This window comes from Camellia sinensis, chromosome 4 (genome assembly GCF_055761805.1).
Source record: "Camellia sinensis isolate YWXY chromosome 4, ASM5576180v1, whole genome shotgun sequence".
NCBI classification, from domain to species: Eukaryota; Viridiplantae; Streptophyta; class Magnoliopsida; order Ericales; family Theaceae; genus Camellia; species Camellia sinensis.
This window is the reverse complement of record NC_138964.1, coordinates 202,117,169-202,188,032: the sequence shown is the minus strand read 5'-3', so window position 1 is coordinate 202,188,032 and position 70,864 is coordinate 202,117,169. Positions and strand designations below refer to the sequence as shown.

General features: G+C 35.3%; 7 protein-coding genes and 1 long non-coding RNA gene across 11 annotated transcripts in view; 3 read left to right on the top strand and 5 right to left on the bottom strand.

The window, feature by feature from the left end:
• Positions 1 to 313, top strand: part of LOC114298593 (uncharacterized) — a 6,875-nt gene extending 6,562 nt beyond the window's left edge. For both annotated transcript variants that reach the window (XR_014328251.1, XM_028243206.2), the window contains exon 9: positions 3 to 313. The gene's annotated coding sequence lies outside the window, so the exon portion shown is untranslated. The remainder of the gene's footprint in view (positions 1 to 2) is intronic.
• Positions 314 to 10,239: 9,926 nt separating this feature from the next.
• Positions 10,240 to 18,853, top strand: LOC114298592 (branched-chain amino acid aminotransferase 2, chloroplastic). The gene is made up of 10 exons (XM_028243205.2): positions 10,240 to 10,634; positions 11,123 to 11,220; positions 12,325 to 12,502; positions 13,549 to 13,725; positions 13,815 to 13,946; positions 14,344 to 14,442; positions 15,167 to 15,283; positions 16,373 to 16,468; positions 17,657 to 17,769; positions 18,448 to 18,853. The coding sequence occupies exons 1-10, from the start codon at positions 10,497 to 10,499 to the stop codon at positions 18,563 to 18,565; spliced, it is 1,266 nt and encodes a 421-aa protein (XP_028099006.2). The 5' UTR covers positions 10,240 to 10,496; the 3' UTR covers positions 18,566 to 18,853.
• Positions 18,854 to 18,950: 97 nt separating this feature from the next.
• LOC114298608 (uncharacterized) lies at positions 18,951 to 22,466 on the top strand. The gene is made up of 3 exons (XM_028243220.2): positions 18,951 to 21,275; positions 21,387 to 21,516; positions 21,610 to 22,466. Exons 1-3 carry the CDS (start codon positions 21,140 to 21,142, stop codon positions 22,274 to 22,276), a joined length of 933 nt encoding a protein of 310 aa, XP_028099021.2. The 5' UTR covers positions 18,951 to 21,139; the 3' UTR covers positions 22,277 to 22,466.
• Positions 22,467 to 32,551: 10,085 nt separating this feature from the next.
• On the bottom strand, positions 32,552 to 34,395 carry LOC145789835 (uncharacterized). Its single transcript, XM_082867363.1, has 2 exons — positions 33,589 to 34,395; positions 32,552 to 33,509 (listed from the first exon to the last, which is right to left on the bottom strand). Exon 2 carries the CDS (start codon positions 33,264 to 33,266, stop codon positions 32,685 to 32,687), a length of 582 nt encoding a protein of 193 aa, XP_082723489.1. The 5' UTR covers positions 33,267 to 33,509; positions 33,589 to 34,395; the 3' UTR covers positions 32,552 to 32,684.
• A 2,789-nt stretch (positions 34,396 to 37,184) lies between these two features.
• LOC114298591 (putative pectin methylesterase CGR2) lies at positions 37,185 to 42,081 on the bottom strand. The gene is made up of 7 exons (XM_028243204.2): positions 41,771 to 42,081; positions 41,176 to 41,338; positions 40,928 to 40,967; positions 40,666 to 40,707; positions 38,270 to 38,644; positions 38,086 to 38,141; positions 37,185 to 37,500 (listed from the first exon to the last, which is right to left on the bottom strand). Exons 2-7 carry the CDS (start codon positions 41,290 to 41,292, stop codon positions 37,348 to 37,350), a joined length of 783 nt encoding a protein of 260 aa, XP_028099005.2. The 5' UTR covers positions 41,293 to 41,338; positions 41,771 to 42,081; the 3' UTR covers positions 37,185 to 37,347.
• Positions 42,082 to 44,022: 1,941 nt separating this feature from the next.
• Positions 44,023 to 49,094, bottom strand: LOC114298582 (Pentatricopeptide repeat (PPR) superfamily protein). 3 transcript variants are annotated; one of them, XM_028243186.2, is made up of 3 exons: positions 46,261 to 49,094; positions 44,706 to 45,004; positions 44,023 to 44,619 (listed from the first exon to the last, which is right to left on the bottom strand). In XM_028243186.2, the coding sequence occupies exon 1, from the start codon at positions 48,509 to 48,511 to the stop codon at positions 46,496 to 46,498; it is 2,016 nt and encodes a 671-aa protein (XP_028098987.2). In that variant the 5' UTR covers positions 48,512 to 49,094; the 3' UTR covers positions 44,023 to 44,619; positions 44,706 to 45,004; positions 46,261 to 46,495. The 3 variants fall into 3 exon arrangements, with proteins under 3 accessions (XP_028098987.2, XP_028098986.2, XP_082723488.1); XM_028243185.2 differs by having other exon boundaries at positions 44,706 to 44,825; XM_082867362.1 differs by having other exon boundaries at positions 44,706 to 49,094.
• Positions 49,095 to 52,945: 3,851 nt separating this feature from the next.
• Positions 52,946 to 54,107, bottom strand: LOC145789834 (uncharacterized). Its single transcript, XR_014328249.1, has 2 exons — positions 53,446 to 54,107; positions 52,946 to 53,315 (listed from the first exon to the last, which is right to left on the bottom strand). It is a non-coding gene; the product is annotated as an uncharacterized LOC145789834 (long non-coding RNA).
• Positions 54,108 to 55,118: 1,011 nt separating this feature from the next.
• LOC114298578 (squalene epoxidase 3) lies at positions 55,119 to 60,567 on the bottom strand. Its single transcript, XM_028243181.2, has 8 exons — positions 59,863 to 60,567; positions 58,306 to 58,417; positions 57,987 to 58,161; positions 57,192 to 57,360; positions 56,801 to 57,019; positions 56,404 to 56,679; positions 56,007 to 56,285; positions 55,119 to 55,507 (listed from the first exon to the last, which is right to left on the bottom strand). Exons 1-8 carry the CDS (start codon positions 60,133 to 60,135, stop codon positions 55,403 to 55,405), a joined length of 1,608 nt encoding a protein of 535 aa, XP_028098982.2. The 5' UTR covers positions 60,136 to 60,567; the 3' UTR covers positions 55,119 to 55,402.
• Positions 60,568 to 70,864: the final 10,297 nt, after the last annotated feature.

Below are 70,864 nucleotides of genomic sequence, written 5' to 3'. Positions count from 1 at the left end.
AGGTACACAACAGAACAATGGAAGCTAGCAGTATAAACTTGGAGGGGTTTGTTTTGTTATGGCCAGTGACGTGTTTATCTGCAAGCTCAAACATGTATATGACGTAGCTTAGTTTAGTGTAGTATCGAAGGGACCTGTAAATTCGGTCTGTCCTAATATTTGGCTTTACATGTGCGGAGTGTTATTTTAAGGCAGTTTTTGGTCATTGAGTTTCACAGCGTTTGTAAAGATTGGAAGGTCTTGTTTCTAGTAAAAGCTCGTGGATCGTCTGGTTTGTTAGTTATAAAATGTTACATAATGAGCCTATCTTTTATACTCTCTCTCTTTCTCTATACGCGTGCCAATGTATGCTCCATTTTTTTTTGGACTTATGTGGCGCAACCAACACGCCCTTGGAAAAAAGGGATATGCAGGATATGCGAGCATTTGAGCCTGTACAGTGGGAAAATGGAGCATAAATGAAATGAATGCATTCTCATTGTCTGCACTCAAATTGAAGTAAAGATGTAATATTACTGTAGGGTTTTTTAATGGGTATAGAAAGTGAGAGGGTAATTTTTGGGAAAAATTGGGCCGAGCTCCGAGTTTGGCTTCGAGGCCCAAAACGCGAAGGACTAAGTAAAAAGGCCGTAATGGCTACTTCGGCCTAGGGGCAAGGTTACTCCGGCCTTAAGGAGACAAAGTTACTTCGGCCCGAGGAGGTGAGATTACTCCGGTCCAAGGAAGAGTAAAGCCACTCCGGTCCGGAGACAACTCGGAGTTAGGCCGGTCTCAGAGTTAGTCCGGCCGCAGTATGTTCTGGGAAGACCGGTTTCAGAATTAGTCCGGTCGTGACATACAGCGGTTGGGACGGTCAGAACTTGCTACTTGGAAGTTTGAACTAAGCACATCAAGGTCAAACAGGGCAGCCGAAGTAATCAATTGGAGGAGCAGACCGATCTAAGTATAGTTCGGCCCTCTGTGGCTCGGTATAGCCAATTTTACTTCGGTCATGTGGAAGTTCGGTCATATAAAAAACCATCCCACTTGGTTTAAGCAGTGGGGGAGGGTGCAAAAGGATAAGCATTATCCTTAGGAGAATGAATCCTAGGAGGACTCTGCATGGAGAAGTACAAGTCCTACTAGGATTGTGCCATACGAAACTTATAAAAGCTCACAAGCAACACCTTGGAGGAGGTAATTGAACACAACCTTTCTGAGAACTTAGAGCTTTGTCTATTTGTCAAGTTTTCTGACTTAGGCATCGGAGAGGTTTCCGGCACACACCCGCCGGCTAGCTCACGTTTGTGTTTTCAGGTGACAAAGCGACGTCGTACGGAGGAGCGTGGACTTGGTCAACAGGATTATACGAGGAGAATTATTTCCTCCCCGTACAGAAAGATAAAACTATTCGGCTTAAGCATTCAGATCTTGGTCCAGTCTCTTGTCCATTTCTTTTTCTTTTTAACATTCTTGTTTTGGCCTTTAGGTTTTAGCTTTGAAGTCCTCTCCAACTTGGTCACTGGTTTGTTTTCTTTTTCAATTTTCATTTTTTCTAAAGGTTGTTTGTTGAGTCAAAATGACCAAGGAAATTCATGAAGTATGAGTATTTTGACAAACATGTGTATTTGTATCGGGTACTTATTGTGTATTGATATATATATATCAACAATGATTCATCCCACTAATTGACTATTAATGATGTGGAAATTTAAAAAAAAAAAAAAAAAACTTAAGACCAAAACATCACATCAATAAGTGGAATTTACTAATTAGTGCTCTTCTAGTGATCTTAAATTAGTGGTCTTAAATATTTTTCTATATATATATATTTTGTTGAACAACAAAAAAAAGATGCTTTGAGGTGCTATTACTGCATCCGTGAGCCCAGGTTGAGGGTAATCGATTGCCTACCTGATTTGACGAAATCCATAGAAAAAGATCTATTACTGTGATATCAATAGAGTTTAACCACACGTTACATGATCGTTTTTATGTATTGACACTTTGTATGGTTACTTTTGCTAATATATTGATTTTTTTTATTATTTAATTTTTAGCGTACCACAGACCTATCTCATATATATTCAAGTTGTATTTTAGTTGAAATTATATATATATATATTTTTTATACAAAGATGAATTTAGTTTCATTGAATATTTCATATGTTTAATTAATATGATTTTAAAATTAAATTTTGATTTATAAGTTATTTAATATAGTAACATTTAATTTTGATTTATATTTTATTTTTGACATTAAATATGAATTATAAGTTGAATTTTAACCAATCAAATTATTTAATTAATCTTTCTATTATTTTAAATTAAAATTAAATATTTTTTTAAAAACTGTAGACACCTCATTTTTGACCGTCCTCAAGACTTTGATGTTATTGTAGGTTCATCCAACAACAAGTTTGACTGCTTGTCGAGTGTCTGACTTTCACGACGGAATGTTTCAGGTTTGATCCTTCCAAACCCTATTTCCATTCTGTCTTATTTTTGGACCATGTGTTGGTCTTTGCTTTGTGGTGTCCTTGATGGCCTGCCGGCCATCATAGAGGGCTGCCGACCGTCATTAGGCCCTACCGACCATCAATGAGACACTGCTGACCACCTTTGTTTTAACAGATATTTTCTCAGATCTTTTGAGCCAGTTGTGGCTCACTGAGCTATCCTTCATATACGTGTATGGAGGGATTGAAACAAGCTTTTAGCTTGTCAAGCAAGCCTTTGCTTGCATTCTCTATATATGGAGAGGTGTCTCCCCCTTTACAGGGGTTCAGAAATTTTAGAGACAGAATCTCTCTCTCTCTCTCTTTCTAGAGTTCTCACTCTGTCTCTCTCTATATTGTGCTCTATAGTGCTTAGAAGTGTGTTTTCTTCACATTTTTGCAAAGAAACACCTAGTCAAACACCACTACCTTGGAGCTGAGGTCCTTGAAGGTTTGTTTGGAGTTCAAAAAGCTAGTTTTTGGCTCAGAAGTTGCCCTCTTGCTGCTGTGCTTCAAAGGTGAGCATATTCTCTCTTTTAAGCCTATTTTTGTATACCATATTAGCCACCTTTGCATGTTGTTTTAGGCTTGGTTGTTAACTACAAAAAGCTCTATTTTTAAGTGTTAAAAATGGTTGTTTGAGGCCCTGTGGGAGTTGGGGGTGTTTCACCCCCTTTTATGCTTTATTTGCTAAGCTTTTGGGCCATCCTTTAAAGTTTTTGGAACTATCTCTTTTTGGCTTTTTAACTACTGAATTCCAGAGGAATTTCAGTGGTAGAAAGGTGGTTTTGAGGTCCCAAATAGGAGGGGGTGGTCCCTTCTCCTCTTGTTTTGTTTGCATATGTTGATGGTCCATCAAATTAGCATGTGTTCCTACATCTTTGTGGCTTTGTTCGAGCATATTTTTGTGACTTTTTAGACCTGCCATAACTCTGTTTTTGGCTTGTTTGACCATTGGTTGCTTGCTCTTTACACTTGTAGTGTAATCTTGCTCACTAGCTTTGTATGCTTGCTACTTTAGCTCATCATTCTAGCTTATTTTGGCTATACTCCAACATGCTTTTACTCATGTTTTGGTATGCTTTAACTCTGTTTTGGGTGGTTTAGGTCATATAAGGCTTGCTTTGTATGGCTATAGCATGATAGACTTTAATAGCTTTGTGTTTTGAGTCCTCCAGAGTTGTTTGCATGATTTGACATCATTTGATATGTGATTTCAAAGCATATATCGCTGTCATATTCTCATATATATCACTCTTTCAATACTTTTGAGAAGTTGAGCCTCATGCCTTGTTTGTAAGCCAATACAGGAGCATATCTTCGTCGCCATCTATGCTGCAAGTCTAGCATGTTTTTGCTACTGTTTCGACTTGCCTTAGGTCTGTTTTGAATGGTCAAGGTCATTTGAGCATTGCTTAGTATGGTTGTAGTGTAAGGGGCCTTGACTAGCTCTGAGTTTTGAGGCCTTCAACATGTTATGCATGTGATGTTTGCATGGTATGGCACCATTTAGCATGTAATTTCAGTGCATATAGTGTAGTCACACTCTCATATACTTCACTTCTTCATAGCTTTTGAGGGTTATGTATTATGCCTCGCTTATAGGCCAACATGTGTCCATGTTCTTCTAGCATTTTGAGCCCCCATTTCAGCATGTTTAGACCATTATTTTGGTATGATTGAGCTCTGTCCGGAGTTGGTTTGGTCATTTGTGCTATATATTGCATGCCTCTTGTGTGTTGCACTTCACTAGCTTTGGTGTTTTTGGTCCTCAACATGCCTTGTTTGCATTGCATAGTGTTCAACCGGACGTTATGTTGAACACAAGGTGAATTGGTCCATTTCATACTCAAAGTGATAAAGATGAACTAATTCCCTTTGTCTCCATTGCCTTTGATCTTCCATGATAAGGTAGTGGACTTGAGTCTTGTTTGCATTGCATTTATTAAATGTGTATAAGATTGGATCTTTGGCCATCATGCATTCCAAATGCTTGATTGATGGTTTTGGATCTAATGGTACCTCTCCTTTGATGTTTTGGGATGATAAGGAGTGGCACAGCACAGACATGTTCTTGGGAGACCCTCTATTTTCCTTTATTTTGTGCATTGTTGCAGCTTGGTGTCACAGCACACCAATGGCCAGCAGTGCCACACTAATGGCCGGCACCCTTGCATTGTTGGCCGACAGAGGCCCATCTTTGGCCGGTAGGTGGTCGGCAGCAGTTCTTTATGGCCAGCAGGCCACTGGTACACTCCCCAGCATGGATTTGGTAAGTTTCAGCAGAGAGTTCTTGAAGACACCCTGCAAACAGAGCCTCTAAAGAGCAAACCAGAGAGCTTTTCGGGGCGAAAACCGAGCATGCATCTTCTTCCTCTTCGAACAGAGCTGGAGCAGCTTAGTTTAATGCTTACTTGTTAGTTAGCATCAATTTGTAATTTGATTAATTTGTTAATTAATTAAGTGTTGTAATAATTAAGTAGCTTAGTTTAGCTATTTCTTTATTGGTTTGTAATAATTAGTCTACTTAGCTTAATTAGATTAGTTTGAGTAACTTAGCTTAGATTAGCTTAGTTCATTCGGACCCTCCGTCGAGAGAGCAAAATGTTGTAATAAGGGTGCGCGTGTGTGTGCATGTCTTCCAATCTCATTTCTTTCTCTTTTTTATTTACCGCTTTCGATGGTTAGTTTTAGGGCACGTTTTGATTAGCATACCTTATGCTTTGCATGTTTGCATCATTCATTTGTCTTGCATGCACCAGGCTCGGCGCATCATTCAAGCCGCATTGCATTTCAATACACTTGCTTGAATACGTGTTTAAAAGTATGTTATCAAGTGTTGCATTCATATGTCATCTTAGATAGCCGAGCCTATTTTAGTTGCACTTTGCATGTGTTGTATTAGGCATTTTAACATAGTTAGGATCATGCATCATTTCTAACTAGTTTTCTATTTTTGCTCGGAGTACACTGTAAGTGTTTATACTTTAGCATCATTGCATGTGTGTATGTGACTGTCATGATAGCATGATTGCCATGAGGCTATTTGCTTAATTGATAAACTGCATGAATGCCTGTAAATGAAGGATTCATTACTTGAATTGGAACAATTCATCAAAATGTGAGTTTTAAGCCCACTTGGAATGGCAAATCATCATGTTTTAAGCCAACCTTGTTTGGTGGCAAATCCGCGTTTTAGCCTACTTGCGAGTAGCATCTTCAAACCATTTTCGAAAAACAAACATGAGATGTTTTGTTCCAAATCGAGCGATTTAGTCTATACTTATGTGTTGTGCGCATCACATAGTAAGTTAGTTAATAATCAAACAAGAACACAAGTGCTTTTAAAAACAACATATCATATTTAATAGAGGCCGATCCTTTGATCGGGCGAGCAGGGGTGCTCATTTCATGACCTTCCCCCCTCGTACTCAAATTTCCGAGCTGAGGCAACTTTGGTGATGACAAACACGTGGCCTTAGGCACGAGTCAGGGTTTCCTAAATTTCTCAAAACAAAATATTTAGGTGACGACTCTGAAATCTGGCAAAGCAGTCTATATTTGGCGGTTTTTGATAAAAATCGATTTTCCAAAATGATTTGCCGGATTTGGACTCTTTGGTGATTTATCAATCTCACATTACACCTTGTAAGATTAGATTCAGAACCGTGATAGGAGTCTGAACTGTAGTAGCTAAAACCCGATTCGCGCCCTCTCCGAAAAAGGGAGTACGAGGAAAGAGTTCGGGCGGTCTACACATATTTAACTGTGCTTGTAAAGATTTTGTCATATTAATTTACTCGACAGTGCTGGGGACCCCCAGGGGGTGGTGGGGGTCACCCTCATTGGGGGTCTTAGTCTTTTTCCTAATTTACTCATAAGGTATACTCATATCCATACTCACGTTTCATATAATGGCCTCGTTTGGTGTAGCTGTTAAAACAGCTTATAGATTATAACTTAACAGATTATAGATTATGACTTTAATCAGAAGTTGTTAATCTGTTTGGTGTAACTGTTGGATTATAGATTTAAGTTGCTGAGCAGTGTTTGTTAAATAAGCTGTGAAATAACTTTTTCAATTAATTTTTATTTTTTGTTTCTCTACATTTCTCATAAAAAATAATAATAATAATCTATAGTCCATTTGAGTCTTTTTCTATTTTTTAAAAAATAAAAAATAAAAAAATTTAAAAGTAGAACAAAAAATTAACATGTCCACAGCAGAAACTGATAATCAGAAGCAAGGGGTGAGCAGCTTCTCAGAATCAGCTTTTTTGAGTTAAAATAAGCTGTTAGAATCAGAAGCTGTTTGAAATAAGTTTAACCAAACAGTCCAAAATAACTTTTTCAAAGCTAAAAGTCATAAGTTAGGCCTGAAAAGCTGAAACAAACATCCCCAATATATGGGTGTTTGGAAAGTTAATATTTTAGTGGGCTATTTTAATTTTTAACTATTTTAGGAGATTAAAATTTTTGTGTTTAGAAAGGTAGTTGAATTTTTTTGTAATTGGATGTGACATTTGTGAGAGAAAAAGTGAAATGATTATGAATTTAATTTGATATTTTGTCTTATTAATTATTTTAATTTATTTTATTTTTTAGTACTATTTTAACCAAAAAAGCTCTTCCCAAACATCCCATAAGAAAATAAATGAATGAATAAAATTTGTAATTCTCATTAATTAAAACATTAAGATATGTTTCATTTAAAAAAATATATATACATATATAAGGTCAATGTGAGTTTGAAGTTTCAATCTTGTAGTGCGATGGACAAAAACGACAGCGATAGAGCCCAGAAAAACAAAAGCAAAAAAATAAAATTGGACAAAAAATGGTGTACAAATTAGGATATTAACTAGTGTATTAATATTAATTATAATATTATTATTAATACCACTAATTAATCACATTTTAAATATTAAAATTTTTTTTAATTATGTCATATTATCAATTAATACATTAATTAATACATATAGCATCTATCTATCTATATTTATATATATAACCAAATGTTTATATATATAACCAAATGTACTTGTTTTGTCAAAAGCCTCCAAATATTTATTCTTAAATTCTCATAATTTTAAAACACTCTCTTTCCTACGTGGCAACCTTCTTTGATTGCCTTTCATGTTTTCTATTTTTCTTCATTTTTTATTTGTTTGATTAATTAAAATTAAAATTAATTTCATTACTTATGGATAAAGATTTGAATTTCAAAATTCCTCCATATAGATAAACATATAAAAACTGAAAATTAATTTTATAATCTACAAATAAAGATAAAAAATAAACAATTAATTTTAAAAAATTTAATTTCATAACTTATAGATAATTTAAAATTTCTTCCCATAAATAAACAAATAAAAGTTGATAAATAACTTATAAAAATTAATTCCATGGCCTACAAATAAAGATAAAGATTAAATAATTGATTTTTTTATAAAAAAAAATAAATTACTCTCTTTTTCCCCCCTCATTTCGTACTTTAATTAATTTCATTATAGATAAACATATAAAATTCATAAATAATTTACAAAAATTTATTTCATGACCTATAGATAAAGATAAAAATTTTAAAAATTATTTAAAAATAATAATTTCATGACTTATAGATAAATAAACATATAAAAATTGATAAATAATTTATAAAGATTAATTTCGTGGCCTACAGATGAAGATAAAGATAAAGATTAAATAATTGATTTTCAAAAAATTAAAATAATAAAATTTAGATAAAGATATGATTTGTTAATTTATATATCTATCAAAAACATATATATATCTAAATCTTTATTTTGATTTACTCATTTTTTTTTCTCCTATCACATATTATCTTTTTTTATTTTAAATTTTTTATCTTATAAGATGCTCTTATCTATAACTTCTTATCTCCTATTAAATTCTTAACCTTCTCTTGATAATTTTTGTTATTCGTTATTATTTACCAAATGATAAAGATTATAAAAAAAAAAATTATCGCTCTGAATAAGAATAGTATTAATAATGAAATAATAAAGGCTACATGGGAGAAGGTAGCACAAAAATCTCACAAAATTAATTTTCTTCACTATATTTATAAAAGGTAATAATTTGAGATTCTTTCTATTAGTTATTAAAAATAATTTGCATTAGATCATTGTTATGTTTTTTTTTAAGGCTATCATTCGTTATAGTATTTCTTCAATTCCATCTCTAAATTCTCTCTTTGAAATTTTTGTTTTTTCAATAATTAAGTTTAGAATCAATTTCTTATCAAATTTGTTTTCTTGATCCTTATTTTATTGAAGGATCGAGACGAATAAAACTTTCATATAATATATGAAATTAATGAATATAATACAAAGATGATAGGGAAGTACTACATATTTGTCAATATCTCTATGTTATTATTAATTGATTTGCTAGATTATACTACCAATTTAGAGCCCATATGATTTAATTCAATATTCATGACTCTATTTGTATTTGACCATTTTTTCTTTGAGTAACCGATATAATTTTTTTTTGGGTATATAATGATTAAAGCTATCATTTGTTATATTTTTTCAAGTACAATTCAAATAATTTTTTATAATTTTTTTTATAAATAAAATGGATTAAAACTATTCTCTTATATAATTTTTCTAATACTATGACATTCTTATCTTGATTAATTTTTTTAAAATGACGTAGGAACTATGCAAGTATTATTCAAACTATGGAGAATGATTTATACTTTGATATGATATGAGTGTGTCATTGATAGAGGAAATCAAAGATAGAGAGTTGCTAATATAATCAATTAATAATTTGTTTGAGAAGTTCTTTTTATAAGCAAGGCAACAAACTTAGATTAAATTTTTTAAAAAATTACTTATAAATTATAATTAAAAGTTGATATTTATTCATAATTTGATCCCACAATAATAATATACCCCATTTATTTAAAAGTCCAAGTAAATTTATGATAACTTTTCTGAGCTTATAGAATTTCTCTCTTTTAATGTTTTGTTTAATTTGATATAAGTTATTTATGTTATCAAGTGATTGTGATACTATTATTCTCAATAATTTTTATAATTAATAATTTCTTATACATATCAAATTTTATTGTAAAATTTTATGGGTTAATTATTGTTAATATCTACCTACATGGCTTAATATTATGGCTTGTCGCTATTAAGATATAATTTAAGATTAAAATGATTTATTTATCACACAAAATATATATGGTCTATTTTTTCGTGCATCGCACGAGTCACCGCTAGTACTATATATTAAGCAAAAGGGAATTTTTAACCCCAAGTCTTGTGGGAGCTCCAATTTCCCAATCTAAATTTCTTGATTTTTTGATTTTAAAAAAAAAAACTTAGCATTTATTAACATCCCCCAACCCCCAAGTTTTACTCTCATAATAACATTTTAATGCATTAAGAACAAGTATAAAAAAAATTCTTTGAAATTTAACACATGAATTCATTAGAAAGTCCCAATACGTATGATTATTATCCCTCATAATAACACTTTAATGCATTAAGAACAAGCATAATTTTTTTTTTGAAAAGTCTAACACATATGATTATTATCAAAATATTAAATTTGAATATAATATAATAAAAAAAAGACATTTAATTCCTTAAAAAATTTAACATATATGATTATTATCAAAATATTAAATTTTAAAATAATATAAAAAAAAAGAAGAGGACATTTAAAAAAAAAAACATTTAAAAATTACAATTTACATATATATACATAATTATAAACACAATTCATGCATACTACTGCCGATATCGTAGTTATTCAAACACAAATACAAACCATACACATTTTGTATTGTACCATATCCTCGTAATCAAAGTTTATCAAGCCCGCCTCAACCTTGTTAGGTAAAGTCATCATTCAATAACGTCGTCAAGCTAATCAAAGTGACTACGCTATTATAAATAAAGAACATTCAAAAACCTAAGGTTACGATTTCACATTTGTCTTCTTCGTCTGTTCGGCGGCGGAGCAAGGGATTTGAGAGATATGGAGAGCGGAGGAGCAGTGTTCGCGGGGATTCAACCAAACCCTAATTATCTTCTCTCTCCATCACACAGCGCAGTTAGGCTTCTTCTTCCTCGGATTTCCTCCGATAAGAAACAGTTTTTTCCTTCTTCTCTCAAGGTATATATATATATATATATCCTAGTTTATGATTCAATTTTTGTATTTCTTTTTTTCTTTTTTTCTTTGGTAAACTGAGAACTAATAAAAATTAAACAGACAAAGTTCTGGGGAATGAAACCCCTCTAGCATCGTCATACAACTGATTCGATAAATAAGGAGCAAAAATAAAAACATGAAATCCTTCAATGGCAAGACTGCTTTGATTTGCTGGAATGTCCGCACACTTGTACGAACAATAGTACACTGCATAATGTGAGCAGGAATGGCCGCATTCACAGCTTTATTCAGTGTAGCACGGCCAGCAAAGGATAACATCTTACTCTTCCGCCCAACAAGTGTACCTTGAATCTTATCAATTAAAAATTGGAACCACTCTTTACTAGGCCTGGAATTGTGGATGGGACAACCTAAATACTTCCCTAAATTAGTGATATTCTAGCTTGATTTGTTATTTGACTAAGAATTGATTGTATTTTGGTTGGCAGGGGATGGGTATGTCTATGCAGATTCAAAGACAGACGCTTTTCGGTGGTTCTTTTAGGAACAATAGTACCACTGTTGGAGTGGCCCCTCCTTCCACACGGTGAGTCTATTTCACTTTCCAATTTTTATTTTTATTATTAATCCACATACATACATACACCCTATTTTGTTCTTTTTATTATTTCTTTCTTCTTTTTTTTAATTGTTCAGTGAATTCTCAATAGTAAAGTGCATCATGGAAAGCAGTTCAAAAATAAAAAATAAAAAATAAAAAAAATAAAGTGCATTGTGGAAAGGAGGATTATTGTCTTACAATCATGTTGGAATCTATTCGTATCCTGGCTGAAATGACTTTTGAGTTGGTTCTTTTTTGGGTTTCTTGGATTCACATTTATGCTGTGTTTGGTTCATGGATTTGGGTAGTTATATTTCATTCACATTTCACTTACGTTTGCATTTCCCTTTTTAAATTCCTATCCAAATTTATAAACCAAACACAACCTAAAAGAATTTGTTTTCAGAATTGGAGGTACTTGTGGTTTTATATGTAAAGTAAGTATTTAACAATTAGGATCACTACCACCCCACCACCTCTATGGCCGCCACCACCACAAACCGATCATGACCACTCTACCACCACCACCCTATTGCTGTCTCTGCTTCCTCCAACCTACCACCACCACTCCCCCACTAATAGTACCACAGTCACTGTGGCTATTATTGCCACGAGCACTACCACTACCGCATCACAACCACTACCATACAACACCACTAACAGAACCATCAACAGAGTCATTTTCAAGGTCACAACCAAACACTAGAAAATGTTTTGTAAAAAATATTTTTTTGCAAAAAAACATTTTCTTTAACAAAATGTTTTCTGTCAAAACAAATGAATCATTAATATCATGCAATGTCTTGCTATATTGATCACACCAAGCCACCAAGCCGTTTGTCATCTTCTAAAAAAGCCAAATGTCACATCAGATTTTTTCACTCACAAAAAAAACAGTTTTCTAAGCGACTTTCCAAACGCATTAGCTTTTTTAGAAACTAAAATAGCCAATCCCAATTGGGTAATAATACTCGCATGCTACTTTTGAGGTTTCCTTCTTGTTTGTATGTTTCTAGATCCTAATTGTTTGGTTGTTCTACATTAATTTGCTGATTTCATATATTGACAAGGCTTCTGTCTTTGTGACAGTGATTTATTATATGAATTAGCTGACATAGACTGGGACGGCCTTGGATTTGCACTTACGCCTACTGATTATATGTATATCATGAAATGTTCACAAGGGCAAAGCTTTACTAAAGGTGAATTACAACGTTTTGGAAACATTGAGTTGAGCCCATCTGCTGGGGTATTAAATTATGGGCAGGTCAGTTCTCTACACCTTTAATGATAGTAATTTGAAATGTTCTTATAGCATAGACTTTGCCTTTTGCTTGTTGGTCAATTGTTGTGAAATTTGTTCACCTTTGTATTTCTCATCTGTTGGTTGAATTTTCTTTCTTCTTCAACTCACTTCGTGGACATTCAAATTGCAATCTCTTGCAATGAGTTGATGTTGTTTTCGGGACCACTATTTTATTTTATATAGTTTTTTTTTTGCTTTATTTGTTTGCACTATTGGTTGTTGTATGTTGATTTCACAGTTTGTGTGCATGCACACACCCACTTTGATTTGTGTTCTAAAATGGAATTAAGGAATTTCATCATGGATTTACTAAATTCCTATCTTATATGATCTGTGTGTGTTGCTTTTATGTTGTAAGGTGCACTTTTGAGTTGCATTTCAATAATGGCATGAAGTTGTGGTGTATAGTCGTGTTTGGCTGTCAGTGTTTTGTCTTCCTTGCCTTGTGATTATGGTGAATGCCATCCCTGTTTATGTCTTCTTTCTCATCCTCTTTAAGTTTTGAGGGGGGAAAAAAAAAAAATTAAATTCTTCTTTGTCTAGTGCTCCGGCAGTAGAATCTTCTAAAATAGTTCTTTTAGTCATCTTCTGTATTTGGGGTTCTTAAGGTAGCATAGCAGTTTGTCTTCGTTTTTACTATTTTATGAATATTTATGGTCAGTACTTCAGTGTTACAGTCTTTGCTATAATTTTGATCAACCGTCTCATTACTTGATGCTATATTTGTGCTTCAGTCATTGCTTTGAATTCTAACGGCGAACGTCATAGACCTCAGTCATTGGTTTGAATTCTAATGGTGAACGTCATAGACCTCAGTCATTGCTTCGAATTCTAATGGAAAACCTTACAGACATCTTGGTTTACAAAGTCTATGTAACATCATATACTGTTAGAACACCATGCAGTTTCTTCTAGACTTTTTCATAATTTTACTTTTTTGTTGATTATTCTTTCAGTTGGCTCGGTTGTAATTTTGACTAATTTTTCTTCTTTGCTATTTGTTGTAGGGATTATTTGAAGGTTTGAAAGCCTACCGAAAACAAGATGGTAATATTCTTTTGTTTCGTCCCGAGGAAAATGCTTTGCGGATGAAGATGGGTGCAGAGCGTATGTGCATGCCTTCGCCAACAGTTGAACAGTTTGTGGATGCAATAAAGACCACTGTTTTAGCTAATAAGCGATGGGTATTGGCAACTTTAATTTTGTAGTGTAAAATTTTATTGCTAATTGGTAGTACTTGTTAGACTAGTAAGTTATTTGGCTCTTATTTCAGGTTCCCCCTCCTGGTAAAGGTTCCTTGTATATAAGGCCATTGCTTATGGGCAGTGGAGCAGTTCTTGGTCTTGCACCATCTCCTGAGTATACATTTCTGATCTATGTTTCTCCTGTCGGAAACTATTTCAAGGTTTGTTTCTTATCCATTACATGACTTTTACAATTGAGTGTAGGTTGCTTTTCAAATAGTGGTTATTTCATTACCCTTTTATATCAACTCTTGCATTAACCTTCTTAGATGCTGAGGCTTCATACAGAAATATTTTCACCTCGAAAAGCCCCAAATTGGACAACTTATACCTCAATACATCCTCTTCCTTACCAGTGGAGCCAATCCCATAAAACATTTCTTTTTGGTGCTTATTTAACCACATCTGATCTTTTAGCCTTTTTAGGTATAGAGTTTACCTACATTTGGTACTTTTTGATATCTCTTTTCCTCTTCTGTTTTTTATTTCTTAGAAATTTTTGGCATTTATCATACCTAGCAACCTTTCAATGTTTGTGTATCTATTATCTATTTCCAGGAAGGTATTGCACCTATAAATTTGATTATTGAAAATGAAGTACATCGAGCGACTCCTGGTGGTACTGGAGGTGTAAAGACTATAGGAAACTATGCTTCGGTAAGCTAGCCTTCCAGTGTTTATTGATGCACTATTTTGTTACCATGCATTCTATATTTTACTGTAGTTACATTTTGGTTTGCTGTTTTTTGCCCCTACTTCAGAATCATTATCAACAGATATTCTTAATGGTCTTAACTCTTCAATTCCCCCCATGACTTGTTCTCCTCTCCCTCACTCTCGCAACTTTTATTTCTTTGTTTTAAATTTAAATTTCTTTATTGGTGTTCTCTCTCTCTCTCTCTATAGAAAAATTGTTGGAAATGCTTTGGACATTCCAACTTACCATAAGGCTTTTGTGTTCAAATTTTCGTGCTCTTTGGTGCAGTGATTGCTTCAATTTCTTGGTGCATCAAGAACTATAAGGATTGTTTGTAACTATAATTCCCATTTTGTTTTTATTCAATGGAATTCTTCAAGAGGTGTTTGTTTTGCATCCTTATAAACTTGTGAGCAATGTAGATGTTAACTCACTTTTCTTTTGTTTTTGTCTACCAATTACTCTACAAAGCCTTGTCTCAACTATTTTGGATCAGCTTGGTGAAGAACTTTCCAGATGCTGCTTTTTGGTTTATTTTTGTTTAATTTCATGGAATATCTATTGGAATATGGGAAAAGCCATGATTAGCATTTAGATCAAGCATGACCATCTTAAAGATTTCATACTGAAATTTGGACTACATTGTACAAATATCTTTTTCATCTTTCTGATCATAATTTGTAGGTGTTGAAGGCACAGACTGCTGCAAAAGCCAAAGGCTATACTGATGTTCTGTACCTTGATTGTGTAAATAAGAAATATCTGGAAGAGGTTTCCTCATGTAATGTTTTTGTTGTTAAGGTATATTTAACACTGTTATTCTTGATTATTGAGAACTTTTTTTTTAATTGTTTGGGAAAAGGAATATCAATAACTTGCCATATGCAGAATTGTCCGCCTGACCTTTTTTGTGTTAAATTTATTTATTTATTTCTTGAAAATTTCTGCATATACACCTTCTCTCTTGTAAAACTGAAGAATGTAGAACTCTTGTTCCTTATTGCCATTGAATCAATTGGTGTGTATAATCTGTATGGAATAGTGAAACTTGCATATTAATCTACTAAGAATTTGTTAAGATAATAAGGGTAGTCATAAAGTGCTACACATACCTGTTTAAAAAGTGTACACTTCTTTAAAGATCCAACTATTTCTCTCTTGATGTTTGCCTTCAAGGAATATAAGACATTTGTTGATTAAATCATTCCTTTCAAGTTGTCTTCAGTTTGTGGTGATGTTGGAATGTGATTTGAGGTCAAGATTGAGTTTCAAACTTCATATTTGGGTATAAACCTTGAAACAGATCTGAATTACTGTCCATAGTCCAAACATGAGATTGTAGTTAAATCATTGAAATTTTTGTAAATTCTAGTGGAAAGATGTTTATTTGTTCTTGTTGATAAGAATAGAAATTGGCCAGTGTAAAGGGACTAAAATCACCGTATCTTCGGTACTTTTATGCTAGTACTACCACGCCTCTCTTCCATCACATGTGATTAACTATTGCCAGACCATGATGACTATCCACTACTAGCACCCCACCTTTAATAAGAGGTTTGCTACTTTAGCAACATGAATGATCACTGCTAACGGCATTGGTTTTACTACTTTCTCTTTCTTTGTCAATGCCATGTAATCATACGATAATTTGATGCATGATCATTGGGTGGAAGATGGGATTTCTTTTGTCCTTAGATTTTACAAGGAAGGTATATTATTGTAGAGTTTAATCACGTATTTTTTTTTTGGGACGTAATTGGGAGAATTTGGAGTTTAATAGCATACATGCTTTACCATGTAATCATTATATTTACAGCGCAATTCTTTCTTTTATCTATCTACAAGTGAGATTTTAAAATTTTAAATATTTTTAGTTATTCTGCCTCCTAGGATAATGTCATCTCTACCCCTGCAATAAAAGGGACCATCCTACCTGGCATTACACGAAAGAGTATTATCGACGTTGCTCGAAGCCAAGGATTCCAGGTATGTATGGACGGCCGTGATATATTGATAGTTAGGTATATAAGACAAATGCAACTTATTGGACTTATTGTTATTCGTTGTGGAAATGATGCTAGCTAATTCTCAGGTTGTGTTCATTGGAATGGAATGGAATGAACATTCCATCAAAACATTCATTTCCTATGCTGGGTTGACTAAAAAAAAATAATGAAAAATACATTGGGAATGGAATTATCATTCACCATTGCAATGGAATGATCATTCCATAGGAGAACTAAAGGAATAACCGTTTCATTTCATTCCATCTCATTCCAGTGAACCAAATAGAGCATTAGTGTTGTGAATTTATGAAATACAGAGGGGTGCCATTCTCAGACCCACCCTGTTAAATGTCAGGCATTTTCACTTTTTTTAGCTCCTTGGGATTAACAAGCCTGTTTCAACAATCTACTTAATTTTTTGTCTGGACTTCAATGTTTTGATTACACTCATCCTAACTCACCTATATCTGTAACAATGTAATGTAATATCATGGAGGGTAAATTACAATTTTCAAGATTGTAATTTAGGGTAATTTTCACTTTGACCCATATTTCAATTCCATTACATTAGGCCCTATACTTATTAATTTCAATTAGGTCTACTGTCAACTCTCTTTAGGTTGGCTTCTTTGACCTCATGGATCCCACAGGGAACCTATAATTTAAGCATAAAAAGAACATATATTGTAATTAAATACCATGGAAAAAATCAAGTATTTGACCAGCCAAGAAAACAATACAAATTTAAGGCTCAAGTTGAAATGCGATAACCGAAGCTAAGAATGGCAATTTCACCTTTGATGGGGATAAGTTTTTTCTTTGTAGTGAAATGTTCTACGCCTTGAAGGGAAAAGTATTTGCACCTTTATATTTAAGTCTTAATCTTTACTATTTTAAAATATTTAATTTATTTGCGTAATATAAAATTTTAAAATTTGAAATGCTTACACACCTCATTTCACAAGGGATAAAATACCTTGCCTTATGCATTCTCCTTTAAAAACTTTGTTGTAAATATTTATATTTGTATGCATATGTATATTTCGTGTCAGTCCTGTGCCATTGTGGTTCTGCTTTAGTTCCAAATGTTGTAGCTTATTTCCAGTGACTTTGATGTGCAAATGACTTGTTGCCTCACATTTTCGCTCTGCTATATAATAATGTGTAGGTTGAGGAACGACTCGTAGCAGTGGATGAAATACTTGATGCTGATGAAGTGTTTTGTACGGGGACAGCTGTTGTCATATCACCAGTGGGCAGCATAACTTATCTTGGTAAAAGGTAAAGTTTATAGTGTGGTTTTGTGCTTTCAGTATAATGTTTGAAACTTTAAATTAATTGTATGTAACTTTATGGCTTGCTTAGAAAATGTAGACACGGAATGCCAAGTTGAAAATATCCAACCTCAAACTATGAAAATAGAAATTCTTTCTGCTGCTCCTAGCTGTCAAGCAAATGGAAGGAGGTCACACGAAAAAAAAAAAAAGAAAAAAATTGAAGAAGCAGAAATTTTGGAAGCGTAAACTTCGGATATTTTCTTATAAAGATTCCTTGAAGATAAAATGTAAAAGTCAACCTAAATAATTCTATCGGAAAAAAAAATCTACTAAGTCAACACATGTGATCACAAAATTTGGCTGATGTTTTATTTTTTCAAGAACCTATAAAATGGAAGATGTAGAGTAATTTTTCAATTTTTTGGCCAAAAAAATCTATCTAGTCAACAAATTTTTTCATATTATACTTGATAATATGTGTTCGTGGAAGTACATTGATCATACAAGACGAGCCATGCTCAAAAGGCAAAAAACACCAAAACACAAATGATTAACAAGGATTTTTGTTTAGTGTGGTCATAAAGATTCAATTTATAAATGTATGACAGATCTGTGGGATTGCTCTAAGTGATTGTTCATTGTGGCTACCACAATCAGATAACACTTCTCTTTTCATCTGCAGGGTGCCTTATAAAAACAATGGAATTGGTGTTGTGTCACAGCAACTATATTCTGCACTTACTGCACTACAGATGGGGCTCACCGAGGACCAAATGGATTGGGTTGTTGAGTTGAAGTAGGCTTTATGTTGTGTGTTTTGGATTGGCATGTTTGACTCCGCAAATTGATCCGTACTTCCTTTCTTTCGACGTCAAAGAATATTTAGTTTTGCATCCTTTATCCAAGTGTAAGCAGTTGGTGGTCTGGTTTATGTTTGTTCATGACTGTACAATCTGTACTTGTTCGCTTCAGGTTGTTATAAATTACCGGACAGGTCTTACCTTTTACGGGGATCTACGCAATAAATGATGTATATATGTATGACTTGTGATATTATAAAATAGTGTGATTGAGTTGTCTGGCTTAAATCTTAGGCCTCGTTTGACAACTTTTTTTTTTAGTTAAAAAGTCAAAAAGTTACTACATTAGCCAAAAAGTCAACAACTCATACAAAAAAGTCAAATTTTTTTTTTCCTTCTATTTTTTGTACATCTTTTCATAAAAAGTCAAAAAGTCATCCAAAACATGTTAATTTTTTTTAGTTCATATTTTAATCAAATAGTTAAAAAGTTACTAAATTAACTTGTTTCCAAACTAGTCTTTAATACACCTTTCAAGAGGACTTCCAAAAATAGTAGGTCCAAGGTTACGGTCCAAGGTTACATTCAAAAACTAAGTGAAAAGAAACCTATTGATCACACAGAGGGAAAGAGATCAACCAAAAAGAATGTATGAACACCGAAAGAAAGATTGATCAAAGACTAGACTTTGGCTGAATATAAAACGATAAAAAATGTCAAAGGTGGATTTAGTTGATTACTTAGATTTGGGTGTTGAATTTCTTTGTTTGCTGCGAAGTGGCATCCTTTGTCATGATTTTGAGTCATGATCTTCTTGCGGTAATCTAACAGTTTCTCTCTCTCTCTCTCTCTCTCTCTCTCTCTCATGTTTTTGACGTTCTAGGGAAACCTTAAGGTTGACTGCTTTTGGCAGAAATTTTAATTTCAAATTTATATTACGGTAACCACATATAATTCACTCAGATGTTGTATTTTTATCTGGGGGAATTACACCAGTAGATGTTTTCAAAAATATTTTCAAATCAGTGGTAAAATTTATAAATATTAATAATTGAATAATATGTTCAAATCACTGGTAAGATTTTTAATATTAATAATTAAATAATATGTGGACATAGTTGGCCATATATTTAGGGGTTGTTTGGGGTGTTTGCACTTTTTTGTTTTTTTAGATTAAAAAGTTGAGGAAAAAAATATGGATGTTTAGATTAACTTTTTGACTTTTTATGAAAAAATGTGTATTAAAAAATTATATAAAGAAGTGTGTATGAAAAGATGGGAGATGAGTGAATGACAGCGGTACAATCTGCCAACCGAATTCAAGCAATAAATTATTGGGTACTTTTCGGGCATTGCAGTGGACTATTTTGTTTGGCTCGTGGGGGCCATTACGGGTCCTATTTTGATAATCTGAACTGTTCAATGTGTAGAACTCGTTGAGCACTATATGCCTATAAAAAATCATATTGATCGGATATCGATAGCTATCTGATCAGATTTGTTTTTTTCAATCTTTAATTATAACACTATCCATTTTTTCATACAAAACTGATATGATCATATAGTTATCGATATCCGATCAATGTGAGTTTTTATAGAAATATAATACTCGACAAGTTCTACACATTAAACGGTTCAGATTATCAAAACGGGACTCGTGATAGGCCCCCACTGGCTGAATAGCAGTGTGTCAAAATTGCCGCAAACTGTCATACTTTTCTGTCACAATGCTGCACAGCCAAAAACGTAGGAATGATTGTTGAGTTGTATGAATTTGTGAAAAATTAATTTTTTAATATTTTTTTTTGATGAATAGTAATAATTTTTTAATTTTTACAATACCTTTTTAACTTTGTGTCTTTTTTAGACTATGCCATACCAGCCCATAGTAGGTGTCGAAAAGTGTTGGATTAGTACCGTTTCAGTGTCCGGCACAACCTTTTATCTTAAAAGTGTCCGTGTTTCTTGAGATACACCTGATCAGGATTCTACATAATTGTATTTAGGCCGTGTTTGGTTTGTGTTTCTGAAAAAATTTTAGAAAAAATTCTCTACAAATAAGTTTTCAAAAGTAATCAAACCAAACAAATTTTTCCAAATTTTTTTTCCAAAACTTGTTTGGTTTACAAGTTTTCCAAACAAATCTCTCTCTTATACACATCAAATCAATAACTTTTTTCAAAACTCTCTCTCAAAATAATTTTTCAAAATATCTTTTCAAAAAAAATCAAACCAAACAAATTTTCAAACTTTTTATTTCAAAACATATTTCTCAAATACAAACCAAACAAACCCTTAGATTCTGGAGTAAGAAAGACAATGAGAAGAATTTTGGTCTCCTGTTCTGCCATTTCAATTTTCTCCATTATTCTATCCATAAAGGCCCCTTTTCACACCTCCCTTTTTGAAATCTGTTGACCGTTCCATGTCTCTCCAGTTATTATATAGTGTCTCTCACATACTCTTTCTCTCTCTCTCTCTCTCTCTCTTTCTCTCTCTCTCTCTATATATATATAATCATCAAGAGGTGAAAATAAAAATAAACCAAACACTGCCAACCTCAGAAGAGAAGACATGGGTAGAGCTCCTTGCTGTGACAAAGCCAATGTCAAGAAAGGGCCATGGTCACCAGATGAAGAGGCCAAGCTCAAGGCTTACATCGAAGAGCATGGCACAAGCGGCAACTGGATAGCCTTACCCCAGAAGATAGGTACCATTCATGAAATCACACATAAACCTTGCATACCCTACATATAGAATTAATACATACCCATTAATGAGCTCAAGTGAAATTTAACTGTTAATATATGGTTTTTTTTAGGCCTTAAGAGATGTGGCAAAAGTTGCCGGCTTAGATGGTTGAACTATCTCAGGCCAAACATCAAGCATGGAGAGTTTTCAGAGGAAGAAGATAACATCATCTGCAACCTCTATTTAAGTTTTGGAAGCAGGCAATAAACTCGATCGAAGTACTTTGCTTTTTTATACTTTCATGTGTTGCAAAAGATTAAACATGTTCCACTCTTGGATTGCATTATTCATAGGTGGTCTATTATTGCGGCACAACTGCCAGGGCGAACTGACAATGATATTAAGAATTACTGGAACACGAGATTAAAGAGAAAGCTCATGGGCAGACAACGCAAGAAACAACAGGCTCCGAGAATGAGCAGCCTTAAACAAGAGATGAGGAGAGAAAGTAGAAGTTTTATAGTTTCTGAGGCCATGAACCCGATTCTGTATTTGCCACCTAAACTACCTGCACCCATGGAAGCTGCGAATCCGAGCCAAGAGGATCATCATCTCAAGGATCAACCATCTGTAAGGAAACTGCCGGTTAGACTAGGAGGAATATTTCTTGATGATCATCAACAGCCAAACAACAATAGCACAAATCTTCAACATCCTTTTGATAATTCCATCGATACGTTTGCCTGTTCAACCTCCATGAATTTGTTGAATAGCACTTATTCCCAACTGCCAAACACCCAAGACATGTTTCAAGGATTCAACAACTACCCAATTGAGCTAGGAAAAATGTTCTATGATATCCCTCAACAAGTAGATGGATTGGAGGGCTTTTATGGGTTGGACATGGTGAATTGTAACAGCAGAACTAGTTCTGTAGAAAGTGCTAGTTTGGGGTATATGAATATTAATTCTCTGTCTCTGGTCTATCCTCTAATGGTCTTCAATCATGAAGACATTTGAAGAGTAGAGGTACTACGGGGATTCACAATAGCAGCCCTTTATGTTGGTGTACATTGTTAACAGTAGGAAATTCTGTGTTAAGTGACTTATTTCAGGCTATCTCAGCAGATACCCTATTGAACAAACTTAGTGATTTGTTTGTTTTGCACTATCACTTTTATTCTGAGAAATGAAAATTCTCTTTTCTTTCTTTCTTTTTCTTTTCTTTTTTTTTTTTTTTCTTCCCCCCCCCCCCCCCCCCCCCCCCCCCCAATTAGCATAGAATTTACTTGACAAATACTACATGTCACTTATTTTTTAACACCATTTTGTGTATCACCATAGTTTTAAACATAGCTCAATACGTACTGTATTGTCTGATACAATTTGGATTTTTGTCATTTTGATACCGATACACACCGTTATAATGGTAAGAATAAAAGTTACATGCATATGGGCTGATTCCTGATAGGTATTGGTTCATATCTGATTCACAGCTAATAGGGCTAGTTCACAATCATTTGACCACAAGACCTGATTATAAACTATCTTTATGCTTCTTAGATATTTGGTTTGAATTGTGTTATGTCTGTTACAAAGTTTGTTCAACCTCCATGGAAAAAGGTAGTTGGAAAGATGGAAAGGTGGTTTGACATTTTGGCCGCAACTTGCTTGGCTCTATTGCATGACATTGTAGGGTATCCAAAGATTCCAAACATGGCTTCATTCCTTTATATGCAATTACAATAAGAAAGAGCTGTGAATTAAAGCACACACATGCACATATATATATAGCACCGGTCCATCTGATATGTAGTTCCAATAGGATTGTACAAATACAATCTCCAAGTCATGAATCTAAGCTAATATTTGCCAGAAAAATTCTCAGTGTTTTGTTCACTTTGAACTTTAGTACAATAATTGAGGGAGGGAGATGAAACTTGAATAGTTGGGGAAGGAAGGGATGAAGCTTGAGCAAAAGTGTTGCTAATTTGTGCCCCTTCTGAGTAGATAGTTTGTCGCACTATTTTGAGGCAATACACGAGCACTTTGGGGTTTCTGGGGGTTTGCTTTTGTTACTTGTAAGAAATAGGGTCATACTTCCAAGATGTAGTTCGAGTAAGGCACATCCTAAGTCGAAAATTCATTATTCCCAAATGTCTGTCTCTTATTTGAAAACACTAATAGCAGCCGGATTATGTAAGAATCTCAAGATACAAACATCTCAAAATATGATCTAGTGACTCTTAAATGTTTTGAAACAAGAGGACCGAGAAATTTGAGAATAAAAGATCTTGCGTCTATCAGACAATATCTTACTTCAAAGTTTACAGTTTTACTCCAATTAATTACCGGTTAGAGGGATGCATAGCACCATATATTTTATTGTAATTAGATTATTTATCATCTCTACAATGCTGTATCTTTAGGTGCAATTTTTTTAAGGCCCTTCAATTTGTGCATTCATTTCGAGAAAGCATATTGGTTTTGAATTTGACAAAGTTCTCTAGTTTTCATATTAGAATTCAATGTCCTTGAACAGTTTCAACTCATCATGTGATTCTCTTCTTTTCAATAACTTTTTGAAGCTTGGCTGGTCAGCATTATGAGACAAAGGGGCACAACATTTCATGCAAAAAAATCCAAATGGGTAACACCATCATCCGATGCCTACGCCAAACAATCTCAGCCCCACATTGCCCACCGACTGTTTGACCAAATTCTCCAACCTGACCTCGTCTCTTACAAGTTACAACACGCTCATCTCTGCTTGGGTTGTAGTTGGATCGAGGTGATACACAAGTTTGTGGCTTGAGGATAGTTCACACTCACTGATAAAGGGAATTTGTGATTTCTTGGAGGAGATGTTGAAAACTTGAAGACCAAAAAATTGAGATCTTTTTGTTCTTAAAAGATGTGTACAGGAAATTTTTGTATATAATATTATAAGTGTTGCTGGATGTCTATTATAGTCATTAAGGTTTAGAGTATAATTGTCATTAAATTAAAAACTCATTAAGTGTGTTTCTTGAATTATTTAGGTGTATAAAAATAGAATTTCATCAGGTCATCGAGTACATTGATGACCCTTGAGAACTCATGCTCCAGATCAAGCCCCAGATCAAGTCAAAATTACATAAAATCAAAAACTGCTTAAAATAGCAGATTTGAGTTTGAATATCTAAAATAAAATGAAACTTTAAGAAAATCTTAGTTACATTTAAAATTTAATTTCAACTAATAAAAAATCTTAGTTACTGTAGGGATATATTTTTAAGTACCGACACGTGGCAAGGTGACGCCGACGTGTCAGCCGAGTTACCACGTGTCAGGGTCATGACGCCGAGGTGATCTCGGGTAAGCCGAGATTATCTCCGAAGATATCAGAATCCGAAATAATCAGATAAAAGATAAGGGACAAGAGTCCTAGAATAAAGAGGAGACTTAGCCAAGACAAGGATAAAGCTCTTAGGGAGTTTATCTTTATCTCTTGAGGAGTCCAAAGTAAGTACTGAACAGGAATCCATAGAAGTCAGGTTTCTAATGGGATTTGGATTGAGGTAACTATAAAAGAGAGGCACCCCGTGGGTCTAAGGTACGCAATTTTATGTTTTGAGCATTGAGTTTAGCATTATTGATTATCTTTGAGAGATATACTGACTTGATCGTCAGAGTGTCCCCAGGTGGTCGAACCACCGCCGAAATCTTCTCTTTCTGTTACAGATTAGCCAGGTATCATCTATTCTGCCAGTGTTCTTCAATTGAATACTAAGTTGGATAGTGTGATCGGAAAATCACCCACACAATTTGGCGCCGTCTGTGGGAACAAAAGTAGAATAGATGGCCAGTAACGGACAGAAGGAAAAGATTGGGGACGACACTCCTACTGGGAGTGGGAGACCTATTGACCTTGATGGCGAAGGAGAAAGGTCGAGCGCAGAAACTCATGAACAAAATCACGGAGCGAAAGACGTCGGCCAAACTAGCGACGCACCAAAGAAACCTGATCAAAGCAGGTACTACAACGAAGACGACCTCCAGGTTTGGAAGGATAGGTGCCTACGGAGGGACGAAGAGGTAAAAGAGATGACAAACAAATTGGCAGACCTGCAATCGGTCGTCAATTTCATGATGCAAAATAACGTCATGCAGCCACCATACCCGCTGCACGACACGCCGATTCCAGCGGCCAATACCCTGAAGGAAGGACAGAAAACAATCCCCGTAGCCCCTCAGCACAACGGAGACGAAAGATACTCTCACCGACCTTCTAGGGAGGACGGACGAAGAGAATCAAGAAGAGAAGGATCACGGAGGACGCATCGCACAAAGGAGGCAGACCCCAAAGGACATTGGTATGTTTAAGAGCAAGCACTGTGCTTCGACATAACTCACGGAGAAGGGTCGAAAAGGGCTCACCACGAGGCCGAGAGTAAAATACCGAAAAGACCGAAGTCGAAAGATAGCCGAGCTCCTAGGCGGAGCAAACAAGACTTAAGAGATTATCTCAAAAGGAAGCAACATAATGCCTACGCTGAGGTAACCCCCCCAGATAAGCCGATGACACCATTCTCGGTGGAATTAGACAGATTTGAGGCACCAAAGCGGTTCAGTATGCCGAGGTTTCAAATATACGATGGTAAGTTAGACCCCAACTTCCACGTTGGACTCTATTTGAACTTAATGGCATTGTATAGTGGGAACGAGCCGTTGCTCTGCAAAGTGTTCCCCTCATCCTTTGGGGAGATTGCATCAGATTGGTTCCACAAACTACCGAAGGGAAGCGTGAAGAATTGGGAAGACCTGGCCGAGATGTTTGTGGCCAGGTTTGTGACAAACAAGCTGCAGCCATTAAGGGTGGATGCATTAATGGCTCTGAAGATCAGCAAGGATGAAGGCCTTAGGGCTTATGCAAAAAGATACTATGAGGTGTTCAATTGAATACCCGAATGTAATCAAGAGGTGGCAGTCGTATTTTTTAAGAACGGCTTGAAAGACAACTATCCACTACGAAAGTCTTTGGTAAAGACATTGCCAAAAAGTATGGAGGAGCTCATGACGAGAATCGAGAAGTACGCCAGAGCCGAAGAAGACATGTCGGGAACTAGGGAAATAAAACAAGAGAAAGGAAGCGGCTCGCCGAAGCGAGGCCGAGGTAACAATGGAACGAGCAGGCAAGAAGCAGAACTGAGGGCCACACAAGCAGTAACAACTGTGTTCCGAATCCCAATTCCCAAAGTCCTGGATCAAATTCAGAACCAGCCCTATTTCAGAACGCCAAAAAAGACTCCAGGAGAGTTCATGGGAAGAAACATTGGCAGGCATTGTGCCTACCATAATGAAGATGGACATACAACTCAGGGTTGTAGAGCCCTGAAAACATATTTGGAAGATCTGGTGAGACAAGGACATCTAAGAGACCTTGTCGATGAGACCAGGACAAGGGAAGAACAGACAAGATTGCCTCAGGCACCAGCAGCTCCACCTCCCCCAGCACAACAGCCGCAGGCAGGAGGACCTCGGATAATCAACATAATCCACTCGAAGGTTAACGAAAACGAAATCCGAGGAGAGACCCAGAAAGTGAAGCACCTGCAACATGTCTACCAAGTCGGGGAGAAAAGACATCGGGCAAAAGAATGCCAAGGACCAATGATAACCTTTACTGAAGCCGACCTAGAGATGGTCCAGCATCCGCATAATGATGCCTTGGTAGTATCCCTCCAGGTTGGGGAGTGCCAAGTGAAACGCATCCTGATTGATCAAGGCAGCTCTTGCGACATCATGTTCGTCCGATGTTACAAAGAGCTCGGCCTTCACCCAGATGATATGGAACAGTCCAATGGCCCATTGGTTGGGTTCAATGGAACGCCGACATGGTCTCTGGGAGCAGTAAGCTTGGAAGTGCAGGCTGGCACCAGGAAGATCAAGACAGAATTCACTATCATCGACACACCCTCCCCTTACAACATCATCTTGGAGAGGCCATGGTTGCATGCAATGGGGGCAGTTCCCCCAACATTGCATCAACTATTGCGATTCCCAACAGAGCATGGGATAGAGGAAGTTAGAGGCGATCAGTTGCAGGCGAAGAATTGCTCTATGGCAGCAATGAAATCTACTTGCAGCGTTCGAGAGCCAAAGAAGACAGAAATTGAAGATAAGAACGTGGAAGTCCTAGAAGACGTCGGCAAAGAGCCAGCCTAGAAAAGCGACGAGGCACTAAAGAAAATCCTCGGCCAGGATGGGGATGAAGAACGCTTCTTTCTTCTCGGCTCGGGCTTAGCCGAAGAAGAGGAAAAAGAGTTAGAAACTTTTTTGAGAGCAAATATTGAGGTGTTCGCTTGGACACCGTACGAAATGCCTGGCATTGACCCCGAGGTCACTTGCCACAAACTGAATGTTGACAGGTCGGCCAAACCTGTAATTCAACGAGCCAGAAGACCGATGTTGATGCATGTCGAAACAGTAGAGGAAGAAGTAGACAGGCTCCTGGAGGCCAGGGCCATTAAAGAAGTACACTACCCCACATGGCTATCCAATACAGTAGTGGTAAAGAAGAAGAACGGTAAATGGAGGGTCTGCGTAGACTTCACCAGCCTCAATAAAGCCTGTCCCAAAGACAGCTTTCCTCTACCGAAGATTGACCAGCTAGTAGATGCCACTTCAGGGCATGGAAGAATGAGCTTCCTAGATGCCTACAGGGGGTACCACCAGATAACCATATACCCCCTAGACGAAGAAAAGACAATGTTCATCACCCCAAAAGGCCTGTACTGTTACAGAGTAATGCCTTTCGAGTTGAAAAACGCAGGAACAACTTACCAAAGGCTGGTAACCAAAATGTTCAAACACCTGATTGGCCGAACAGTAAAAGTCTATATCGACGATATGGTCGTTAAGACCAAGGAGCCTGAGGGTCATCTTGCCGATCTAAAAACAGTCTTTGAAATCTTTAAAACATATCGGCTCCAACTCAATGCATCGAAGTGCGCATTTGGAGTTAGATCTGGTAAGTTTTTAGGATACCTGGTGACCAGAAGGGGCATCGAGACCAGCCCAGATCAAATCAAGGCCATCCTAGAGTTGAAGAGCCCGACGTCGGCAAAACAGGTGCAGTGCTAACTGGAAGGGCCGCAGTCCTAAACAGATTTATCAGTAGAAGCTCAGATAAGTGCAGACCTTTCTTCAACTTAGTGAAGAAAGCCACAAACTTCTTGTGGACAGAAGAATGCGAAGCCGCTTTGGCCAACCTGAAGAAGTACTTGACCATAACTCTAGTTTTTTCAAATCCAGAACCTGAGGAGGAGCTATTTTTGTACCTAGTCGTTTCAGAACATGCGATAAGTGCAGTACTAATTCGAGAAGAAAAAGGGGAGCAAAGGGTTGTCTACTATATAATCAAAACCCTAGCCGACGCAGAAACAAGGTATCTACCCTTAGAGAAATTGACACTAGCTTTAGTAATGGCTTCAAAGAAGTTGAACCATTACTTCTAGGCCCATAAAATTGTGGTGCTAACAGAACACCCCTTGAAGTCCTTACTGCAACAAGGAGACCTGACAGGAAGAATAGCCAGATGGGTAGTCACCCTAGGCCAGTATGACCTGGAGTACAGGCCAAGGACAACAATCAAAGGCCAGGTTCTGGCCGACTTCGTGGCCGAATTCACACCAGAATCCATGGAACATCATGCTCCGTTGAGCCAAGAAGAGCGATGTCCATCCAAGCAAGGAGAAGCACAGCCAAAGGCAAAAGAACAAAGGAAAGAGGACAAACTTAGACCCTGCAGCATTTACATCGGCGACTCCTTTCGACTGTTTGTTGATAGGAGTTCAAACCGACAAGGAGCGGGGGCAGGAGTAGTATTGATATCCCCAGATGGACAGGTACTAGAAGAGTCAATTCGTTTGGGGTTCAAGGCCTCAAACAATGAAGCAGAGTATGAAACACTCATTGCAGGACTGAAGTTGGCAGCAATAGTGCAAGCAGATGAGGTAATAGTTTTTTGTGATTCACAACTAATAGTTAACCAGACAACAGGTGAGTTTGCAGCCCAAGATGAACGAATGTCGGCCTACGCAAAGGAAGTCATCAGACTGTCAGCCTTATTTCAGAACTGCCGACTACTTCAAGTAAGCCGAGATGACAACATCCACGCCGATGCGTTGGCTAACCTAGCTAGTGCAGTACAACCTGGAAAACAAGGACAATAATGATTGACTACCTGTCGGGCCCAAGCATTGAACCAGTAACCACAGAGCATAAAGCAATGTGCATAGACATGGGACCAAGCTGGATGAACGCAATTGTTGCGTTCCTAAAAGAAGGAAAGCTACCGGATGACTGCAAGGAGACACACAAGATCAGATTGAAATCGGCAAGATTCAGTCTGACAGCAGAAGGACATCTCTACTGAAGGTCTTTCACTGGACCCCTTTTAAGGTGCGTACACCCTTTGCAGGTTGAAGATTTTCTATATGAAATCCACGAAGGAAATTGTGGAAGCCACACTGGGGGCAGATCACTAGCTCACAGGGCCATTACCCAGGAGTATTGGTGGCCTTACATGCAAAAAATGTAGAAGCCTACGTGAAGAAATGTGAACAATGCCAAAGGTTTGCACCCTTGATACACCAGCCAGCTACTGACCTGAACCCTGTATCCAGTCCTTGGCTATTTGCCCAATGGGGCATGGATCTCGTTGGGCAATTACCCCAAGCAACTGGACAAAGAAAGTACTTGCTGGTAACAACAGATTACTTCACAAAATGGATAGAAGTAGAACCTCTTGCCAAGATCCGAGATGTGGATGTAGAGAACTTCATATGGAGAAACATCATCACCAGATTTGGAATTCCGAGAGCAATTATTGCAGACAATGGAACTCAATTTGACAACAAGTTAATTAAGAACTTCCGTGCAAAGTTCAAGATCAAGAACTACTTTTCAACCCCAAGCTTTCCACAAAGCAATGGACAAGCAGAAGCATCCAATAAAGTAATTTTGGATGGAATAAAGAAGAGACTGCAGGCAGCAAAAGGCAAGTGGGTTGACGAATTGCCCAATGTACTCTGGGCATATCGGACTACGCCAAGAAGGTCAACAGGAGAATCCCCCATCGCCATGGCTTATGGCACAGAAGCAGACATTCCGCTGGAGATCGGCATCCTAGGAATCAGAACCCAGGGAGTTGAAAACGGGACTAATGATGTACTCTTAGCCCGAGATCTGGATCTTTTAGAAAAAAGAAAAGAAAAAGTTGCAATCCAGCTTGCAGCATACCAGCAGCAACTTGCAAAAGCTTATAACAAGAAAGTCAATAGAAGAGAGTTTCAAGTCGGCGACCTAGTCCTGAGGAAAGTCGTCGGCAATAAGAAGGATCCCAGAGAGGGCAAGCTTGGCGCAAACTGGGAAGGACCCTGCAGAATCATGTCGGTTCTGGGTAATGGGGCATATCGACTTGAAGATAATGAGGGCAAAGAGTTGCCAAGACCTTGGAACACTTGTAATTCGAAATTTTTCTATCATTAAAATTTCTTTGTTCTTTTCCCATTTGTCGAAGTAAATAAATAAAGATTCTGTTTTCTTTTCAAGAATACTTGACATTGTCTTTAGAATACATGCATAATGAGAACCCAAGTGGAACTCAGGTTCACATTAGGGGGCAGAGAGAAGAAGAATATGCTTAACGCTTGTTGAAATTTGTGGACAATTTATAAGTTAAGTTAAACCGAAATTATTGTTTAACACTTGTTGAAATTTGTGGACAATTTACAAGTTGAAGTTAAGCCGAAATCATTGTTTAACACTTGTTGAAATTTGTGGATAATTTACAAGTTGAAGTTAAGCCGAAGTCATTATTTAACACTTGTTGAAATTTATGGACAATTTACAAGTTAAGTTAAACCGAAATTATTGCTTAACACTTGTTGAAATTTGTGGACAATTTACAAGTTGAAGTTAAGCCGAAATTATTGCTTAACATTTGTTAAAATTTGTGGACAATTTACAAGTTAAGCCAAAGTCATTATTTAACACTTGTTGAAATTTGTGGACAATTTACAAGTAAAGTTAAACCGAAGTCATTATTTAACACTTGTTGAAATTTGTGGACAATTTACAAGTTAAGTTAAATCGAAATTATTGCTTAACACTTGTTGAAATTTGTGGACAATTTACAAGTTAAGTTAAATCGAAATTATTGCTTAACACTTGTTGAAATTTGTGGACAATTTACAAGTTGAAGTTAAGCCGAAATTATTGCTTAACACTTGTTGAAATTTGTGAACAATTTACAAGTTAAGTTAAGCCGAAGTCATTGTTTAACACTTGTTGAAATTTGTGGACAATTTACAAGTTAAGTTAAACCGAAGTCATTATGTAACATTTGTTGAAATTTGTGGACAATTTACAAGTTAAGTTAAATCGAAATCATTGTTTAACACTTGTTGAAATTTGTGGACAATTTACAAGTTAAGTTAAACCGAAATTATCGCTTAACACTTGTTGAAATTTGTGGACAATTTACAAGTTAAGCCGAAGTCATTGTTTAACACTTGTTGAAATTTGTGGACAATTTACAAGCAAAGTTAAACCGAAGTCATTGTTTAACACTTGTTGAAATTTGTGGATAATTTACAAGTTAAGTTAAACCAAAATCATTGTTTAACACTTGTTGAAATTTGTGAACAATTTACAAGTTAAGTTAAACCGAAATTATTGCTTAACACTTGTTGAAATTTGTGGACAATTTGTAAGTTAAGTTAAGCCGAAGTCATTGTTTAACACTTGTTGAAATTTTTGGATAATTTACAAGTTAAGTTAAATCAAAATCATCGTTTAACACTTGTTGAAATTTGTGGACAATTTACAAGTTAAGTTAAACCGAAATCATTGTTTAACACTTGTTGAAATTTGTGGACAATTTACAAGAAAAGTTAAACCGAAGTCATTATTTAACACTTGTTGAAATTTGTAGACAATTTATAAGTTGAGTTAAACCGAAATCATTATTTAACACTTATTGAAATTTGTAGACAATTTACAAGTTAAGTTAAACTGAAGTCATTGTTTAACACTTGTTGAAATTTGTGGACAATTTATAAGTTGAGTTAAACCAGTATGATGTTCAACACTTGTTAAAAGTTTACAAGTTAAGATTAAAACCAAGAAGTTTGTCTATCCGAGGTGTGTCACCCCGAGAAGATTGTACAAAGAAAGAAAAGTATGTGAAAGACATGCAGAATATTCTAAGTATAGAATCATGCAGAGGCAATAAAGAGAAGACAAGAGTGCAAGCACTTAAAAGAGAAAAGTTGTATTAGCATTCACCAAGAAAATGGCACATCGGCCATACAAAAAGCTTATATTGTTCCAAAAGATAAAGAAGAAACAAAATACAAGTAAGCAAAAGAAAAACATGAAGTTAAGACTCCTCTCCACCAGTTGGTTGAATTTGAAGATCAGATGATTGTTGAGAAGACATCTCAACAGCCTTATCTGCCGCGACCTCGGCGTCAATTTCTGCAAGAGTGTCATCAAGGTTCTTATCAGCAAGGGTGGCATCGGCTGATTCCTTCTCATAAGCAGCGTCTTTGTTAACCTCATCGACTTCTTCATCCTGAGTCAAGTCTAGGACTTGCTCATTCTGAAGAGGAGACTTGGCCCCATTAGTATTTTTGGATTTTCTTACCAAAGCCTCATCCTCTTCCTCATCACCATCCTTAGACTCAGATTCACCGACGTCTTGACTTGGAGGTTGAGCTGGGGGGAATGGAAGAGGAATAACATCAGTTTTTCTTAATGGTGAGTCCTCTGGGACATTGAGTTTCTTTAGAAAGGACATCCAACCAAGGGTGAAACCCTTATTGCATGCCTCCTTCACCTGTTGTTCGTAGGCATCTGTGACGTCGGCCATGCCTTGGGCATACGCCTTCTCGTCAGCGTCTTTTATTTCGGCTTCTTTAGTGGCCAGTGCCTGCTGAAGCTCCTTTTCGGCTTGGACCATTTTTTCCTTGGCTTCTCTCTTCTGAGACTCAGCCACTTTCCTGATAGCCTCAACAGCCTCAGCCTTCTCTTCGGCATTGGTCTGAGCTTTGATTACAGCCTCGGTTTAGTCCTCCAATTTTTACATCTTTGATTGAAGACCTTTGTTGGTCTTTTGAAGAGAAGAGAACTCCTTCTTCATCTCGGCCAACTTCTCCCGATTTTCAAAAGACTAAATTGAAAAGGAATGAGCATGCTGAATGGCCTGAAAGTGAACAAAGCGAAAGTTATTAGAAAATTTTCTAAGTATGAAAAAGAAAAAGTGCCAGATAAAAGACACATACTTGGACAGAACGCTGAAGCATCAAGGCATAGTTCTCGTGCTCGCTGAAGCCGGCGTTTCGCTCCAGATCTCCTGGCAGAAGCAGAGCAGTACTAAGCGCAACGCCGACATTGATATCCTCGGCGCTATCATTGGCCATGACTGGTTTATCTTCCAAGGTTATTTCAGGGGCCCAGGGAGTAGCAGGCTTCTTGGACCCCGAGGTCGTTGCGGAAGATGACCTCGGCTTCTTTGATTTTGGCGATTCGAATGGTTGGGCTTCAGAGCGCCTCTTCCTAGCAGAAGGTTGAGACTTGTCACTCTCAGCCAACTTGGAGATTGGCAGAGCATCCTCAGACTCAACTTGAGTAACTTTAGCCTTTGGCTAAGCTTTTTTTATTCTTTTCGGCTTCGGTGGCGGAAGGGTTTGTGCTGGTTGATCGTTGACAAATGATGGAATGCTGGCCAGAAGATCTTTTGCAACTGGTTTTGGGCGACCCATCTCGGCAGTAGAAACTGTTCGGCGTCGGCGGCGGTGCTATGATATTGGAACCAAGTATGGAGCTGAAGTTGACGGTTGCTCGGCTGGATCAGAGGTTGACCCCTGGTCTGTCCGAGATGTGGATGCGGTTTGTGGAGTTGTGGCAGATGGTGGAGAAAGGCTTTTTTTCTTCCTCCTAGGGATGTCGGGCAAAGCGGACCTGTATGTTGGAATAAAGTTGAGGAGTAGAGGCGCCTTTCGTTTGTGAATTGGCAAGTTCAGAAGTTTTTTCAAATCCTTGCTGGGATAAAAGAATTGGCGAAAATTCTTTGGAGGTTGAGGAAGAACTGCAAAAGATAAAAACAGCACAGACATTAGAACAAGAATATTGAAAACTTTATGCAAGAAGATAAAAAAAAACTTATGAAGGGTGGCCCTTACTAGCTCCTTCCCCCAAAACAGTGCGGCTTAAGGGATAAAGATGGAGGTTGTCGTTTGGCTGAAACTCCCAACTGCCCGAGACAATGAAGTAATTGTCTCCAGCTCCCTTGCTGGAGTCTGGGAGGTCGGCTACGATTTTATATTCGGTGGATCTCGGCTTAAGGTAATAGACATAGTCCGTGTCTTTTCTAAGGCGACACATGGTATAACAGTACTGGAAATCGGCAAGCGTAATCCTGGCATTCTCTTGTTTAACTAAAGCTATGGTACCAGTAATAACTCGGTAAGAATTGATGGCGAGTTGCATTGGGTTCAATTTATAGAAATGAAGGATTTGACGGAAAAAAGGGTCAAGTGAAAATCGAAGTCCACACTCAATAAAGGCAACCACAGGGAAGGGCATGGAGTGGTCAGTAGGCATGATGGAGTCATCATCCCCAGCCAACCTCAGATTGACATCAGCTGGGATTTCAAACTCTTGCCTAAAAAAGTCTAGCTAGAAGGGGTGTCTACCCGATGTTTCCACATACCCATAATATCGGGATAACTAAAGGTATTGGATTTCAAAAAGAAGATGTTTCAAAAAGGGCTATTGGGACCTCGACAAAAAACCTAAGTTTGAACTGGTGCGGAAATTTGTAAGGGATGTTTCAGTTTTTCCTAAAATGTGGGTTCTACAGACAAATCCCAAACCTAAAACTATGGAGATGAAGATTAAAGGCACAGATCTGGAAAAGACACAAAAAACAGAAAACAAAGGCGAAGTTTCAGAATCAAGAACAAAGATGGACTATCAAAAACATGAAGAATACAAAGGGTTGAAGGCCAAGAACAGTGGCAAGACGTGCAAGAAAACTATGAACAGTCCATGTATATAAGGCATAAGCAAAAAGTAAAATCAATGCATTCAGATGTATGATTCACAAATTAAATATTTGAGCAAGGCAGTAATAACGAGAAATGCCAGAAAAGATCAAGAACTGGAATAAGAAGAAAACAGTTGCTTACTAGAAAATATGAAGCCGGTGTAAAGATCGCCGAAGTCAAACGACGGTCGTGGAGGCAACGAAATGGTGCAAAACACGCTGGGAGGGGTGAACGGAATAAGTTTCAGAGCAAGGAAGCTTGAACAATGGCGGACTCGAGAAGAGAAAGTTAGAGAGAGAAAAAGTTTTCCAAAAACGAAAATAAGGTGAAAAGAAAAAAAACGAATAGATGTTTTGTTAAAAATGAAAACGGTGGTAAAAAGTAATCAATATGCCTGGAAGAACGTATGCGTCAGACGGCGCACGTGAGAGAGAGACGGCTTACGGGCGCGTCATAGGTACAAACCAGTAAGAAAGAAACGCGTGGCTAAAAATGGTTGAATTATGGTGTATGACAACTCATACGCGTGAAAGGGTTCTTGAAGTTCTTGTTCTTCAGCAAAGACATGTCGGCCAAAATAATGATCTCGGCTGAGATACTGAAAACCGACGTATTGAGAAAACGGAGTGATATAGGTACCATCACCTCAGAATACCGAGGTAATAGAACCTAGGGGGCAGTTGTGGGGATATATTTTTGAGTACCAACACGTGGCAAGGTGACGCCGACGTGTCAGCCGAGTTACCACGTGTCAGGGTCATGACGCCGAGGTGATCTCGTGTAAGCCGAGGTTATCTCCGAAGATATCGGAATCCGAGATAATCAGATAAAAGATAAGGGATAAGAGTCCTAGAATAAAGAGGAGACTTAGCCAAGATAAGGATAAAGCTCTTAGGGAGTTTATCTTTATCTCTTGAGGAGTCCAAAGTAAGTACTGAACAGGAATCCATAGAAGTTAGGCTTCTAATGGGATTTGGATTGAGGTAACTATAAAAGAGAGGCACCCCCGTGGGTCTAAGGTACGTAATCTTATGCTTTGAGCATTGAGTTTAGCATTATTGATTATCTTTGAGAGATATACTGACTTGATCGTCGGAGTGCCCCCGGGTGGTCGAACCACCGCCGGAATCTTCTCTTTCTGTTACAGGTTAGCCAGGTGTCATCTATTCTGCCAGTGTTCTCCAGCTAAATACTAAGTTGGGTAGTGTGATCCGAAAATCACCCACACAGTTACATTTAAATTTTTTCAAAATCATGCCTTCATTGCTTACCAAGCAATGTTACTGTAAATTGGGTTGTAAGCTTTTGAGGCAAAGGAATTGGTTTTGAGAGAAAAAAATTAAAGAAAAGTTGTTCTCTTTTCTATATTATTCCTGTTTCCCTAGTGTTTTTCGTATCATGGATTTGGGTTGGCATTTGGGAATGAAAAGAACAATGATTCACATTAATTTATCTCGCATTTTTCCTTTCTGTTTTCAGATGCCTAGCCAAATCCATGATCCAAACATATTGCTTGTGATTGAGACCTTGTGCTTTGATATATCTAGTTTTTTTTTTACCAGCTATACCATACGGTTATTTCCTGCCAATGTTGTGTCTATTTTAATTTTTTTTTTTTTGCTAAGCAATGTTCTATCCATTTGATCCAGAACAGAGCTTCCTAGCTTAAAGAACCAAGAAGAAACATCTGGACACTCTTTAATCTTATTATAAGTGATAAAAAATTAACAGGAAAAGATGGTGAAGTTATTGAAGGATAATTGTGATGTTCAAGAATGAGAGAGGTAATTTTCAGAAGCACATGTATGGAAACAGTTCAGGCACACTTCTTTCAACAATTTTCGTTAGTAAATATTGACTATATAATGCAGGACAGAATATGCAGTGAAATGATCAACATCCCCGTTTAGGGCACATTTCATATGAAAACTGAAAACACTGTTGGACTTAGATGTTTCAAAAACGTACAAAATTATGAATGAGATCATTGAACTATCTATGATATGAATTGAGGTGGAACACTTGGCAGCTCAGCTTGCCTGAATGGATTGCAGCCTGCTCAAACTTTTTAGTGGCGGCTTCATTCACTTCTAAGCTGGTCTGGACGAAGAATCGCATCCACCAAGATGAGCTCCGCATTTTGGCCTTGAAATGTGAAACATTAAAAGCAGTCATTTTCTCACTAAGAACTGCTGCATTGAGTTATGAATATAGGAACAGGAGCAGAAATAAAGCCCCAAATACCATAAAACCTTTTTACCGCAAGTTTATCAACCATAATTGGCTATTTCACAAAGATATTACCTATCCCTTGTCTTATTAAAAACAAAAACAAAATTCCCCCCCCCCCCCCCCTAACCAACTCATTCGACATCCTTGTTTTACCACAAGTTCTAATTTTAAAAACCAAATAGTATGAGTATGACCAAATCAAATTATCCAGGATACATCAGAGTCAGATTCATCTCAAACTTCCGTCTTGAAGCTATAACTCAGTATTTGTCCAGGGTGTGTTCAAATATATATATATAGATATTGATGAATATTGGGAAAAACCAAATGAGAATTAATTCCACTTAGCATGTATACGATTTAACAGCAAACTGATTAGGTATCATTGAAACTACAATTTAGTAAATTACATTTTACAGATCCTGAACACGTTTGTAGAAGATGAAGTATAAGGAAAGAGCACAATGAAATAACTAAATTCAGCAGATATCCACTTACCGGACGTCCAAATCTGGATAACTCTGCAACTTTAGCTCTCTGTGTTCCAGGATAACCTAAAGATGAAATTGAAAAGCGGTTATACAAAAATCACATCTTACCAAACAAATAAAACATATTTACCAAAAATGATACAAGAAATGCATTCAATGAACTCAACAAGAATTTCTAACAAGAAAATTACCTGTAAAAATAATAAGACCATCCGTAGACACTCTTGCCAAATCCGGAAGAGTCTTGTTCAGGTACTTTGGTGAGAGGTAATCCAGTGCATCTGATACAATAACCAGAGAAAATGACTTTGCTCTGTAAGGCAGAGAAAACTTGATGTCAGCTTCACGCACAATGCCTTTGCGTACAAGAGATTTGCAGTGCCCATCGGCATCTTCTATGTCATATGGTTCTACACCCCATGCTTCAGTTTCCTCCTCTCTTAACAATTTAGAGACCACTAAGCAAGAATCAGGGCCCACATGCAAAACTTTGCGCATGTTGTCACCATATGCTTTCTTTAAAGAAGGTATTGCTCTCTGAACATCGAGTGTGCAAGAAAAGTCACCTACATGATGATGAGAAATTAGTCAGGAAAATTGATACAAAAAATTTTAGTGGTTCTTTATTTCTAGCAATTTAAACCTCAGTTTTGGCCACAACTTGAATAATGATTTGTGGGATGGAAAGAGAACAAAATCCCATTTCAGCTATAGCATCATACTTGTTAAATCGGGATTCTTATTGTGAATCGAAATAACCTCGTACCGAATAGCGAATCAAATCGAATCGTGAATCATAAAGATTCGGTCATTTTTTCTAAATTACTTGAAAACATATATCTACACATTTAGATGTTAAATATATCTTATGAATATAAAATATTTAGACTTAAATCTATGAAAATGTTATTTTGAATGATAATCACGTAGTTTAATAGGTAAAAAGTTAACAAAGATTCCTATGTAAGATTACCATCTTACATTTTTTTTTTTTAGATATTTATTATCAACCATTCTTAATAAAGATAATAACCAAGTAGACAAATTATCAATTTCTAAAGTAACAACAATTAACAACAATAATGATATTTGAACAATAAGTATACATACTTTTCTAAGTAACAGTGAGTAAATAATAAGACAAAATTATTTAGAATATTTTATTTTAAAACCTAAAACATTTTAAAAGGTATAACCGATCTTACACATGTAATATTCAATTTAAAGATAAAGGGTAAACTACCAATATGTCTTAATAGTTGGACTTAATTCCCATCAAGTCCTATTGACAATAAGTCAGGATAAAATTGTCGCTAAAAATAATTTTTTTGTGACAATTTTTTATATGTCGCTAAAAATTAACAATTAGTTACTTTTTTTTGTCATGATTTTTATAAATTGTCTTTAAAACTTACAATTAGTGACTTTTTTTTATAACAATTTTCTCATAGGACTTATTAGACAATAAATCCACTTATTAGGACCTACATGTAAGTACCCCTTTAATAAAGTAGTAACAGATAATTCATAGTGTAACTTTAATTTTAAACATCTTTAGAAGATATGTTATAATTTTTTAAAGGAAAAAAAAATGAGAAGAAATGTTAAAAATATGTTGGGTCTGACTGAATCTGATTGAATCCTATTAAAAACTCCATAATTACTAAAATAATAACAAATTATGTATATACGTTAGTTATTTTGGTATTAAACGCTACTGAAAATTGTATTATGTAATTTTCACCGAAAAGATGGATAAAAAAAGAGTTAAAAATATGTCGGACAAAATAATTTTAAAAATTGCATGAATCGTAAAAAGTGAATCGAATTGTGAATCGATTATGAATCGTAGGATTCACTAGAGATTCACTTCCAAAATAGATTTATCCATAGATTCGTATCGATTTTACAAAAATTACGAATCAAATCGTGAATCGAATCACGAATCATAAGATTTTGATAACAAAGTATAGCATTAATATTTCTCCTAATGAGGAAATACTACATTTAAAAGAATGACAAATTCTAAAACGGCTCAAAATTGAAATATATCCCATGTTTTCAATTTTCAAAAATTTGTTGAGATTAAAAGCTTTGATCCTCTCTAATGTAGGGTTTCAGAAATTTCTGTCCGCCTAACCATTGGGGCTGACTCAATAACATCAATATGCTAAAGGAAAAGAAGCCACTTCCGACTGTTCTGTTGCTGAACATCCTAAGAAGTTTAGGTTGTAGATATAAATGCTCCAATTCCAAACATTTCAATCTTTTTAAAATTACATCAGTGTATAGTTAGTTATAATCACCGGCCAATTTTGCAAAAATGCTAAAGTGTGACTCTTGCAGATGTAATAAAACTGAAGGCGTATAAACCAACAAAAATAAATAAAGCAAGAATAATGACTTGGACCCCCTTTTTTACTCTCTTCCTATGATTGGTCCCTTTTTCTTTTTCTTTTTTTTTTTTTTTCATTCTCCTCCAATCACCACCCGCCACGCGTGTGTAGGGGGGTGGTGGGGGTGGTGATTGGAGGGGGTCTCAATCATCACCCATAAAGCAATACATGAGACAATTAAGCAAATTTACCTTCAACCTTGCTAATTGCATCTTTGCGACCCCCAAATGTACCTAGGTTATGAGAGTAACAGTTCAGTTGATGTATATAATTGCGACATCAGCTAACAAATCCAAATATAAGAATTCTTTATGAGAGCGAGATATGTATAGGTAGCCTAAGTAATCTAAAAGCTAGAGATTTTTTCAGGTGATATAGCAACTCGTTTTTGACATCCAAAAATGATTAAAAAAGAAAAAAGAAAGTGGGTTTCTAAACAAATCCAACACATACCTGAGCCACCGCGAAAATGGCCTATAACAAACACCAAGCCCTGCAAGTTTCAGAAAAAGGGGAGGGGGGGAAAGAAGGTTAGAATTGTGATATTTCAGCATGGTCTTCAGAAGCTGGGAAGACTATAATATATGTAACGAAGGGCTGAAATGATTTCTTCGCAATTATAACCTCTTGACAGAACAAAGGGTCCTTACAAAATATGAAGCAAAAAAATGAGGAAGATGAGCTATGAATATGAGAAGTACCACAACGACGAGGACAAGGGATAATAGAGGAGAAACGCGTGATTTGGGTTGGAAAACTCCCCCAAATGGACCATTGATTGCCAAGCGCCTTGAGGGATTTGCATGCCTCCTTGACATGATGACTATTTGCTTTTAAATTACAGTGAACCTATATGATTTTACACTGGTACAAAAGAAACAACAAACATTGCAAGATAAGCTATTCACTATGGATAGAAAAGACAAAATTGAAAGATTAAAATAAGTGAAAAAACAATGATGTAGAAAGCTTGAAATGGTTAACAATTACAATGAAACATTCATAAAATGAGTGTAATGAAGTCATGGAAACAGGGGACCTTAGCTACTCAACAGTATCAAATACAAATCTCGAACAAGAATCGAAATTCAAAACATGGAACACATACAGTAATAAATTACGAATCGAACCCAGATCTGGAAAAGTTTTCCTCCGAATGTTCACATTGAATAAACACATCGGACACAAAAGATTATTCAAATTACGAAGAAATTAAACAAATGAGAGCGATGCGAATCAAAAATTGAATCAATTAAACAAAAAAATTCAACAGAACAATTGAATCAATGAAGTAACCTTCAGATCAGCGAACGAAGCAGAGACATTCGGGATCTGTAAATTGTGGATCTTAGATCTGCTAATAGAAGTTGTGTATATGTGTGTATGTAATTTCGAAACACAGAGAGAGAGAGAGAGAGAGAGAGAGAGAGGGGGGGGGGAGATTATTGGAAAAACGGAATTAACAGCTTTATTAAATCGGAGGCTGTCGTTGTACGATGAGGTCGTTGTATTACGCGCGTTATTGTGCTCTACACGGTTTAGCAATTATTATTAACGTTAATTACATCAACATCTATCAGTGATTATCACTTTATTTTTCATGTTCTGTCTATGAATTTGTGTATTTTGACTAAAGGTGAAAAACGAGTCAAAGGAGCCGAACAACTGTTTAGATTTTGTTTGAAAATTTTAATGGATTTTAAAATTTATTCAAGCTTAGTCCGTGTCCGTTAAGGATTGTTTGAAATGATTTAAATAAGTGTATTTTTTGAATTTTTACGAAAAGAAGTACAAAAAAGTAGAGAGGTAATGTAATGAAAAAAAAGATTAAAAAAACAATTATTTAGGAAATGTCAATCCACCCCTAAATTTTTGAACTAATCTTGAGTTTTTTTTGTCAAGTGGAGCTTGACTAATTTGGTATTTATATAGTTTTAGTCATATCAAATTGAGTTGAACGAATAATTGATTATTCAAGTTTAGTTTGAAAATTTTAATGAGTCTTAAAATGTATTTAAGATTGACTTATTTATTTAACAAACTGAGCTTAAACGAACTTTAACGAGTTGAGCTCGAGTTGTTTGATATGTTTATCATGTCTAATTTTGACCAACCTCATCTTTAAAAATGTATCACTTTCACTTGGTTCGGACGACCTCCAAAAAAAATGTATTTATATAATTTTTATAATTAAAAAAATCAAGATAAATAAGAAAATAAAATAATATTTACAAATAATTTAGAGGTCTTGATATAATTAACTCTCATAATCAGTAGTAGTATAATATAATATGTAATGATGAGTTGAATTAAATTAAACTGTGGATGGTGTCGGCGGCAATCCTACGTAGGAGTAATATGCTTTAATATATGTTTTTTTTTTTTTATATATAATTCTCTAATGTTAGTCAATGGATGTAGGTATCTTTCGTCTTACCAAACTAATTTGTTTTTATCTTCACAAATTCTTTTTAGAATATTTTAGTCAGTGGATGTAGGTGGATGTTTAGTCTTACCAAATTAATTTGTTTTTATCTTCACAAATTCTTTTTAGAATGTTTTGAGATCTTAGATTTTAAATGAGTTTACAGATTGTATAAGAAATGTAATATATTAATAATCGTTGTAAAATCAAGTAGATTGTCCGTGTGGTGATATACAATTTTGTAGTAATGATTTATATATGTATATAAAAGTTGTTACTTATCAATTATTTTATGGTGGTGTCGCATGCACTAATTGATATACCAATTAATGTACCAATATACCTTATGTCATTATTATTGACCTTTTCCATTATACAAATTATAAATATTCAAAATTTCTAAAATTATACTACATCATATGTTAGAATACTAATTGATATACCAATTAGTATCATTATTCATTATTTTATAACATCCTACAATACTTGTGTTAAATTTATATGAGTAATCTCATAACAACACTCCATAATTAGCTCCCTTCCACTGTCACTTGGTTAATGGTTTATTGACAGAGATTGTTTGGACAATGACTCATTAACAATTTGGTTCCACAATATTGGTATTGAATAATATTTTTGTGAGTAAATTGTGATGGTGACAAGTTGTTATAAACTGCCAACCTGTTTTAGTTTGCTTTGATTCTATAATTCTTTCGATTTAATTTAATAGTTTCAAATTTTATAAATTAAAAAAAATAAAAAATTAGAAACTCACAATTTAAAACTCAAAATTCACCCTTAAAAACATGATAATTGAGTTCAATTTTGTAAAATTAACATAACTTATAATGTTATTACGAGTAAAATTAAAAAGAGACTTTTCACGTGTCTGAAATCTCTTTCCTTTTCAGTGAACCTGTAAGTAATGAATTGGTCCATAAGGTCCGTCTAAACCTGACCATGGGATTTTACATGATCTAGATCCTCTTGCTCCAATAAATACTGCAGTACAGTTCACTTGCAAACCCTTCAAACAAAAAACAAAAAAAAATGCAGCACCTCACTTACCTCCTTCAATTCCTCTTCCAAATTACTAAAAAGTTCATGCTCAAAAAGCAACTGCTTCCATACCAAGGGTAATGAGCCACATTATTATATATGAAAATTATGTATGAATTTTTTTGTTTGTATAACATTACTCTATTACAAATTGTCTTCATCGAGAGCTTGCTATGTGGTTTACATATGCTAAAACCAAGACAAGTCCATTGTAAAGAACATACCTCAAGAGCCAAAGACACTACTACCCAAAGTCACAACCCCCATATGAGTACATTACCATAAGAACACTCAAAATCTCAATGTGATTCCGCACACAGAAGATTCCAAATAGCAATTAGAAAATTGATAAGCTCACCTGAAGACGAGTTTTTATGCGCCTTCCAAAAAAATTTCATTCTCTCTCCTGTTGGGCCTTCCATCTTTTTGCACACAACATACTTTGTTGGTCATTTGGAGTTTCCCATCTCATCTCATTGAAAAAAGTCTCTTGCTCGTCTCCTGATAAGAGCCAGCCATCAGAGCAGAGTAATTGCATTGCTCCTCAAGATCTCATGATAGCTCCGACAAAATTTCTTCACTATTGTCATCACAATCATCAACAGGTTCTCCACAACAATGCTCACATGCCACATCAATGTCTTCTGCACCACTTCATTGACTTCACCATCATTGAGATAAATCATCAGCACCTACCTCTCCTAGAGATCAATCAAGTCTAACAGTTTAGAGAGTAGGGAATAGTACCTTGGTTCAAATTTCAATCATATTCTCAATCTTTTCCTCAGATACTCCAATCTTCTCAAGAACTTGCAAAATAGTTTCCTGTTGTTCATCAGGATTGGATGCACTAGAGTCCAATACATACTGCAAATGAAAGGAGTAAATTTTGGTAGCTTGCTGTTTGGTTATCAATGCACAAATTCTAAAGATCACTATGAGATCACAAGAAGAATTCAAGTGAATGGAAGATACAGCAGAATATCATATAACCATTTCTCACACAACAGGTTTGGGGAAGCACGAATGGAGGGGAATCAATATTTCTGTCAATGAGAAATAGACAAGAAGGGACCTAATTAGTAAAACTAAAATCTAAAATCCTCATTCAATAATACTCATTCCAAAATGGGTGTACAGGTGCACACATGCACACAAAAAAGAGGTTTATAACTTTACATGCAGGCACCAGTTTTTGCCAACACTCTAAATTTTTAACACCAACCAATGAAAAAGCAGACAGTCAATTCATATAAGGAATTCTACCGAACTAAGCCTTATGTCCTAATTAGGTGGAATTGGTTACATGAATCTTTTTTTGCCATAGTCAAAGGCTATATATGCTCAATTACAATAAATCCATAAGCTCAACCAAGGATCTTTGAACTGATGGCAGAATATTGGAGCTCTAGACGAGCTTGCAAATAAACCATGTGCAACTACAAATAGTTTACTTTTTATTTTTTTCTATAGTTCTATCAAGGGCTAAATACTCAATTAAATTAAATGAATTCATCTTTAAATGATGATCCTATTACTCTTCCTTACTGTTACATCTATAAGTCTTTGTTGAACATGACCAAACCATCTTAACATTTTCTCTCTTAATTTATCTTCAAGAAGTGCTACTCCTGCCATTTCACGAATATATTCATTTCTAATTTTATCTTTTCTTGCTATACATCCATCAAAGCATTCTCATATTTGTTACACTCATTTTATGTACATGTTTCTCAGTTGCTCAACACTCTGTTCTATAAAACATCACTGGTTTTATAGTTGTTCTATAATATTTTCCTTCCAATTTTGTTGGTGGCAAAAGAGGATTCATATAACTAATCCCACTAGATTGGGATACAAGGCTTAGTATGGTTTGGTTTGGTGGCGAACTATGAATAGTTAGTGTGGCACTATTGTGCTGAAGGTGCTCAGGCCAGTGCCAGTTAATTGTCATTTAACTCAACAATTCTAAACGACATGCCATGATGAATTTTTGACATCTTACGACTTGCCGCCAACCCTAAGTGCAAAGGCAACAATGTCTATGAGTGTAACAACTGAATTTTAACCAAACAGAAGACAGTACCATGAATGGCAGCAGACCAGTCATCACATATGTGTATAAAATGTGTACAATAATTGCACAGTTCTAAAGAAAACTGCAATTTGTAAATTAAAAAAAAAAAAAACACACTTTCAAAGCTTGAAGCCCAGATCCAGTAATTTAAGCATTGAAAACAATATTTCCATGAACCAGGTGTTCGAGACTAGGAATGATGGTGGATATAGAACACATTCATACCATATGGGAAATAAAATGACTGAGACAAGAAGCAGCTCTCCTGCATTGTTCGGATGAAGTGCTCGTTGCAATAGATTGTCACCAATGATTGGAATAAAAATCTTCCAAGCAACAAGAGAGTCCAGTATCTTTCCCATCATAAATAGTGCATATGCAAGAACTCAGTGGGAAACAGTCATCTGCATCCACTATGCAAGACAAACAGATTTACTTCACAGCATCTTCGTGATTTAAGTTACACCAAGTTTGCTTTACCACGGCCCTTTCCCCACTGGCGTCGACGAGCCCTCCTCTTCCTCCCATCTTTTTTCGCCTTAACCTTCTCTTTCAAGTCCCTCTCACCTCGTCTTTTATACATCTTAAAGGTTATTTGTCTCTCTTCAGCCATCTTCCTCACCTTCTCAGTAATCTCCGCTGCGATCTCTCTATTGTACAATTTCCTCAGACCCCTCATGAGCTTAGCAAAAGTATCTGGCTGGGGCATCAATTCAGCATCCATCATGTCCAAACAGTACGAACAAGCCTCCTTCACGTGCCCTTTTGAGAAAAGTGCATGAATCCAGATTGTCCAAGCATACACATTAAGTTCACATCCTTTAGTCACTATGCAACTCCAAACATCTTTACTCAATTCGAGTTTTTCTGCTCTTAGTAGGGTATTAAGAAGGTCCTTCAAGATACCATATTGAGGAGCAGATAGAAGACCTCTTCCTACCATTTCTTTGAAGTACTCACAAGCTTCAACCAAACAACCTTGCTCAAGAAACCCATGAATCATAATCACAAATGTGTCAAGCCCCGGACTCAGTCCATTTCCTTCCATATCATTCCAAAGTTGAACACTTTCTTTAACCTCTCCCAACTTACACGCCACTCGAATTACTGTGTTGTAGCTATTGAGATCAGGCATACAACCAATCTTCTTCATCTCCTCCACAAGTTCTAAACACTCCTCCAACTCTTCCTTCTTCTCATGTGCCATCAAAATATGCAAATAAGTTGTGGGATTTGGACTATGTCCTCTCTGTATCATACTGTCCAAAATCTCATAACCCCTATCAATCTTTCCCCACTTACAGAAACCACTAATCAAAGTAGTGTAAGTCACAATATCTGCCTCACAGCCACTCCTCTGCATATCCATGAAAACCCGCATCGCCTCCTCCATTTTTTCCTGAGAACAAAGGGCCTGAATCAAAATCGTGAATGATGTCACATTTGGCTCACAACCCTTCCTCGTCATCTCTTGCAAAAGATCAAACGCATCTGCCATTTTCCCTGCAACAGCATACCCATTAAGCAAATTATTATACACCACAATGTCTGGTTCAAACCCCGATTCCCTCATCTTAACCAATACAAATTTTGCCTCCATAAGCTTTCCCTCTCTACACCAACCATACAACAATGAAGTAAAATGCTTAATAGTCAGCGTAAACCTCATTCTCATTTCATCAAACAGGGAAGCTGCATCTTTTACACTACCATTCTTGCACAAAGCATCCAACAAACATCCAAACACATATTCATCTGGTTCACATCCATATTTGGGCATCTCATCCAATACCTCTATCGCCTTTTTCACCATTCTCGCGGATGCGAATCGCCTCATTAACACAACAAATACTTCAGGCGCAATGAGTTGAGGATTCTCTGATCTCATCTCCTCAATTAGCGCCCAAACAGCACCGAATTGCCTCATTTTCGCCAGACTCTTGATCACAGCCTTGTACACATCGTAACTATGTCTATAACCAGGTTGCTTCGAAGCCCATACGAAGAATCTATACCCTAAGTTTCCGGCGTCGCCACAACGATTCAGGACTCGTTCTGTTAGCCCCGACCTCACGACGACGCCTGATTGTTGCAAAGCAAGTTCTAATTTTGGAACCCTAGAATGGAATTTTCTGAGAATTCTGTAAACCTTTTCGACATCAGAGGAAAACTCGTCGTCGTTGTGGTCAGTGGTGGAGTTGTCTAGATCGTTTTCGAGGCAAATGAGACCAAACCCTCTTTTGGACTTGATGGGAATTTCAGTGTTGGAATAGGTTTTGGAGAGTGTGTGATTTGGGTTGAATTTTGATGGGTTTTCGGGTGAAACTGATTGGGAATCAGTGGAAGAGAAATGGGGTGTGACAGAAGAATAGGATTCTCTGGGGATGAGGTGAAAGTGGCTGTTTGGCTGGGAGGAAAGAAGGGAAAGATGGTATTTTTTGATCAGAGACACTAATTTTGAAGAAAATCGCTGCATTTTTTGTATAGGGGGAAAACCTACGCGCAGTTTTGTGTCAGCTATAGCTTCTGTGCATCTTCTCGGCGACGCGAATGTCAATTTGATCAGTTTTGAAGCTGAAACTATTTAAGCCCCTACAGCCCGGGGTGTAAATAGAGCCCGGCCGGCCATGCCGGGCCGCCCGAGCTGCAGTCAAAATTTGTGTCGGGATAGGACAGGTCAGAAAATTAGTTTCAAATCGAAGGGTATTTAGGTCTTGGGTGGGCCAGCAGCTAGGGCCCTGAGGTTGGGTAAGTGAGCTCGGGTTTAGGCGGGGCCTGAATATTTATTTTTTTTCTTTTTTTTTTTAATTAAGATTTTATTTATTTTTTATTAAAAATGACACTGAGCCTTGGGCAAGCCGAGTGGACCGAGTCTCAAGTCGGGTTTTGACTGGATCTTGAGCGGTTCGATTTGCAGGGCCCATTGGCTGGGCAAGACTTCAAAATGATAGCCCAGGTGTAGGCCCAAGGTCTTGGGTTGGGCTCAGGCCCAGGCCTAACTGGGCTAGGCCCATCCCAAGCCGCATGTGGATTTTGGGTTACCCACGGACCGAAGGCCATTTTTACATCCCTAAGGATAGCATATGGTTTTCGATATTGTGAAGTCACATTGTGCTTAGATAATTTGAGAAGGAATTTAAAAAGAAAATGATAAAAAATAAATAAATAAAATATAAATAAAATATATTTACATTTTATTTAGTTATATAGATATATATATATATCTATATATTTCTTTTTTAAATATCTTTTCAAATTACTAACCAAACACAACATTAAAGGAAAGGCAAAAGAAAGGAGAAATTATTGAGTGATTCTCGCCCAAATTGTGTGTAATTGGTTAGGATAGTGGGGCTATTATTTTTGCATTGGGTTTTAATTAGGATACTACCCTACGTCGGGTCAAGCTGACACTAGATAATAAAAAAAAGGGTATGGCTTCTGTCCAGTTCGGGATCAGACTGGACCGTACCGTTGGGCCCGTAGGGGTCCACCATGGGTCCCGTTTTGATAATCTGAACCGTTCAATGTGTAGAACTCGTCGAGTACTATATGTCTGTAAAAAATCACGTTGATCGAATATCGATAGCTATATGATCAAATCAGTTTCGTATTAAAAAAAATTAGACGGTGAACAAATTAACGGTTGAAAAAAAACTGTTTTGATCACATAGCCATCGATATCCAATCAACGTGATTTTTTATAGGCATATAGTACTCGACAATTTCTACACATTGAACGGTTCAGATTATCAAAACGGGATTCGTGGTGGGCCCCCACGGGCCCAACAGCACGGTCCAGTCCGATCCCGGACTGGACAGAAACCATACCCTAAAAAAAATTTATGTCTGCTTATGTAACAACCCACATTCATGTCCTAATCATGCTTGCATGCATTTACATGTTTTGCTATGTTAAGTTGCTGTAACAACCCATACTCATGTTATAGTCATGTTCATGTCTATTTACATAGCTTTGTCTTGTTAAGTTTGCATTCATGAATCTTGTCTTGCTTTGTGTTTATGTGTTATGTCTAAGTGTTGCTTGCATGCCTTGTCCTTTCCCTACTATGTTAAGCCTAAGTTATGTTGAGCCTAGGTCATGCCAAGCCTAGGTTATGTTACGCCTAGATCATTCCAAGCTGAGGTCATCTTCAGTCTGGAATTTATCTTGGAACCCTTTGTTCGACCTCCACCTTCGCCCTGACATATTGACTGAGATGTCATTATCTAGACGGAGGTGTTCATCACCAAGGCCGAGATGTGTATTATCTGGGCCGAGATGTTACCTTTGCACCCAAGTGATCTTGTCCTGGAGTGGTATGACCTAGACCGAGGTGTGGCACATCTAGGCCAAGGTGTGACACAGCTTAGTCAAGTGTTGTCCTTCCTAGCCGAGGTCATTGTCACCTTAGTAGCCGAAGCTTTGTCCTTAGCCGACGTCATCACTTGCCGGAGTGCCATACCGAGTAGCTTGTTAGAAACACTTTGTCATAGTCTTGTCAATCTATCACTTTTTTGAGGAGAACCAACCAGCCGTTGCCATGTGTCCGAGCTGAGTGTTAAGTCAGCCGGCAGAGAGAGAAACCCATCATTTGTTTCTATACTTGTTTTGAAGAGAAGAGAGAGAAACTCTAAAAGAGGGAGAGGAGTTCTTGAGAGGAGGTAGATTTCTAAGCTTGATTCCTAGAGATCGAACCGTTAGATCCGTGTTCTAAGATTAGATTCTTGATCTACCTACATTGTTCCTTATGTTTATGTTATTGCATTGCATGATTGAATAAGATTTGTAAGCCATGCATTGCTTTGAAGTTCAGTTTTAGAAAGAGAAAATAACATTCATGTGTTCTTCAAGAAAAGTCATGTTTTGATCCGAAAGCTCATGCCAAAATCCATGTTTTTGTGTTTGTTTTCACATGATCTTCAAGTATGGGTGCCCAGGTCCATGTTTTCGAACTCATAGCATGAAATCCCAGATTTTTGTAGTAAAGAAGTTATGATTTTAGCATTTATGTTCTTCGTGATCTTCATGTTCATGTTCTTCCTGTTCTTCACGGGTGGAAACCCAGATCTCCAGACCTCACTTCCTGAGGTGTAGTCGCCGAGATCACTCTTACTTAGACCTCACACTTAGGCCAAACATCGTATCTCACCTTAGCCTACATTGCATGATCACTTACACCTTTAGTTTGCCTTGTGCGCACTTCGGCATGCAGCCGCACGCCGAAGCCTAGGTAGCCACACCTCGGCCAGGAGGTGTGGGACCTCGGTAAAGACCTAGTTGGTACCCAGCATGTCTTCCTGACATGTAAAACAGTGTTTTGACTTCCAGCATGTTTTTCCGAGATCATTTGCATGCATGTAAGACTTGTTTTGGGATGTACGTTCAGCATAGTTTGCCATGTGTTTGTAGGACTTGGATCTTTCCCTTGACCCCGACGTCCCAAGAACTATGTGAGTGGTATTTTTAATAAAGCTATGTTATACGTTTTGATAAAGGCTTTGCTTTGCTTTGTTTTGAAAGTATTTGTTAAGCATGAATGATTTCCCCTATTTTGTGTAACAAGTTCGTGTATCAAGTAATTAGCTTTGTTTTGGACGACATCCTTAGAAAGTCCTTCCATGCTAGGGGACTCTAAGCCCATGTAGCATTATGTTCGGGAGATCTGCTATCGACGGTCTATGAACGGATAGCCCCCACCGACGGTCTATGAACGGGTGGATTTGTCTGATCTGCTATCGACGGTCTATGAATGGATAGCCCCCACCGACGGTCTATGAACGGGTGGATTTGTTTTGTTTGGAATGTCATCACCTCATGTTTTGAATTGACGTATGTTAAGTATGTAAGTAAGTTTTGAAAGACCAAGTTTCGAACGATGTTTCATTTCAAGCCAAGCTAAGTTACGTTATGTATGGTTTTGGGCAAGGGTATTATATGTACTGTTTTGAAAGGATCTCGGGTATCATTCATTTAACCCCTTTATTACTTATACCATTCACTGAGTATGCAAGCTCACCCTCCCTATGTATATGTAGGTAACAAGCAAGAAGTCGGCTTTGCCGAGATGTGTGTTTTGTATGCATGTTATGTCGGCAGTGAGGATGTCGGCAATTCTGAAGATTTTGTTTCTTGACTTGTATTTCATGTATTTTGAACATGTCGGCTTGAGAAGCCTTTTACCAAGATGTAATATGTATTTTGTACTTCATCTTATTTGTATTCAAGTTGTAAAGTTATGTAAAGATGTATGCCATTTCATTTGACTTATGCACTGCTCTTATTGATCACTTGTATTTTAAATTATTGCTTCCGCACTTGTGAGCCCCCTATATCTATACTCTGATTGTGTGTGAATTTTGAAAGTTGGCCTTCGGCAATCTTGGATTACTGACCATCACGACACCAAACTAGTAGGGGCGGTTTAGGGTCGTGACAGCTTAAGTTCGGTTTAGTTCTAATATCGGACATTTATATCTGTCCAAGTTCAATTTAAAAAATAATTTTAAATCCAAAGCTTACTCATCGGGCTATATATTAAAAAAATTAAAACATTTCATAATTAAGTTCAATTACATATATTGATATCGTTATAAATTAAAGTATTTTGTATATAAATTGAATTTTTTTTAAAAATAAATGCAATCACACATCACCCCAAATGTCAGTTTTAATAAAATCAATAAAGATAAAAAAATATTTCTTTAATATATTATAATTAGTTAATTGAATAATAGTCGAGTTAAGTCGAGTTGAAAGTATAAATTTTAAACCCAGCCTATTAATATTTAAGTTGAAAATGTTGACCCATCTCAACCCTATGGACTAAAATTATTTTTCCAAATTTTAGAAAAAATAGAACTATGTCGAACGAGCCAACATAATGCCACCGATGGTTTTAATAGACAAGTTTGTTGGTGGCCAACTATTTCTTTTCCCCCCTAAATCTAAAAGGTGAATTTTATTTATTTATAAGGATATGTTAATTACACAATGTGGGGGTAGCCATCTCAAGTGTGTCTAAAAATACAACCTATTTTGGGAAGTGGGTTATAATCCGCTTTCCAGATTATAATCCACTTCCTCTCTCACAAAAAAGTTGCTTATAAGCAGCTTTTCACCAAAAAGCTAATTATAACCATCTTTCCATAATAGGAAATACAAAACAAGTAAGATGAGCAGTGATAAAACAGCTTGCTTGGCCAATCTATCAGCAACAGAATTCACCTTTCGATAAACATAATGAAATTGAACAATCTATTTATGTCCCAGGAATAACCTGCAGTCATCAACCAGAGATTGAATCCAAGGTAAAGTAACAAGATTAGAAGAAGTAAGGAGAATAAGCCACGTATCAATCAACTTCTAATTCAATTAGACAGTACCATGTTGCCATGCTAGTATTATACCTGAGTGAATATCCCATACTTCAGCAACCGTACTCGTGTTGCCTATCTATGAGTGGTTTTGGATAATACTCTAAAATCATCAAACAATTTTTCCTTCTCTCCCTCTGCTCTCACGAGTTTTCTTCATTCCAACACTTTTCTTGTAGATGCAGTGGAGGATGTTAAGAGGTTGGACACGCCATCATTAGTGTTGTTTTAGACTTCCGAGAACAAAAGACTGAGTTTCAATCCCTTTCCAACAATAGATCCAAGCTTTTTACAAGCTCACCAACTCAATAAAAGCAACTCAAGACTTCTCCAACAGTAAGCCTTTATGTCATAGCAGTAGAAGATTATCTCTTAGCAGTCAAATTTTATTACCAGCTTCACCCTAGGCCATATGCTTGGGCTTCCAAAGCACTTTTGACCAATTCGGCATTATCTAGCAGCAGTCCAAATACCACTAATATGCTCAGGAACAACCTCCATAGCGGCGTTACAGTCATGAAATCCTTCAGCACAGCCACAGCGAGCTGTATCAAAATCGGCCATGACCAAAACCGTTCACATAACAGTTTTTGGCTGCTTTTTAAAGCCGTAACTAATCTTTGATCAACAAAAAGTCTCAGAATGTAATTTATTGCCATAATCAATCTTCAATCTTCAATCAAAAAAAAAAAAAACCCAAATGTAAGGCGATGAAGATCAGCAATGTGGTTGATCATGACATTACAGCTTGAGATTAACTGTACCTAGACGAGGGTGAATTGGTCACACCCCAAGAAAACTATGACCAATCAAAAATCAAGTTGCCAATTCAGACATATTAATATATAAAATATGCTAACCACACAACATCAGAACAAAATGCTACCATCAAAGTAGTAAATTTCCAAGGAAAAGAAAAAACCACATGCGCCTTGTCACTGCAATACTATCTTATACCATGAAATCCTCATTCAATCTCCACACTCCAGGCGACTCTGAGGCCCATCTGCCTTCTATTCCCATCTGCCTTTTATTGACTTTAGATTGCACAACCACGAAACTCCTTGTTTTGACTCTCTGCAATTGAAGGTACAAGTTTGTGGGTTTTTCAAAGAACACAAATGGAAAAGTAGTCAGAAGTTGAGGTCTTAAAGGTTACTCAAATTTTCTTCATTTTCTTTATATAGGTGAGAGTAGCGTACACCTTTTACTTCTAGGGAGGCCAAGCCAAACTTAGGAAACTACAAAGATCTTGATGTCTTTGATCCAAAATAGAGTTGCCCCCTTTATAGTTCTCTTAAAAAAATTTCCAAAAATTGACGAACCACTTGAGCAGCATGCTCAAACCCAGCCTAGACCAGGACCCCGCTCTAGTACCCATCAAGTGGGTATTGAGCGTGTCTCTGGAAATCTGTAGACACAACCACCTGAGCACCCATGAGATAAAGCTTTTGATTTGTCTAATTTCAACCCTGTTTTTAAAAACAATAAGTGTAAAACATAACTGAAATATGAGCAAACAATGGTTAGATAAATCATATGAACAACTCTTGGGCATTACTAACACGCTACGGAAGACAAAACACTATATCATGTGGCACGTACCCTGAATGTAACAAAAAATTATTTTTATACTGTCTCAATCGTGACATCTCACAATCATACAGACCTTGTTCAAGACTGCAGAATGGAGGCCATTATTAATATTACTAAAATAAAAATTGCAGATTTATTTCACTTGGGAGAACTATCGCGAAGTTGGGAAAAAAAAACATTTTCACAGTTTCTAAGGAAATTTCCATCAATACATCTTAAACTCAGTTTCTAGTCGTCTCAAAAATTAAACAAATTTCCCAACGTCCCCACTCGGTAAAATATTAGAAGCAGGTACAACATTACCATCAACTTGAACTAGGGCGGGGGTTAAAGGTAAAAGCCAGTTTGCCTTCAAGCCAAAGCAACCTTGATTTTCAAGCTGAATTTCTATACTTCATTCAACTGGAGCAGCTCTGTAATATGCGGGGATGGTTACGGGGAAGAACATTTGCCTGACTCCTTCAGCCTTTATGATCGGAAATATTATACCAGATGCACCCTACAAAATTGAGTTGTTCATAAAAGTTAATTTTGATATACACAAAGTCATGAAATACTCGGCAACTAACACCAATAGCTTACTAATTTTTATATTACTGCTCATTCAACTAGAGACCATAACATTGCACAAATTAACATAAAAATATTGCTAGGTCGGGAGTGATTTAGACACAAGAATTATGGTAATTTATGATATTGGTGTAAGAAGGTTCTAGAAAGCTTAATTAGTAAAGTCTCTTGGGGTTGGTTTTCATACTCCAAAAAATAAAAATAAAAATAAAATTAATTAATGTCTGATGATAGCTGTTGTTGTAAAACAGTTTGATGGCAATGGAGGCAATAATTATTTAATAACTAACAGAATTGAGCACTAATAAACCAGTCTTTTTTTACTGGCACACATCTTTTGTATGGTTCCAAAATATGAATGGTGATGCAGGGCAGAGGGAATGTCATAAAGGTAACAAATCCTATAATTGAAAGATTGCATAACATACCGAAATTAATCTGGCTCCTATCCACACGCGTTTAGGTGAAGGAAATGGTAGTAAGAGACGACCAACACCATATATAGCCACAGCAAAGAAATGGAGTACCAAGCTCAATGGGCGAGGGTTTAGACCAGAGAGTAGAGCCACAGGTCCTGCTGAACACACCCCTCCGAGGCTCAAATAATCAAAACATGCTTCACGCATTTCCTTCCTTGCTTGATCAGGGGATGCACAAAACACCTTATATAGGGCTCCAGCCAAAGTATTTATAGTGGATGCCACAGGCTGCAAAACAAGTGAGACATATCATAAACTAAACTTAACGGAGAGCAAAAAATAACATCTATGAAATGAAATAGTTCCTTAAAACTTCAGTATTGGCAAGGATTTGAATCCAGCTTACCTTACGCAAGGTGTAAAAGGATTCAAGGTATTTGCACAATGAAGTTGAATCATTCAGGTCATGCAGAGGCTTAAGGAGATCCCGTAGGACAACAATATCAGAGAGAGCCACTGTCATTCCTCCACCAGTTAACGGATGGCGCATGTTGAAAGCATCACCCATTAATAACGCTCCAGGAGTAGGGTAGGGAGCAGCCGGCATACTTCTATTGGGCATCGTTCTAATATTTCCTTTATCAATAGCCGCTATGAATGAATTGTACAGCTCGGGTGGAATCTGAAACAAACATCATTTTGACTAATCCAAGGTAATAGTTGGAAGCATATAAAATGTGTTCTTGTCAAAACCCGTTGCAAGAGTGAAATGAGAAACAAAAAGGTTGAGAAGCATACGATACCTGGGGGCCCACTGTGGTCTTCAAATAGTTTGCCAATTCACCATTAGCAACAGAGGGGACTTTTTGACCAGGTACATCAACCAAACAACGAACCTCGGTACTACTTATTGGGTAGAATAAAATGGGTGAGGGGTCTGCTAAAATAACGTGCCCGTGATTTGGAAATGGAAGATCAACGTTCTCCAAGACCAAGCCAACAAAGCAAGAGGGCACATCTACCTGTAAAAAGACAAGAATGACAGAAGATTATCTCACAGAATAGCATAAAGTGAGAAGTGTGCATATAGAAAATCAAGATGATATGTCAAATCAAAAAGCAAAATCAGAATGATTTGATCAGCTGCATTAGTAAAAATAGTAGTTAAATAGACAGGTAAATATTTAATTTTACCTGAGGCTTGCAAAGGGAACGGCGTAAATTTGAGAAGCAACCGTCGCAAACAATTGTAAGAGGAGCATAAGCTTTAAGTTCTTGACCAGTCTTGGTTTTGTATTGAACCCCTTTAATAGTTCCATTTTCTTCAAGTAAGGATGTTACAGTTCCTTGCTTTAATTGTACACTGGATAGCAAAACAAACCCAAAATGGGGGAGTCGAATCAATTTAAAAAAAAAAAAAAAAGTAATGAAACAATTGTCCAGGAATGAACATTAAAAGCTTGAATGTGTTTGAATTTCTTGCAGTAGATTCAAAACTCTAAATGACAATTAAAAAAGAAAGGCATTAATGATTGTATTATAGAAATGAAACAAAATATAAGGAAAATCAAGTGTTTTCTTAATAATCCTTCGTGTGCGGTGAGTGTACTTTGAATATTAACGTGATGAAGCTTGTCATTTTGCTTAAAATAATAGGGAGAAGAAAAAAAATTTATGTCGGCTAGTATGGGTTTTTAGTATAGGTGGCAATGCTCCCTAAAAGATGTACATATTACAATTCTTCAGTGCTTATGAAGCAGATTACGTTATAAAAATGTCAATTTCCACAATACACCATTTCAAAACAAAGTCAAGTTCAGACTCCCAATATGGCAAAAGTATTGAAGGATCAAAATTTAAAACCTAACTAAAAATTTCTTGGGTTTCATCTAGCTGATTTTATAATAAGGCAACTCACATAGTTCAAAATCAATTAAATAACCAATCAAATAAATAACGAAATAGGCAACGATGGGGAAGAAAGTATACTTTGGAAGGGTAGCAGCTTTTTCTCTCATCCTCTGTATGAACCGCCCATTGTGGAAGCTTCTCCCAGCCACATCCGAATGAAACTTTTCCAAGGGATAAGACAATCTAGTATTTCTCCCATCTTTGAAAAGAGCATATCCGAGCACCCTCTGGGCATCAATTTCCTGCACACAATCTGCAGTCCAAGTTCATATGTTTGAGCATTCACAACCAAAACAAACCATACACGAAGGAAAAAGACCATAATAAAGTCTGTCAATGGACTCAAATATTATCAACTAATAGAAGGGTATATGATGCATGCTAAGTTTTTGCATACCCTCGAGGCCCAATTCAATTAGCTTTAGGTATCCTCCTGGCTGTAAGAGTTCACCAACAATTCTGTCGGGCTCTGTCAAATCTCTTTCGATTACATGAACTTGCCGTCCATCCTGCAACAAATAGCAGAAATAAGATTGGAGTTCCAAGGTTTTCGCAAAAAAAAAAAAAAAATAAATAAATAAATACATAAACAGGACCCAAAAAAAAGCATAATAACAGGAAAAAAAGAAAGAAAAAGAAACAATTATTTTATCATCATAAATTCAGGTCCTTAACAAAGCAAGCACGTGTCTCATTCAACCCAATTAAACCAAATTGATAATGAAACAAATCAGATTTATTGCTCATAGATCAGTCAGTATACTTAAAAAAGCAAAGCCCGTGAGATAGGAATATGAATGCGATTTCTTTTCCTTCCTTTTGTATTTTGATAGATGATCTTAGTATTATGAAAAAATACATAAACAATCAGTTTCTTCCAAATCTCACCATTTTTTGTGAGAAATGAAATTAGCAAAATAAGAGTTCTTTTTCTCTCCATTTTTCAATATTTCTCACCTAATTTATAAACCAACCAGCGTATTGTTTCTCTTTATTATTATTGTTTCTAACCAAATTGCTCAATCCAAACCGACTGTAGATCTCCCAAGTGTGCCATACTAGTGATAAGTCTGCCATACAGGCTAACATTCATTTTCATTATTAAAATTCCAAACTAAAACTCCAAAGCATACTAATTATTTTTTTTTAATAAAAAAAAAAGAATGAAAAAAGAAAAGAAAAGAACATATGAAAAGAAAATTGAAGTAGAAATTATTTTTCTCTATTCTCTACAAATCGCACCACAAAATTCAAAAACCAAACACTGTTGTAATTTCCCCAAAAAAATAAAAAAACAAATATGCTACCCACCATCCTTAACCCATCAACCAGTAACCCGAATGAAAACAGGATTACTAACCCAAAAACTTCGATTCATTTTTAATTAAAATGGCAAATCAGCCCAAAAATCTTTAAAAAGTAGTAATAATAATGGTAACAGACTCAACAGCTTCTCGGTGACTATTCAATTTTCTACAGTTTGCTATCTAAAACTATCTCCAAGAAACATGTTCATTTTTTTTAGGGGAAATTTCACTTGAGTGAAAGTTTTGAAAAATTAATTACAAATAAATGGTAAACTTTATAAATATTGATAATTAAAATCATTTTTTTTACGAATCTCTAATAAATTTTTAAAACTCTCACTGAACAGTAGTTCTCTCTCTCTCTTTCTCTCTTTTTAATCTTTTCACAGTAAATAAATATCCATCCAGACAAAATGGAGGAGAGTTGTTTCTATGGAAAATAGTTGATCTACACATGTTTCTTCCGTTACCGTAAGCTGAAATGAAATGAGTTGCAGGCTCAATAAAGCTGGTTCTTTCTTCCACGGAAACACTTTTTCCGTAAAACAAACGGGACCCAGAAAAATCATATATTTTGTTTTTCCCGAGAAGCAATCTTTTTTCCAAGGAAACAAACAGAGAGCAAGGAAAAAGGAAGAAGAAGTCACCTTGCCGAGGGTGTGAGCGAGGGCAGCACCGGCGACCCCGGCACCGACTATGATGACGTCAGTATCGGGTCCTCCATCGGGTGGGGGCTGGCCGTTGATGGAGCTCCGAACGCAATCATTTCGAATCTCATCAAAAGCATGGTGGTGGTGGTGGTCGGGTCTGTTGTCGGGCTTCACGGTGGCGTTGCGGCTGCGCAAAATGTAGAGAAGAAGAAACCCTAGGAGAGATGCAAAGAAAGTCCCCACGATGTAATTGTCGACCATTATCATCATCTTTCTTCTTTGAATTGGTTATTGGCAAATGTCAAAAACCCAGAAGAAGAAGAAGAAGAGATCAACAATGGACCCTTTCTTTGTCTCTCCAGCACCACCCCTCTGCTTCAAATGTTGGGTCTTCTTCTTGTTGTTGTGTGTGGGTTGCTCTCCCGCGGTGGCGGTGGCGGTGGCGGTGGTGCTGTTTGTTCTTCTGGAGGAGGACGAGAAAGAATGTAGGAGAGAAAGGGTATTTTATAGGCAACAACACTGGTGGGTTTTCGTCTTTGGCGTCGTTGATTGGTGGTGGTGGTGGTGGTGGTGGTGACCCTGGTTGGGTGACCCGGGACCGAGTGGCGGTGATTCAAGAGGAGTTAATGGGGTTGCGACATTTGGCTTCATGTATATATATGAGTTGGCTCGTGGTGATTCAAGAGGAGCTTCTTGGAGGATGGGAATTGGCTAATTTGGTTGGTTTATGATATGCAATTTTAATAATTTTTTAATTTTTCATAAAGAAAATATTGAAAGTAATAGAAAATTGATGTGATAATTTATAATAATTTTTTATTTTTTACTAAAATTGAAAATTATTAAACAAAATTAGTTTGATTTAAAAAAATTTGTTTGAAATGAGAGTTGATTTGTTTTTTTTTTTTTATAACTGATTTATGGTTATGACAAAAAAAAAAAAAAAGGTGAAATGGTAGTCAACTTTCCAAACGAGCCATACAAAATAGTGCCTCCGTTTGGCAAGAGACGTGTGGGCTATTTTAGCCATTACATGACAAAAAAAAGTTAAATTAGCCAAATGAAAACAAAAGTTTGTCAGGTGCTTGGCAACAACCCACGCTTTGATAAATGGAAAATGTTTGGTAGCTCAAATTTTTGTGGCTCAAATGGTTCAAATCTGTCAAAACGACGTCATTTTACACTCAAAATCTGTCAAAACGACGTCGTTTTGACAGATTTGAGCCATTTGAGCCACAAAAATTTGAGCTACCTAGCATTGTTGTTGATAAATTTACCAAACGATCCCCACATGAACCTATTGAAAGGGACATCGCCTCACTACACACAAAGTTAAAAAAAACCTTCTCCCCAAAAAAAAAAGAAAATTAAAAACAAAAATTAGCAATTGCCAAGTAATTTAAAAATAAATAAAACACATAAAAAATTATTTTTGAAAAAAAAAAAAATAATAATGTATACAAATAAAAATAAAAATGACAAAAACGTAAATTAAAAAAAAGAACCATAAAAATACGCCTCATCCAAAAAAATAAGATAAAATAAGAACAGAAATTAGCATTTGCCACGTAATTTAAAAATAAATAAAAAACATGAAAAATCTTTTTTGAAAAATAAAAACAAAATAATGTATACAAATAAAAATAAAAATGACAAAAACGTAAATTAAAAAAAAGAACCATAAAAATACGCCTCATCTGAAGAAAAAAAAATAGAAATTAGCATTTGCCACGTAATTTAAAAATAAATAAAACACATGAAAAACTATTTTTGAAAAATAAAAATAAATTAATGTATACAAATAAAAATAAAAATGACAAAAACGTAAATTAAAAAACAAGAACCACAAAAATACACCTCGTCCAAAAAAAAAGAAAAAAAATTAAAAACAGAAATTAGCATTTGTCACGTAATTTAAAAATAAATAAAACACATGAAAAACTATTTTTGAAAAATAAAAACAAATTAATGTATGCAAATAAAAATAAAAATAACAAAAACATAAATTAAAAAAAAAAGAACCACAAAAATATGCCTCATCCAAAAAAATAAAAATAAAAATAGAAATTAGCATTTGCCACGTAATTTAAAAATAAATAAAACACATGAAAAACCATTTTTGAAAAATAAAAACAAATTAATGTATAAAAATAAAAATAAAAATAAAAATGACAAAAACATAAATTAAAAAAAAAAGAACCACAAAAATACGCCTCATCCAAAAAATAAAAATAGAAATTAGCATTTGCCACGTAATTTAAAAATAAATAAAACACATGAAAATCCAATTTTGAAAAATAAAAACAAATTAATGTATACAAAAAAAAATGACAAAAACATAAATTAAAAAAAAAAAAAGAATTCCAATTTAATAGGCCTCATCCAAAAAAAAAAAAAGTGCAATGACATTAATGTGGAGGAAGGAGCCGGCTAGGAGTGGAAAAGGTATTACCAAGGGCAGTTTGGTCATTTAACATGTGGACACCGGGAGTATCTATTTACACACACCACTCTCTCTCTATACACATCCTTCACACACAACTTTCCAACACACACTCTCTCATTAACTGTGTGGGAAGAGGGAATATGGTGTGTGTAAATAGAAGCTTCCGTGGACACCTCATCAAAAAGTTAAAAAGCCAAAAAAAACAAAAAGTCCTTCACAAATCAAACTTTTATCCTCAGGCTAAAATAACCAAAAAGTCAAAAAGCTAACCCACTTCCCAAACGACACTAGTGTGTGTTTGGTTTGAGTGTTTTGGATTAACTTTTTTGAAAATTAAGTTTTTTAGTTTTTGTGTTTTTTTGTTTTTAGTGAATATTTTTTAGATGTACCTTACTTAAATGTATCTAAAAAATAAAAAATTTGTAAAAAATTATTTTAAAAAATTAATAAATACATGAAAATATAAAAAAAATGTACTAAATTCTCATTTTTTAAAAAATATATTTTTGATATTTAGTGAATTTTTAAAAGGTTTTTTTACAATTTTTTTACTTTTTAGGTATATTTATGTTAGGTATGTCTAAAAAGTAAAACAAAATTGCTTAAAATATTAAAAAAATTTAGTAAAAATAAAAAATATATATAAAAAATAAGAAAGAAGAATTTTTTGAAAAGTGTTTTTAGAAAAGTTTAACCAAGTGCGTTTTGAGAAATTAATTAAAAATTAATTTTTAAACTTTTATAGCTTTTGTGACTTTTTTATGTAAAAAAAATTAATTTTTTGTGATTTTTTTTATAACTTTTTTTTGTAAAAATTAAAAAGTCAAAAAATTAACTTTTTAAAACTTATTTCCAAAATACTAGTGTGTTACTAGTTAGATTATAAACTAAGTTAACGTTTTTTCATAAACTCAAACTTTAAATTTTACGTAAATATCATTTCCATGGCATTGAATTGAGCCACAACCTGAATCGGGTGGGCTACGATTTTGGGTTTGTCTGTATTCTAATCAATACATAGATAATCAATCACATAAAATATTCGCCACATAATCTAAGATGTTATTTGGGAATTTAATTTTTTAGTTAAACATTCAAAAAAATATTAATATAAATTGTAAATTATTCTCTTTATTTTCTACAATTTTTTTTTTGTTATAAAATGTCAAAAAAATATTAAAAAAATAAATTTCCAAATGAGTTATAAATGAAAGATGACGGATTCATATGTATATATATATATATATATAACTAACCTATAAGGTTTTATTTTTAAATAAATGATTAGGTTAACGGAGCACATAAAATTTTCAATAATTCTCTTTTTAATAATGGAGATTAAATTAAATTAAAAATGATAAAATCACTTGTCCATCTAAAGTAACTCCAACTTGAGATTTTTTGTTTACGTATTTTAAAGGAGGTTTAAGATTCAAATTGATATAAAAATTGGAACACTTGATTATGCTAATTTAATTTATTATTCAGTTCTATGATAGAAAAACAAATTATTAATCCGTTAATATTTTACATAGTGCAAAAGAAAAATAAATAAAAATCTAAGAGTAACTTAAATGTATGGGCTCCCATCCTTCCACATCCACTCTGAAATGGTGTAGTAATTATATTTTGGTACTATTTGATATGTGGCCTTATATAATTCTAATATCATCATCATTTGATAGACCTTAGAAAATTACAAATAAGTAGAACAATTATAAAATAATTGCATTATGGAACGAATTTTTTTTTAATGTAATTCTGAAACATTAAGACACCACATGATAACTCAAATAACTCACATATAAAAATGTAATAGAGCGTGAAGGATTTTCATTGAGAGTTATTTTAATAGGTCTCACTAGTGTGTAATTAACAATCACTTGTTAAACTAACGATTTTGAAATGTGATTAGCTTAGCAAAACTCTTACAGGAAAATAAAATTTTCTCCCCCGAAAATAGTTTCAAAAGTGTTATTATCTATTTTTGTTTATATTGTGGTGGAAGTACTTTTGCATGTGATATTACCAAGCAACAATGATAGAGACCACTAATTTTGAAGCTCTAAAAAGATCACTAATGACATGGCACTCAATAAAAAAAGAAAAAAAATACAACCAAAACATCAAATCATTCATGGTGGGGCCTACTGCCACATCATTAGTGCTCCCACTCATTTTCCATTACCAAGACCATCTCCAACAACACTAGTGAAAATATCTAATTAAAATTTTAATTTATTACTTTAACTAATTATTCTTTTTAATGTACACTTTAACTTTTTATTTTAGCTATTTTCATTTAATTTTTCATGGGAGTGAAAGAAAAAAAGTAAATGATTTAAAAATATAAAAAAAGTAGCAATAAATTATATTGATTTCCTTTGAGATTTGAAAAATATATAACAAGCTCCATAGTTTTGACATATTAAATGCATATTAGATTCCTGTAAAATTTTAATTCACATAACACTTTATTTTAGTTTTATCAATAAGTCATTAGTTATATAGATAAAAAAAATGTTATCATACCTTTTACACAGAAATATATATATATATATATATATATATTATAAATTGGTCTTGTGTTTTAAAACTATCTACATTAGTTTCAATCTTTTTAACCATACTACAAACTAGGTCTATCTAATTATGTCAAAACTGTAAAACTTATTATATTTTTTTTTTCTGAATTTCAAAAGATCCTAATATAAATTTTTTAGCTAAGTAATAAAATGTAAAATTACTCCATCCACAATATGGTAATATATTTATTTATTTATTTTTTTAACCATTATAAAGTTGATAATGACATATATGTAAGCTAATAAAACTGGGTTAATCGTGTGGCATGTGTGTCATTTATAATCGGATGTTTTAAAGACTCCAACTACTATAAAAACCAAATTTGGTTGGACCAATAAATATAGTAGCTCTGCAACCCGAATACAAATATTCACGAGTGATATTAGAGATTTTAAAAGTTTTATTAAAAGTTTTATATAGGTGTAGAACTCACATAATGTGAGTCATATGTGATTCCTACACTTATGTGAAACATTTAATAAAAATTTTAATAAAATTTTTAAAATCTTTAATATTTTTGAATATACACGCCGATTGCATGTGGTTGTCATATCTCGTTAAATGCAATCCACAAGAAAATCATATCTGGTTATTTTTTTACATTTCTAAGAAAATTTTTGAGCACATGATCAATTTTGCACCATACTATTAAATTGAGTACACATAATTTGATGCACATATTTTTTAGATGATCATCATGTATATATCAGTGTGGATCGTTCGATGAATGGCTTGACATAATATGATTTGGTAGTAAGCATTTCGTTGTATATCATTTAATATAGTAATATATGATTAATTACATCAAGACTTTTTGAGTTATAAACATGTCCATTTTGACCTTTTTTAATTAGAAAATTTGTATAAATATCTTTCTTTTCAAATGGTGAGAGTGATATATATTTTTAATTAAATTGATCAAAATATACGATTTGATACATGAGAAGAGTAAATTGATACATATCACCAATTGAGAAACTCTTATGTTGTGTTTGGTTGAGAAATTTGGGAAGGAATTTACAAAAATAAAAAAAAAAAGTGTATGAAAACTATATGAAATGTAAGTATATTTTATTCACATTTCACATACATTTTTTTCTTTCTTTTTTCAAATTTCTTCCCATATTTTCTAACCAAACGCACCATTTGTATAATTAACCCTCTTCCAATGAAATAATGAGGATATTATACTGCAAATGAGGATAGACCCAATCGTGTTGAGGTATATAATCTTGTTACTTTAATTTAATTATTCGTAATCACGACATTATCTTACCGAATAATACTATATGTACCAATTAATGTACATATTAATGTACTAATAGATGATGTGGTATCATTTATATAGTTTTGGATATTTGTAACTTGTATAATAAATATGGTCAATAATAATATCATAATACTAGTTGGTAAACTAGTGTGTATACTAATTGGTGCATGTAGCACCTGTTAACATAAATTTCAGAACTTCATGTTTCGGATCATTTACCATGTGTATTATCAAGAAATCAAGACAAAAACAACATACCTGAATCCATCGATGAACGGTTAAACGGAAGCGTCTGATTGTCAATAAAACCTTAATATTGACTTTGTTAGAGCCTTCTAATCATTTCCCTTATGTGCCTTATGTTTCTCCTTGAGAGGATTTAGAAAAACAAAACAGTATTCTTGTTTTTTTTCACTCTTGGGAAGGAATAGGGACCATAACCTTTTAAAGGTTGTAATTGGTTTTCATAACTGAAAGGTAATGAAAACCAATAAATTAACCATTATTGGTTTCATAACTGAAAGGTAATAAAAACCAATAAATTAACCATTATTAGTTTCATAACTGAAAGGTAATAAAAACTAATAAATTAACCATTATTATTATTGGTTTTAAAACTGAAAGGTAATGAAAACCAACTTTAACCAATATGTTTTAATTTCTATTTCTGCCCCTCATAGAAATAGAAATTATACAACTAGTATCTACACATTAGGTCCATAACACATATATACCCTTAAGACTATTAACTAAATTGAATCACTTAAATTGTAGGCTTCTTATAAATGATAACACCACATTTAATTATGTGGTCCCATTGAGACATTATCTAACAATCTCCCACTAGACCACATATGTATCCTGAAAAATGTGCTTAACTTTAGTGAGCTCAGAAATTTGTTATCATAACTTGAGGGTATCCAAACAATCTTGTCCATTAACTATATTAATATAGGATCAAAGCGGTCTTCGTTACATTAATCGTAACTCGACCCACCAATGGTCACGTATACGAATACAGCTAAATGACATAGATCAATCATGGATGCGTAGCATGGAAATTACATGTGATGTGATCCATACATGCCTATGTCCAACTGGTCCTACTTAACTTTATTGAGATCAATACTTCACAATACGTAACAGAGCATAATAAACTGAATACTTCATTTCTGCAGAAATTAATCTAATTACATAGATAAAACTCAAGGCTGACATAAAGCAGTAATATAAATACAAACTCCCACTAAACCAGAATGTTCTCAAATAGAACAACACCCATCTGAGCAGTGTGCTCATGAAAGACCTTGGGTGGTAGTCCCTTCGTAAGTGGATCTGCTATCATGGAGTTTGTCCCAATGTGCTCTATGGAAATCTGTCCACTCTGCACTCTTTCTTTTACAACTAGGAACTTGATATCAATATGCTTTGATTTTGTCGAGCTCCTGTTGTTATTGGAATATAAAACTGCAGACTTATTGTCACAATATATCTTAAGTGGTCTTTCAGTGCCTTCCAAAATACGCAACCCAGTGACAAAATTCCGCAGCCATATCCCTTGGTTTGATGCCTCATAACATGCTACAAACTCTGCAGCCATAGTGGATGAAGCTATGAGCGTCTGCTTTGCAGACCTCCAAGAAATTGCTCCGCCAGCTAACAGATAAATATAGCTTGATGTGGATTTCCTACTGTCTTGGCATCCAGCAAAATCGGAGTCGGAATATCCAATGACCTCTAACTTATCCGATCTCCTATATGTGAGCATGTATTCCTTTGTTCTCTGTAAATATCGCATAACACGCTTGACTGCTTTCCAATGATCCATGCCAGGATTACTTAAATATCTGCCTAACATGCCAACTATAAACGCAATATCCGGACGCGTACATACTTGAGCATACATTAGACTCCCTACAGCCGAGGCATAAGGAATCTTCTGCATTTCTTGAATTTCAAGACTGTTCTTCGGGCATTGGCTGAGACTAAACTTGTCTCCCTTAGCAACCGGGGTTTCACCTTATTTACAATTTTGCATGCCAAATCTAATGAGTATTTTTTCGATATAGCTCCTTTGTGATAATCCCAGAATACCCCGAGAACGATCTCGGAGTATTTCGATTCCTAATACAAAGGAAGCATCACCAAGATCTTTCATTTCAAAATTCTTAGATAGAAATCTCTTGGTGTCATGCAATAAGTTTATATCGTTTGTGGCAAGCAATATGTCGTCAACATATAAAACCAAAAATATGTGTTTACTCCCACTGAACTTGTGATACACACATTCATCAACAACGTTAGTTTCAAAACCATACGAAATGAGAACTTGATGAAATTTGAAGTACCACTGACGAGAAGCTTGTTTGAGTCCATAGATGGATTTAGTCAATTTGCAAATCATATTCTTTGGGTCTCCTGACACAAAGTTTTCTGGCTGCACCATATAAATTGTTTCTTTAATGTCACCATTAAGAAAAGCTGTTTTGACATCCATCTGATGCAACTCAAGATCAAAATATGCAACAAGCGCCATAATTGTCCTAAAAGAATCTTTCGAAGAAACTGGAGAGAAAGTTTCTTTAAAGTCAATTCCTTCTTTTTGAGTAAAGCCTTTGGCTACAAGACGTGCCTTATACCTCTCCACATTACCATTTGAATCCCTTTTGGTTTTAAATATCCATTTACAACCTACGGGCTTCGCACCAACTGGTAATGAGACAAGTTCCCAAACTTTATTGTCTTGCATAGACTTATATTCTTCATTCATGGCTTCTATCCACTTATGAGAGTTGGAACTTTCCATGGCTTGACGAAAGTTGATTGGATCATCTTTCGACATTCCATTTTCTACCTCATGTTTCTGGAGATATACAATATAATCATCTGAAAATGCAAATCTCCTTTCTCTGGTGGATCGCCTTAATGGCACAGATTCTTGAGGTTGAGGTTGCAGAGTTTGTTCTTCAGGAACAATTACCTCATCTTGAATGGGGGTTTGAACTATATTATCTTGAACAACATTGTCAGGTTGAGGATTCGAAATTACTTCTCGAGCAATGACAGGTATAGGAACCTGTGATTGGTCAAAAGTAGTAGTAGGAAGTGGGATTACTCCTGCTTCCTCCTCAAAGACAATATCTCTAACTGGATTTCTCCCCCCAAACTCAACATCCTCAAAAAATGTTGCAATTCCCGTCTCAAATATTGACCTATTTGTGGGATCATAAAACTTGTAACCCCGTGATCGTTCGGCATAGCCAATAAAGTAGCTGCTAATGGTTTTAGAGTCCAATTTTCTTTCATGAGGTTTATAAGGCCTCGCCTCAACAGGATAACCTTTTAAACAATTATGCTCACATTAAGTTACCAAACAGATAATCTCTAAATAAATTAATTTAATAACAACATCTCAAGATACCTAGCACAACATTAATACCAAGCCTTTGGGCAGTGATATTAACTGTAAGTGGTATTCTTGTTGTAATGATCAAACATTGACAATAAGTTATGTCAAATAACAAATCTATCTTTTGATGGATTTATTATTCACATTAGGTTTCCTTGACAATTGGCACATGTTTATCACCACAAAATGTGTGTGTAATTCTGCCAAGTCTTAATCATGTCTTTGGACTGATAAATACCCGCATGAGATACACAGACATGAACTTCAAAACATTCCATATAAAACAATCAAGACAAGAGAGATCACTTTTGTGACATCTTGTTTGAATTGACTTATATTGAGAATGTTAGAAAATTAAATTTCTGTAGACGTTGTATGAAATTACATTAAATTTAAAGATTTCTAAATTTGTTACCCCGTATATGTTATATAATCTGCAGCAATCCCAATTATATATATACATATAGAATTGACGGGTCAAAAAAAACTGAATCCATTTGGAAAAATGAACCGCCCATCCGAATTATGTTCCATTTCCAGAAAACAAAACAGAATTTGCAGCAGAGGGAAAAACAGAAATACAAAAAACAGAATCTGATTCCAAGAAACTAAATAGGATGAATAAAAGCATATATATTCTGATAAGACACATGATATGCCTGCTCTGATACCACTTGTTAACATAAATTTCAGAACTTCATGTTTCGGATCATTTACCATGTGTATTATCAAGAAATCAAGACAAAAACAACATACCTGAATCCATCGATGAACGGTTAAACGGAAGCGTCTGATTGTCAATAAAACCTTAATATTGACTTTGTTAGAGCCTTCTAATCATTTCCCTTATGTGCCTTATGTTTCTCCTTGAGAGGATTTAGAAAAACAAAACAGTATTCTTGTTTTTTTTCACTCTTGGGAAGGAATAGGGACCATAACCTTTTAAAGGTTGTAATTGGTTTTTATAACTGAAAGGTAATGAAAACCAATAAATTAACCATTATTGGTTTCATAACTGAAAGGTAATAAAAACCAATAAATTAACCATTATTAGTTTCATAACTGAAAGGTAATAAAAACTAATAAATTAACCATTATTATTATTGGTTTTAAAACTGAAAGGTAATGAAAACCAACTTTAACCAATATGTTTTAATTTCTATTTCTGCCCCTCATAGAAATAGAAATTATACAACTAGTATCTACACATTAGGTCCATAACACATATATACCCTTAAGACTATTAACTAAATTGAATCACTTAAATTGTAGACTTCTTATAAATGAT

What these genes read in the sequence shown, in the direction of transcription:
- LOC114298592 (XM_028243205.2), top strand. Translation starts at nt 10,497, where the DNA reads ATGGAGAGCGGAGGAGCAGTGTTCGCGGGGATTCAACCAAACCCTAAT. An exon ending in GGGTATTAAATTATGGGCAG is followed by an intron (nt 12,503 to 13,548) that starts GTCAGTTCTCTA and finishes TATTTGTTGTAG; the next exon opens with GGATTATTTGAAGGTTTGAA. An exon ending in ATAACTTATCTTGGTAAAAG is followed by an intron (nt 17,770 to 18,447) that starts GTAAAGTTTATA and finishes TTTCATCTGCAG; the next exon opens with GGTGCCTTATAAAAACAATG.
- LOC114298608 (XM_028243220.2), top strand. Translation starts at nt 21,140, where the DNA reads ATGGGTAGAGCTCCTTGCTGTGACAAAGCCAATGTCAAGAAAGGGCCA. An exon ending in AGCCTTACCCCAGAAGATAG is followed by an intron (nt 21,276 to 21,386) that starts GTACCATTCATG and finishes GGTTTTTTTTAG; the next exon opens with GCCTTAAGAGATGTGGCAAA. An exon ending in TATTTAAGTTTTGGAAGCAG is followed by an intron (nt 21,517 to 21,609) that starts GCAATAAACTCG and finishes CATTATTCATAG; the next exon opens with GTGGTCTATTATTGCGGCAC.
- LOC145789835 (XM_082867363.1), bottom strand. Translation starts at nt 33,266, where the DNA reads ATGGTCCAAGCCGAAAAGGAGCTTCAGCAGGCACTGGCCACTAAAGAA.
- LOC114298591 (XM_028243204.2), bottom strand. Translation starts at nt 41,292, where the DNA reads ATGTCAAGGAGGCATGCAAATCCCTCAAGGCGCTTGGCAATCAATGGT. An exon ending in TGCAATTAGCAAGGTTGAAG is followed by an intron (nt 38,645 to 40,665) that starts GTAAATTTGCTT and finishes ATCATCATGTAG; the next exon opens with GTGACTTTTCTTGCACACTC. An exon ending in TGGTCTTATTATTTTTACAG is followed by an intron (nt 38,142 to 38,269) that starts GTAATTTTCTTG and finishes TTTCATCTTTAG; the next exon opens with GTTATCCTGGAACACAGAGA.
- LOC114298582 (XM_082867362.1), bottom strand. Translation starts at nt 48,511, where the DNA reads ATGCAGCGATTTTCTTCAAAATTAGTGTCTCTGATCAAAAAATACCAT.
- LOC114298578 (XM_028243181.2), bottom strand. Translation starts at nt 60,135, where the DNA reads ATGATGATAATGGTCGACAATTACATCGTGGGGACTTTCTTTGCATCT. An exon ending in TCGCTCACACCCTCGGCAAG is followed by an intron (nt 58,418 to 59,862) that starts GTGACTTCTTCT and finishes TATTTGTTGCAG; the next exon opens with GATGGACGGCAAGTTCATGT. An exon ending in AAAGCTGCTACCCTTCCAAA is followed by an intron (nt 57,361 to 57,986) that starts GTATACTTTCTT and finishes TTTGCTATCCAG; the next exon opens with TGTACAATTAAAGCAAGGAA.